The sequence below is a fragment of the Lithobates pipiens genome, unplaced genomic scaffold, assembly GCF_037356315.1.
Source record: "Lithobates pipiens isolate NorthernLeopardFrog02 unplaced genomic scaffold, aLitPip1_a1.2 Scaffold_25, whole genome shotgun sequence".
NCBI lineage: Eukaryota > Metazoa > Chordata > Amphibia > Anura > Ranidae > Lithobates > Lithobates pipiens.
Window position 1 is genome coordinate 166,793,444 of NW_027507787.1, and position 60,948 is coordinate 166,854,391.

At 41.0% G+C, this 60,948-nt stretch overlaps 4 protein-coding genes across 4 annotated transcripts; 2 read left to right on the forward strand and 2 right to left on the reverse strand.

Moving 5' to 3' along the window:
* Positions 1-4,136: 4,136 nt before the first annotated feature.
* Positions 4,137-10,377, reverse strand: LOC143930619 (trypsin-like). The gene is made up of 5 exons (XM_077455115.1): positions 10,241-10,377; positions 9,929-10,079; positions 8,780-9,033; positions 7,267-7,403; positions 4,137-4,412 (listed from the first exon to the last, which is right to left on the reverse strand). Exons 1-5 carry the CDS (start codon positions 10,356-10,358, stop codon positions 4,263-4,265), a joined length of 810 nt encoding a protein of 269 aa, XP_077311241.1. The 5' UTR covers positions 10,359-10,377; the 3' UTR covers positions 4,137-4,262.
* A 5,851-nt stretch (positions 10,378-16,228) lies between these two features.
* Positions 16,229-20,748, forward strand: LOC143930620 (trypsin-like). The gene is made up of 4 exons (XM_077455116.1): positions 16,229-16,410; positions 17,341-17,594; positions 19,041-19,177; positions 20,472-20,748. The coding sequence occupies exons 1-4, from the start codon at positions 16,244-16,246 to the stop codon at positions 20,619-20,621; spliced, it is 708 nt and encodes a 235-aa protein (XP_077311242.1). The 5' UTR covers positions 16,229-16,243; the 3' UTR covers positions 20,622-20,748.
* Positions 20,749-31,490: 10,742 nt separating this feature from the next.
* Positions 31,491-37,730, reverse strand: LOC143930621 (trypsin-like). The gene is made up of 5 exons (XM_077455117.1): positions 37,594-37,730; positions 37,282-37,432; positions 36,133-36,386; positions 34,621-34,757; positions 31,491-31,766 (listed from the first exon to the last, which is right to left on the reverse strand). The coding sequence occupies exons 1-5, from the start codon at positions 37,709-37,711 to the stop codon at positions 31,617-31,619; spliced, it is 810 nt and encodes a 269-aa protein (XP_077311243.1). The 5' UTR covers positions 37,712-37,730; the 3' UTR covers positions 31,491-31,616.
* A 5,605-nt stretch (positions 37,731-43,335) lies between these two features.
* LOC143930622 (trypsin-like) lies at positions 43,336-52,213 on the forward strand. The gene is made up of 5 exons (XM_077455118.1): positions 43,336-43,481; positions 47,721-47,871; positions 48,802-49,055; positions 50,503-50,639; positions 51,937-52,213. The coding sequence occupies exons 1-5, from the start codon at positions 43,442-43,444 to the stop codon at positions 52,084-52,086; spliced, it is 732 nt and encodes a 243-aa protein (XP_077311244.1). The 5' UTR covers positions 43,336-43,441; the 3' UTR covers positions 52,087-52,213.
* The last annotated feature ends 8,735 nt before the right edge of the window (positions 52,214-60,948 follow it).

The following is a 60,948-nucleotide window of genomic DNA, read 5'->3' on the forward strand; positions in this document are numbered from 1 at the left end:
CTGCAACAAAGGTTGTTATAATCCTTGCAATGTACATAGATTACACAGAGGGGAATGTTTTTTTCTCAACAAAAGTGGAGTTACGCTTTAATGATTCTTACTCTGAATAGTCCAAGGTTATCAGTGGTGTACCCTAAAGTTCAGTGTTGGGATCCTTACTTTTTAATATCGTTATAAATGATATGGGGTTTGGTATTAAAAGTATCATTCAGTCTTTGCAGATGACACCAAGCTATGCAGTGAAATACAATTCTTACAGGATGTCTCCAATTTACAAGCCGACCTCAATGCATTTTATGTATTTATTTATTTATTTTTGTTTAATTGGGGGACTATGTGGCAGATGAGGTTTAGTGTTGATAAATATAAAGTTATGCACCTGGGGGCTAAGAATATGCACATGTCATCATGGGCGTCCGCAGAACTTTTTTCAAGGGGGGGCATAATTTTAGGGTCACCCATGCGCCGCCCCTTTTCGACAATGTCATTATCAGATTATCATGGTCAGAGACTGCAGACTTAGTACAATCCCTAGGATAGGTAATGGATAATGGCCAACAGGCCCTCTTACCAGACCCAGCGAAACAACTCCAGTGATCCCTCCGGCTGGAAGATCGCTCATGCGCCACGGGGGCGACTCTGGTCAGTAGTGTAGCATGTATGTACTCTGGCAGTGACTCAGTCTTTCTCTCTCTGGTGGTGCTGGGCAGCATGGCTCTCTCTGGTGGTGCTGGACAGCATGGCTCTCTCTGGTGACATGGGGCAGTGTAGTTCTCTAGTGGCACTGGGCAGCGTGGCTCTCTCTCTCTGGCTTCTGCCCAGCACAATCCTTGTTCTTTTTCCTGTAGCACCCTCTCCCTCAGCTTTTTTCCCAGGCTACAGTCTCTCAATCTCTCGATCAAGCTGTATCCTCCTCCCTGTGGAAAATGGGGCCACCAATCTTTGGGACTGCATGTCCTATGATTCTCTCCTCTCCTAGTCTCTTTTGATTGGCCCTCAGTTATGGCCAATAGGGAAGGAACAGAGTGGGCAGGAACAGTTATGGCCAATAGGGAAGGAACAGAGCGGGCAGGAAACTGGGCGAGGAACCTGGTGAGAGCCGTCGTCTCTTCTCCCTGACAGGAGAAAGGAGGGGGTGACCGGGGTTAACCTGATAGCACCTCTGCCGAGATCTCTGCTGGACTGAGCACGGAAAAGAGCCCGCAGTCACGCTACACTGATAGGGGGGCTTGGCAGAACCTTGATGGTGTCACCCCACTGGCGGGTTGCACATGGGTGTGGGCTGCCTGCAACCCGATAGGGATGGAACTGTGTTGAATTTAAGATCTCATCCCTGATTCCAGGGGGGGGGGGCACTTGACCCCCCTTGCCCCTACCTGCGGACGCCCATGCGTGTCATACATACTAGGGGGAGGAAAACTGGGGGAATCAATGGTGGAGAAGGATCTGGTTGTTCTGGTACAAACTATGAGATTTTTTCTTTTTACTAGTGCTATTGTGATGGACACTTACACTTTTGACACTTTTTGGTGCCCCAGACCCGAAAGTGTCAGATCACATACCTATTACCTGGCATAGAGTGACCACCCTGCCACAGTATATCTAAGGTAGGCACGAAGTGGTTAAGAGAGGTATGGAATCCAGAGAACGAGATATAGTTTTGCCCCTGTACAAATCGCTAGTAAGACCAAATCTGGAATATGCAGTTCAGTTTTGGGCACCAGCTCTCAAAAAGGATATTGGGGAACTGGAGAAAGTGCAGAGAATGGCAACCAAACTAATCAGAGGCATGGAGGAGCTCAGCTCTGAATAAATAAGTGTTCCATATACTTGGTGTTAAGTTATTCACTTTAATGTCATCACAGAGGACAAAGGGGCACTCTTTACATCTAAAAGAAAAGAGATTTAATCTCCAAATACGGAAAGGTTTCTTCACAGTAAGAGCTGTGATAATGTGTAATAGACTCCATCAAGTGCTGGTTCTGGCTAGCTCAGTAGATTGCTTTACAAAAGCACTGGATTATTTTCTAAATGCACATAATATAACTGGATACTAACATTTATAGGTAAAGTTTATCCAGGGAATATCCAATTGCCTCTCAGGGAATCAAGAAGGAATTTTTCCCCTGCTGTAGCAAATTGGTTCATACTTTGCTGGGGGTTTTGCTGTCTTCTGGCTCAACTGTGGGTATAGGATTGTGTATATGGGATTGTATGATTTTATTTTCCCTTTTATTGGTTGAACTAGATGGACTTGTGTTTTTTTTTCAACCTGACTTGAAAATACCTTTCCTCATCAGCAGCATATAGCGGTATTGTGACTTCTTTCAGTGTCTGGTTAAAGCTTGTAGGAGAAGTTTTTATTTTCCTCTGACTCTCCTATGGGGCTGCAGGACCCCTGACCCTCTGGCTGGTCAGCGCTAATTGGTCTGTGATGACTACATGCACCCTCCAAAGAAGAAAAAACTCTCTAGCAATACACACCAAACTGAGCATGTGTAGAGTGACTCCAAAGGCTCTGTATTATCAGGAGATGCATTGGGGACAGCAGAAGAAGGGGAGAAACCTAGAAGCCAGGATTAAAAAGCCTTTTTACACAATGTGGAGGATTAACACCTTAGGTTCCACCGCAAGTATAACAAGCATGCTTTACTGCATATACAGACTTTTCTGCTGTGTTCAGTAACATTTTAACCATTAGGTATCGCACCAAATTTACAATTTGGTTGTTGAGGATGCTGAAAATCTGACTTGTATCTTACTGTAGACTTCCGTGAAAATTAGTGAGACAATCACATTATATTTGAAGGGAAGTTCTGCACACCAACTGAGTACAAGGGGCCTTCAGGTTGTCATATTGCATTGAATTTTAAAGAAAATTAGAACAGCTACAGATTGAACAGGAATTAAATTTTTAACCACTTGCCAACCGCCCTATAGTAGATTTACTGCTACAGGGTAGCCACGCTGTGCAGAATCACGTATATATACCTGATTATGCACTTCTGTGCTTTGGGCGCGAGTGCATGCCACATGCTGGCTCACTCCCACCGTGATTTTACACAGCAAGAGCTGATCAACGGGTCCCATGAACACAATGTTCGCTGGCATCCACTGATCACTTGGTACAATGACAGAAAGACAGTCTGCCTTCCTTTATAAACAAGACAGATTGCCATTCTGTCAGTACAGAAGGCATGGATCCTGTAAAGCAGAAACACCAATCCATGTCCTCCAGTAATAAAAGCATCTCCCCTACTACACTGAATCATCAGCCAGGCACACATTTAATCCTTTGATTGCCCCTAATGTTAACCCCTTCCCAGCCGGTGCCATTAGAACAGTGACAGTTCATATTTTTAGCACTGATCGCTGTGATAATGTTACTGGTTCCCAAACAAGTGTTAAAAGTGTCTTCTTGGGATTTTTTTTACCAAAAACATGTAGCAGAACACATATTGGCCTAAATATATGAAGAAATTGTTTTCGTTTACATTTTTTGTTGGATGTATTTTATAGCAGAAAGTAAAAAAATATAGTTTTTTTTTCAAAATTGTCAGTCGTTCTGTGTTTATAGCACAAAAAATAGAGAAAGCAGAGATCGTCAAATACCACCAAAAGAAAGCTCTATTAGTGGGAAAAATGGACATCAATTTTATTTGGGTACAAGGTTGCAAAACCGCGCAATTGTCAGTTAAAGTAACGCAGTGCCGTTTCGCAAAAAAATGGCCTGGTCATTAAGGGGGTGAACCTTCCAGAGGTGCAAAAAATCATTTCATTACAATTTGACTTGTGTAACAATTGTATATGATATATATATATATATATATATATATATATATATATATATATATATATATATATATATATTTTTTTTTTTTTTTTTTTTTTTTACTTGCTTTGTGGAGCTACTGCTATCTGCCCTCCACCAAATAGCTGTACTTCCACCCCCAGCATGCATGGCATTTGTTTTTATGATTATTATTGAAAATCATTCTGATGTATATAGGGGTGCTAGTGACAGACTGCCTCGCATATATTGTTCTTTTTTTTTGCAGCCCATATTCTGTAGCCAAGAGGAGGAGCAAACGGAGAACCAATAGTTATAATAATATGTAAAATGAACAAAACTATGGTATATAAAGAAATGTGTTTATTCAGTCATTACAGAATGTAGGTGTAAAGTCTGAGTTTAGCACATCATTTGATGTATTCTAGAAGCAAAGAATAGAATAATCTGAATAAGTATTTCAGTTGAAAGTTCAGTTGGCAGCCTGAGTGCTGGCGATCCAGGAGTTGTAGTTGCAGACCTTGGTGTAGACACCGGGGTAGTTCCTCAGGGCACAGCCGTATCCCCAGGAGACAATACCCTGGAGCTGTCCATTACACACCACGGGGCCACCAGAGTCACCCTGAAAAACAGAAAATGCAATTTTTAGAACATTGGGTAAATTACTGTAAATTATAAGTATTTAGATGAACTGGTTGTTTTGGTTTTAATTTTTTCAGGCTTTATCTTTTTTTCCACCTGGTAATCCAGGGGACACCCTTCTTGTCCCTGGGTGGCTAAACTCATTTCCTCCCCTGTATCTATGGAAGGAGCCATGGTAGCCATCTAGGCTGGATTTCAAGCATGTCTACCTTTGCAATTACAAGTGGGGCGATGGGACAAAATTGTGTTTGCTTCCAGTTTATTTCACAGGAAGTGACAAGGACACTGGATGTCTGGCAGGATCAACAGTTAAAACAATAAAGATACTAAAGGGCTGATACAGATAAACCAAAAAAAAAGTGAAACAATATATACTGTATATAAATGGGGAACAGATGTGACTATTCAGAATGTATTCCGACACCATGAGATAAATAATAAAAAAAAAAATTGTGCGCTAAACTTCACATATATAATTAATAATAAACTCCAGTGAATAAGTGAATACAATAGTGACCACATTTCATAAATATAAATATTCATATGCAAAAAGTCCACATGAATGAAAATGTTCTTGAATGCCGACAAAACTATTCAATTTTCCATGACACTCGCTGCAGGGTATATGTGCTGAAAATAATCACCACCACCTCAGTGTGCAATGCCAGCTCACCTCAAAGAAAGACCCCCTTGGGTCTATTGACGCTTTCAGTGATAATCCAAAAAGGTCAGCCACACCAGGAAAGAATTTCAGCTATTCATTCCAGGATTAACAAAACTTCTCATAAAATCAATTCAAAAAATCAAATAAAAAAATTTCTCAAAGCAAATGAAATCTTATTATAAAATCTTGTACAGAAGCACTCACATTTGTATAGTGATAAAAATGCCTCAGTTAAACAATGAGACAGCTCTCCTCCTCATTACACTTCCTCAACTACGAGACACCAGAAGTGTCGTCACCGTCTCCTGCTGACGTGTTGCGTCGCAGGTCACGTGACTTTCTCAGGGAACATTTTCCTTTGAGAAAATCACGGGACCTGGGCAGGGCTGGACTGGGACAGAAATTTGGCCCTGGACTTCATTCAGACCGGCCCACTTACATTTTGAGTGTTCCATCAGCACCCCCTTACATCAGAGTGTCCCATCAGCACCCTCTTACATCAGAGTGTACCATCACCAGCCCCCTTACATCAGAGTGGCCCACTGAGCCATCGGCCCACCGGGAAACTCCCGATAGTGCCGATGGCCAGTACATGCCTGGACCTGGGACACAACGCAACAAATAGCTAAAATCCTTTTCTGATCTGGCTGACCTTTTTGGATTATCACTGAAAGCCCCTGTAGTGTACACACGGTCGGAGATTCTGCCAACCAAATCCATCGGATTTTGTCCGTCAGATTTAGTCTGACGGATTGAGTCCGAAACTGTCGCATACACGCGGTCGGACTAAGTTGTCGCAAAATCAGATCTTTCAGAACGTGATGACGTAATTTCGTTACGATGGGACTACATGCAGGCTAGTAGCCAATAGCTTTGATGTAGGAATTTGATCTGAGCATGCGTGGCACTTGGTCTCTAATTCTCTACACATGATCGGATTGGTCGGGAAATATTTCCAATATGTTGGAAAATTGGGTCCGACAGAGATTCGAACGGAATCAGTCCGATGCGTACCACACACAGTCGGATTATCTGACGTCACGGTCCGATAAGACGCATTCCGACTGATTCTCCGACCGTGTGTACAAGGGCAAAGAGTCAATAGACCCAAAGGGGTCTTTCTTTGAGGTGAGCAGGCATTGCACAGTGAGGCGGTGGTGATTATTTTCAGCACATAGACCCTGCAGAGAGTGTCTCAGAAAATTGAAAAATTTGATATTCATGTTTTGTCAGCATTCCAGAACATTTTCATGCATGTGGACTTTTTGCATATTAATATTTATATTTATGAAATTTGGTCACTATTGTTTTAACTTATTCACTGGAGGTTGTTATTATTTATATATGTGAGTTTTACTGCACTAGGATCAACAGTTCTTAACCTGAACACGAGAAAAATAATGCAGCCACCGTTTATAAGGACTAGTAAACTAAAAGATATTGAGGTTGATTTACTAAAACTGGAGAGTCCAAAATCTGGAGCAGCTGTGCATGGTAGCCACTCTCCAGTTTTAGTAAATCATTACATCATTTTTGTTGGGTTGAGTTATACTTTAAGATCATATTTTTATCCATATTGCCTTAAAGTGATTGTAAGCCTTAGTTTTTTTATTTTATTTAAAATGACAAACACGTCATACTTACCTCCAATGTGCAGCTTTGCCCCGATTGTCCCCTTCTGGGGTCCCTTGGCGGCTTTCGCGGCTCCTTCTCACATCAAATAACCCCCTAGGAGAAGCGCTCTTCTGTCCATAGACAGGAATGCCAGACTTGGCCCTGCCCCGGCACCCTTGTCATTGGATTTGTTTGACAGCAACGGGGCTCAGGTAAGTAAAGCGGGGGGGGGGGGGGGGCTGGGGGTGCATTAAGGTAGGATGCATTATTTACAACCCCTTTAACTTTATTAGTTGCTTTTTCAACTAATATGAAATTATACTACAAAAGATCTGTTTTACGATGCATTTACTTGGGAAGAAATATCTTTAATCTAGTTTCAAAACTTTACCAGAATATTTGGACTACAAATTATACATTGAACTCATTTAAACTAATATATGAAAAAAAAAATTATAATTCTCAGTCTACGAAAAAAAAACTAGTAGCTTGAGATAACAATTTTTTTTGAACAGTACAACTTTATATACAAAATAAAATAAGTTGTAGCAATTACCTGGCAAGAATCCTTGCCACCCTCCAGGTAGCCAACGCAGATCATGTTGCCAGTAATCTCCCCAGGGTAGGCATTGCTGCACTGGGTGGAAGTCAGGATGGGGGCGTTCACACACTGCAGGAGGTTAGGCATGCTGGCTGCAATTTAAAAAAAAAAAAAAACAGTGAATAAAATATTGACTGAATACAAAAGGAGAAAGAATAAAACTTGTTAAAAAAAGACAAAAGCTTGCTTTATAGATTTTTAGTTAGAAAAATAATAAATAATTCCAATTATGTATTATTATATTTACCACTTGCAGCCAGAAGGTGGTGCTTTTGTGGATATTATGCATCTCTTTACCAAGGTGACTTGCAACTATGTTGTGAATAACTTATACAGGCTATGTTTTGAATAGTTCTAGATATTAGAAGAAGAAATGACAAATACACACCTGACCCATAATCCCATCTCTCTTCCAGTTATCTGTGTATATTTTCAGGTTAAAGAGAAGCAGTAAAACATTTTGGGATAGAGGGGTGTGGGTGGGGGGATAAAACCTTACTTCAGGTTTTATTGCTGCCTGTGTTCTCACTGAAGACATGCCCCCTCTTTATTTGTCCTCATGACCATTGTCACCAGGACTGAAAATTATGAGAAATCCAACATTATGAGTGGTAGTCAGAAGGGGAAAAGGGAAGTCTTCCAATGAGGACACTTCTGAGTTCTGAGTTTCAAAGACATTTCAGAATTGATTTCTTATTTTTTTCTACTTTATTTATGTTTTGATTTTCTTTAGTAAATAATAAAGCGGCAGTCCAAAGCAGCCAAATTGTCCCCAATTTGTCCCATCGATTGACTTGGGTACAACTAGCATGTCCGATTGTTAGCATGCAATTATTGCCAGTGTGTATAGCCACTAGCAATAAAAACACAATAGTTCCAAGAGAGGGAGGGATTCCCCCATCAACACTGCCAGTGTTGCTTCATATATGGCTTGCTTAACTAAAATCCTCCCAGCTCATGATAGTCCAGAGTAATATCTATATTACCCCAGGACAGCCTCCTGTTTGATTCCATTCTCTCTGGTGAAAAAATGGTATTGGGCAAAAATGGCAAAATGGGATTGGGTACTCCTTCTGGCAGCCTCCCTAATGACGTAGCCACTGGCATTAGGTTGGTCCTGCACTGTACGTGATGACCTCAGTAAGAGGGGCAGTGACAAGACTGGTCAGAGAACTGGCAAGAAGAGAGGTTTTTGACAACTGGTCACCACAGCCATAACTTTATGGAAGAATATTTCAGGACTCTGGATTAAGTTAAACATTATTTTGTTTTATCCCAACCCCTTGACAAAACAAGCCGAAGGGATGGAGAAAAGCTTAATTCATTCTTAACTGCCCAGAGTTAGGCTTTATATTTGTTCCTCAAAGGATTCATTTTGCCTACATTTTCTAATCTTGGCAAATTTACCTGAGAAGCTTAGTGTAATTTATTATCAGTAATAGATGATGTTACAGTGATGTTGACTTACTTCCACTGCTAAGGGTATTTCCCCATCCGGAGATCACACAGTTTGTGCCGGCAGCAGCGCAGCCACTGGGCAGAGGCACACTCTTGACGTAGGAGTTGAGGGTGGCGGGAGAGGCCAGCTTGACCAACATAATGTCGTTGTCCAGGGTTCTGGAGTTGTATGCGGCATTTCTGATGACCTTGGCAGAGTTGATGAACTGCTCGGTGCCCTCAGAGACAGCAATGTTGTGCTCTCCGAGTCTGACCTGCATGCTCCTGTATAGAGATAAATTCAATAAAATCAGTATACATTTGCATCTTAATTAAAGGAATTCTAGATAGAAGCCAGTTAATTTGTTTCAAACTGATCATCAGTGTAGGTGTGCTTAGTATGGAACGTGTACCAGTAGTGGTTGGTACACTCACCTTCAGTTCCAGGAGTGAAGTACAAACGTTTTGGGTAGTGAGAACATTGAAATTTGGTTGGTATAGAGCAGGAAAGGAATAGAGACTGTAAAGAGGCCTGTTTTTTTATTAGGGAGATTTATCCTCATTTCCGGTAAAGACAGAAAGTGGTATAAAATTGCTTCCTATGAACACATAAACAAAAATACATTCTAATAGATTAGGGAAGGCTTTCTGTAAATGTACCCATATCAAATGAACAAGAAGTGAGGGGAAAAACTTCCAAAGGGGGGTCATAGGAATAAATAACACTTGGTAGCATTTTTAACTCATCCCCAAGCTATTCAAAATATTACAGAATACCTGGAGAAAGGGTTTACTGATCAAGTAATCGTTACAGCTGAAAATGTGATATGGTAATGTTTACATTGTTTCATTGGTCTAGCTTAATTATTGTTAGGAACACTATATTTTTTGCAATCATGATTGTCTATGTATATCTGATTTGGATATTACACAGGAGCTATATGTTAGCAAGGGATTGGGAGCACCAATTTGTGATTAATTTGACTGCACTTTATGAATAGGTTCTTCAATAATAAGGGATCTCCTGCTGACCTACCCCGTGTCCAACCAACAATCCATTTAACCAACATGCTACTTTGCTGGTCAGACAGCTGGTAAAAGCTCTGAATAATAGATACTACTTTTTTCAATGCCTCGTAACTATTCCAATAAAAAGTTCTGTCCTTAAAAGAGCACTTACGCCTTGTAGCAGTGAGCAGCAGAGACCACCCACAGGGAGTTGAGGAGGGATCCACCACAGAAGTGATATCCGGAGTTCAGAGATACCTGCCAGGGCTGAGAGTAGGCTCCACAGGTATATCCTCCGACGATCTTGTCATCGTCCAAGGCAGCTGTAAAGCACAACATGTACTGATTACATATAGAGAGCCTACGCAAAGGGATATATTAAGTTTACATTCATATAAAAAACAAAACAATATATTTAAAAAATGAATAAACATACCATATACACACACATATATACATATATATATATATAATGTATTCTTACCAGCTGCCCCGAGGAGCACACAGATCAGAAGGAATTTCATGGTGTTAATATTACCAGTGAACAATTTGTTGCTAATAATGTAGGTATTTATATATTTTACCAGGACCCCCCACCCCATTCCCCTCACCTGTACACTAGCCAGCTGTGCCAATAAGAAATGTTCAGGTTAATGTATACACAGTTTTATCAGCATGCTTTTTTTTCACATTATCAGCAACCTTCACCATTGGTAAGGTTAGTCATTTTTTTTTTGTAATCTCGATGATTCAGTATTTTTTACACACTATTTCATTTCATTTTTTTAACCACTTGCCCACAGGGCACTTACACCCCCGCCCAGGCCATTTTTAAGCTTTCAGCGCTGTCGCGCTTTGAATGACAATTGGGCGGTCCCGCTACATTGTACCCAAACACATTTTTTATAATTTTCTTCACACAAATAGAGCTTTCTTTTGGTGGTATTTAATCATTGCTGGGTTTTTTATTATTTACAAAAAAAAGACCAAAAATTTTGTAACTAAGTAATTTTTCTCCTTTACTGATGTGTGCTGATGAGGTGGCACTGATAGGCTGAACTGGTGGGCATTGAGGAGGTGGTACTTATGGGCACAGATGAGGCGGCACTTGGGGGCACTGATTAGGTGGCACTGATGAGGAGGCACTAATATGCCACACCTATGGGCACTGATAGGTGCCACTGATGACCACTGATAGGCGGCACTGATGGGCACTGTTAGGTGGCACAGATAGGCACTGATAGACAGCATTGGTAGGCACTGATAGGCAGCATGGATAGGTGGCACTGATGAGCACTGTTAGGTGGCACCGATGGGCACTGATAGACAGCATTGGTGGGCACTGATAGGCAGCATGGATAGGTGGCACAGATGAGCACTGATGGGCATTGATGGGTGGCACTGATGGGCTGACATTGATGGGCATTGTTCGACAGCAGTGATGGGCATTGATGGGCAGCACTGATAGCTGGCACTGATAGCTAGCACTGATTAGCATCGCTAATGTGCACTGATTGGTGCCACTTGTGGGCAGTGGAGGGCACTTATTTCTGTCACAGTTGGCGCTATATTAGTGCCCTGATTATATGTGTAGATGTCCCCCTGCATGGAGATGCCGCTGATCGGCTCTCCTCACCACTGTCAGTGTGAGGTGAAGAGAACCATTACTGGCATCTCTGTGTTTACATTTGACTGTGATTGGACACAGCCGATCACATGGTTAAAAAGTCAGGGACGCAGCTCTTTACAGAGATCAGTTTATGCTGTTTCCTAGCAACAGGGTGCAGCTGCGATCGCCACGCTGCACGTCCCCAGGGACACGTGGGAGCGGCCGTTCTAGGACATCATCATATGACGTTGTCCCAGAACGAGAGCCGCACCTCCCTGCCGTCATTTGATGGTGAGCAGGTGGCAACTGGTTAAAGGCCAACAGATCAAATTTTTAAAAATGACAACATATCTATAAAGATGGTTATTGTCAGGTCACCTGAGTCCTGGTGACAAATGCACCCCCTGTAGTACCAACAGGGATGACACTGGAAACTAAAGGCCCCTAGTGGTGGGGATGGATTTAGTTGCAGTCAGGCTCCAGGTCGTGACCCCAGGGCCTCCCAGCTCACAGTAGACTACAAAGGGATAGAGAGGAAGCAGCAGACTGCAACAAAAAAGGATAGTCAGGATATAGCCAAAGGTTGGGGCAACAAGCAGGTAAAGATATTCAAGAAATAGCCAAAGGTCCGAGTAACAAGCAGGTATGGATAGCCTCTTTCTGAAATTTGTTGTTTACAAGTTAAAAACAGTTTTTTTTGCTAGAAAATTACTTGGAACCCCCAAACATTATACTTTTTTTTTTCTAACACCCTAGAGAATAAAATGGCGGCTGTTGTAATACTTTCTGTCACACCGTATTTGTGCACTTTTTTTGGAAAAAATACACTTTTTTGAATAAAAAAATAAGACAGTAAAGTTAGCCCAATTTTTTTATATTGTGAAAGACAATGTTATGTCGAGTAAATTGATACCCAAAATGTCACGCTTAAAATTGCGCTCACTTGTGGAATGGCAACAAACTTTTCCGCTTAAAAATCTCCATAGGCAATGTTTAAAAAGTTCTACAGGTTGCATGTTTTTAGTTACAGAGGAGGTATTTGGCTAGAATTATTACTCTCGCTCTACCAATTGCGACGATACCTCACATGTGTGGTTTGAATACCATTTTCATATGCGGGTGCTACTCACATGGCCTGGCAAGTGACAATCCACATCAGTTGGCAAGTGACACATCTGGTGGCCGGTGACATGGCAAGTGACAATCTGCAAATGGTGGCAGGAGATGTGGAAATCTGCAAATGGTGCCAGGAGACGTGGCAAGTGACAATCTGCAAATGGTGGCAGGGGACATGGCAAGTGCTAATCTGTATATGGTGGCAGGTGAAATGGCAAGTGCTAATCTGTAAATGGTGGCATGTGATGTGTCAAGTGACAATCCACATCTGCTGGCAGGTGAAAGTGGAAAGTGACAAGCCACGTCTGGTGGCAGGTGACATGGCAAGTGAAAATCCACATCTAGTGGGTGGCAGGTGACGGTGGCAAGTAAAATACTGCATCTGTTGACAGGCAACAGTGGCTTGTGACATGCTGCATCTGGTGGCAGGAGATGTGGCAAGTGACACGCCCAGGGCGCCTACTGATTCTGCAGTATGGTGAGTTGAACCACTTCATTATATATTAGAATGTAACAATAGAAATAATGCACTTCAATCACCCTGACACTATATCAACCATGGTGCCATGGTGATTGAAGCACCAACACCAGCCATTGCCCGTGAAAAATTGCTTACCACTGCCCCCCCACGGGCATGCAAAAAGGTTGGTGAACACTGCTATGGGCTCTAGCCCCAGATCTTTTGCTGACCTAGCAACGCCCCTGCCTTCCATACATGTGGCTGTATGGTCAAAGCAGTTTGACTGCTTCTACTACCAATCTGGTGAGGCCAAGTGAGAGTTGTCCTCATCCCTTGTAAATAGTTCTTGTTGGTGTATCCCACTCATCCCTTCTCCCATCCAAATTTCAAATAAATATAAAAATCCAAATACCTTGGACTGATCTGGTGGTCTTGCCCAATTATTCGTCCCTTCTGGTCCTCAGTGCCCCAGCTCCTACAGCGAATCACAGGCGTTAGCCTACCTAATGACCCTTGGACTGTCCTTTTCCACGCTACCAAAGAACCCATTGGCACTTATAAACGTTCACTCGTACCACACCTGCTCAACACTGCTAAGGCTCTAATACCCTCACTCTGAGGACAATCCAAATTCCCTCATTAAAAACCTGGATGGAAAAAATAGCAGAAGTACACCTCATGGAAGACATCACCCATCGTAACAGGAACACCTCCCAGCGACACACTCTAACCTGGACCCCATGGTTAGAATTCATATCCACCCCCTACTACAAAGAACTCATAACTCAAACACACGAAAATGGTGCCCACCACCTCTGAGAGACTCGCCTGACAACCCCTTACTGTACGATTAGTTTTCATAGGACTCAAAACTGCCTCTGTTTTTGTGAGACCTATATGATATAGTCAAAAGTTTTCACAGTGTTACAGCCACACATGCAAACGCCCCCCTCCTCCCTTCTGGACCCTTTACTCTTTCAGAACCCATCAGACATCAGTTAGAGTTCTTTTAATGCTATGGAGAATGTAGAAGGAAATTATCTGAATTGGTTCACCTGGCCCTCAAAGTGGAGTTTCAACTCCAAGCGATGGCAAACATTAGACAAGACAACAGTATCTGAGCAGGTTACCCTTATGATGTAGCCACAAGCTCAGGTACTACAGTACGTTTTACTCTGTAATTGCAATGATCTCACCTGGGACAATCAAGTGGCAATAGATCCTAGCTATTATCATCAAGGTTTCCACATTGAGGGTCAAGCGAACCAATCAAGATATATGCTTTCTGTGGCTCGGGCTATAATTCTCTTTAAAAGGGTTGCTAATGCTATAATCAAATGAGTTCTAAAAAAGTGAAACAAAGATTTATTGCTCTGGATAACATAGATAGTCCTTCTTCTTGATGTTCTTCAAATGGAGCTCACTTGGTTGCACTTTGGTATAACATGAGACTTTTGAGGCTCAGCATTTATTTTTCTGTTAAAAACATTTTATTAATTCATATCCATCTAAAAGGGTTTGTATATCAGTATAAACATGTATTGCACAGCATTTCCAAATACATCATCATAAAAATACAACATATATTTATATCTAAAAAAATAATAATACAATATTGATAATTTGTTCTTTACGGCTCAACGCATTTTCTGGACATCATCCTCTTTTTCAGGAGCCATCAATACAGACTTTAAATATAATATAATCTAGATGAAATAACAATTGTTATAATTCACATGAGCAATACACTCATACAATTACAAAGAGGGCCTTATGCCCACCTGCTAAATGAGACTAAAGAACAAGGATGGATAAAGGAAGGTAGCAAAGCTTATACCACCTAGCAGGGCAATGGGGGAACCCCCACACACACGGACGCTATTGCATCCGGATCTCCCCTCCCCTCTCACTAAAAGTTTGGGTATAATATTATATGCAAGTTGAATGTCTTAAGAGGAATGATAACCTTCTAAGCATAATTACTACATTTACCTTATTTTTATGGTGAAAAATGGCTGCTGATCTGTCAGATAATATAATTATAAAATAATATAATTTATTATCTATAAAAAGTAGGCATGTGTTAATATACCAGAGATAACTATTCTAGTAGATAAGTACATGAAAAAAATAATAATGAAAGTGTCTCATATTATCATTACCTGATGTAAGCTATATCATTTATGCCATACATGATGCAAAATGGGCGTGTTTTGAAAATATGACCAAAGGCTTCTTCTACATGTGTGTGAAAGATGACTTTGAGCCTAGGTTCACACTACTGCGGCGCAATGTACTGCAAAATTGATCCATTTTTTGTTCTGTGTGAGGTGCGAATTCGCATGGCGTTTTGAGGTGGACAGGTGTGCATTTTCAGCAAATTTACCGCAAATTTACAGTGATTTTACCACAAATTTCACTTGCCAGACAGTGAGTAATTCGCAGAGATGTGAACTGTGTGCTGCACATTTACTGCAAGTTCAATTGAAGCCTATGAAGATAAAGTTCGCACTGCACCATAGAAATTTCACACCCAAAGTCAACACACACAGGACCCATTTTTTTTTCTCGCATCAAATTCACAACACATAGATATGAACCAAAGCCATGGAATACTATGCTTTTTACATGACCTGCGAATCTGTGTGTTCTTAAATGCATCAACCCCGCTGTAAATTCGCATCAGTGTGAACCCAGGCTGAGTGTTTTTTTTTAGGTGGCTTTGTGCTCCCCAGTTAATGGGATAGCTTTAGAGCAGTAGACCTAGAATGGGTCAAACATCACTTAATACTTTATTCTGTAAAAGTGATAACCATCTTTATAGATAAGAAAATGTTTTCATATTAAAACAATGTGTATATATATATATATATATATATATATAAAAGTATTTGATCAAACCCCTGCTGATTTTGTATGTTTGCCCACCGACAAAGAAATGATCAGTCTATAATTTTAATGATATGTTTATTTTAATAGTGAGAGACAGAATAACAACAAATATATCCATAAAAATGCATTACAAAACAGTTACAAATTGATTGGCATTTTAATGAGGGAAATAAGTATCTGCCCCCTTTGCAAAACACAACTTCGTACTTGGTGGAAAAACCCTTCACACCTCTGGCAAAATGCGGTACTGAACACCCCAGAGGCTTGAATCCTGCTTGTCTTGTGAGACAACGCTTGCAAAGCGAGTCAGAACTTTTTAGTAAAAAACAGCTCGCATTGCGAAAATCTCATAAACCTCTGAGGTTCCGCTGTATATCCCTTTGCGTAGGCTCTCTATATGTAATCAGCACATGTTGTGTTTTACAGCTGCCTTGGACGATGACAAGATCGTTGGAGGATATACCTGTGGAGCCTACTCTCAGCCCTGGCAGGTATCTCTGAACTCCGGATATCACTTCTGTGGTGGATCCCTCCTCAACTCCCTGTGGGTGGTCTCTGCTGCTCACTGCTACAAGGCGTAAGTGTATTTTTTTATGACAGCACTTTTTATTGGAATAGTTACGAGGCATTGAAAAAAGTAGTATCTATTATTCAGAGCTTTTACTAGCTGGTTGACCAGAAAATTGGCATGTTGGTTAAATCTATTGTGTAGAGCTTTTACCAGGCAAAGTGCTATAAAATAAATATATAAATAAACGGATGGTTGGTTGGTCAGTGGGTGGGTCGAAAGAAGATCCCTAATGCCATTATTAGAGAAGAACCTATTCATAAAGTGCAGTCAAATTAAACAAAGTTGTTTGGTGCTCTCAATCCCATGCTAACCTATAGCTCCTGTGTAATATCCAAATCAGATATACTGTACATAGATAACCATTATTGCAAAACTTATAGCATTCCTAACAATAATTAGCATTAGTTTCAGGTATAATGATTACTTTTATTATTAAACCCTTTTTTCCAGGTGTTTTTTTTTATATATTTTGAATAGATAGGGGTGAGTTAAAAATGCTACCAAGTGTTATTTATTCCTGTGACCATCTTTGAAAGTCTTTCACCTCACTTCTTGTTCATTTGATAGGGGGTACATTAACAGAAAGGCTTCCCCGAAATACTAGAATGGATTTTTGTTTGTGTGTCCATTGTATGCAATTTTATACCACTTCCTGTTTTTACCGGAAATGAGAATAAATCTCCCCAATAGAAAGACAGGATTCTGGCAGAGGCTCTATTTCTTTCCTGCTCTATGCCAAACACTGTTCAATGTTCTCAGTACCCAAAATGACTGTATTTCACTCCTGGAATTGAAGGTGAGTGTACCAACCACGAGTTGTACACGTTTCATACTAAGCAAACCTACACTGCTGCTCAGTTTGAAACAAATGAACTGGCTTCTATCCTGATTTTTTTCGATTAAGATGCACATTTTTTACTGATTGTCTCTATACAGGAGCATGCAAGTCAGACTCGGAGAGCACAACATCGCTGTCTCTGAGGGCACTGAGCAGTTCATCAACTCTGCCAAGGTCATCAGAAATGCCGCATACAACTCCAGAACCCTGGACAACGACATTATGTTGGTCAAGCTGGCCTCTCCCGCCACCCTCAACTCCTACATCAAGAGCGTGCCTCTGCCCAGTGGCTGCGCTGCTGCCGGCACAAACTGTGTGATCTCCGGATGGGGAAATACCCTAAGCAGTGGAAGTAAGTCAGCATCATTTTAACATCATCTATTACTGAGAAATGAGGCTACGCTTCTCAGGTAAATTTGCAAAGATTAGAAAATGTAGGCAAAATTATTCATTTGAGGAACAAATGCCATAAATCCTAACTCTGGGCAGTTAAGAATTAGGCATCTCTTCAGCAAATGCTTGTTTTGTCAAGGGGTTGGGATAGCACAAAATAATGTTTAACTTAATCCAGTGTCCTGAAATCTTCTTCCATGAGATTATGGCTGTGGTGACCAGTTGTCCAAAACCTCTCTTCTTGTCACTTCTCTGACCAGCCTTGTCACTGCGCCTCTTACTGAGGTCATCACGTACAGTGCAGGACCAACCTAATGACCAATGGCTATGTCATTAGGAAGGCTGCTGGAAGGCGTGCCCAATCCAATTTTGGCACCAGAGGGAATAGGACAGGAGGCTGTCCTGGGGCAATATAGATATTACTCTGGATTAATCCATTCACTAGAAAGGAAAACTAGCACTGAATTCTTCATGAGCTGGGAGGGAGCAATTTTAGTTAGGCAGTCCATAGATAAAGCAATACTGTCAGTGTTGATGGGGGAATCTCACACTATTCTGTTTTTATGGTAGGGGGAGGGGGAGCTGTCCATGCCAAGAGAACACAGTGATTATTGCTAGTGGCTATATACACTGGCAATAATTGCATGCTAACAATCGAACATGCTAGTTTTACCCAAGTCATTTGATAGATCGACTTCGGTACAATCTGAATACTCATAGATGGTTTAAATTATTTGAACCATCTATGGCTGGCTTTAGACTGTATTAAAGAAAAACAAAACATAAATAAAGTAGAAAAAAATAAGATAATACATTCTGAAATGTCTTTGAAACGCAGAACAAGTGTCCCCATTGGAACACTTCCCTTTTTCCCCTTCTGTCAATCACTCAAAATGTTGGATTTCTCATCATTTTCAATCCTGGTGACAATGGTCATAAGGACAAATAAAGAGGGGGTATGTCTTCAGTAAGAACACAGGCAGCAATAAAACCTGAAGAAGGTTTTATCCCCCCACCCACACCCCTCCTTCCCCAAATGTTTGACTGCTTCTTTCTAACTGAATATAAACACAGATCTCAATAACTGGAAGAGGGATGGGATGATGTGTCAGCTGTGTATGCATAATTTCATCTTCTAATATTTAGAACCGTTTAAAACATAGGCTGTGTAAGTTATTTACAACATAGCTGCAAGTCACCTTGGTAAAGAGCGGCCGAATATCCACAAAAGCACCACTTGCTGGCTGCAAGTGGTAAATATAATAAAAATAATTAGAATTATTTAATAATTTTTTCTGACTAACAATGCATAAAGCAAGCATTTATCTTTTTTAACATGTTTTGATCTTCCTCCTTTTGTCTTCAGTCAATATTTTATTCATTGCCTTTTATTTTTTAATTGCAGCCAGCATGCCTAACCTCCTGCAGTGTGTGAACGCCCCCATCCTGACTTCCACCCAGTGCAGCAATGCCTACCCTGGGGAGATTACTGGCAACATGATCTGCGTTGGCTACCTGGAGGGTGGCAAGGATTCCTGCCAGGTAATTGCCACAATTTATTAAAATTTTGTATATAAAGTTGTACTGTTCAAATACATGTGCTATCTCAAGTTACTAGTAGTTTTTTTTTGTAGACTGAGAATTTTTTATTTATTTTTTCATATGTAAAAAAAAATTAAATTCAATATATAAATTATAGTCCAAATGTTCAGGAGAAATTTTGAAAGTAGATTAAAGATATTTCTTTCCAAGTAAATGTATCGTAAAACAGATCTTCTGTAGCAATATTTCATATTAGTTGGACTAATAAAGTTAAGGCAATATGGAAAAAAATATAATCTTAAAGTATATCTGAACCCAAAAAATAATATGTAATGGGGTTGATTTACTAAAACTGGAAAGTACAAAATCTGGTGCAGTTTCCAGCTGAAGTTAGAGGCTGATTGGCTACCATGCACAGTTGCACCAGATTTTGCACTCTCCAGTTGTAGTATATAAACCCTAATATCTTTTAGCTTACCAGTTCTTAGATATGGTGGCTGAATTATTTTTCTCATTTTCAGGGTAAGGGCTCCTTCAAACGGTGTGTCCGTGTACAGAGCCCGCTCTGCTCAGCGGGGGATTGCTCCATCGATCCCCACTATGCAGGTAGAGGACAGATCCCTCTCTGTACATTGTGCAGGGATGGACCTCTCAGAGCGCCACTCTCCCCTATAGGGGATCGGATGAGGACCGACCGTAGAGTCCATGGTCACCTGATCTGATCCTGAGACGGATGGAAAAGTAGATTTTTCCTCCGTTACACTTTTTCGGATCGGAGCGGGTCGGATGTCAGCGGACATGTCTCTGCTGACATCCGACGCTCCATAGAGGTCTATGGAGTGTCCGTTCAGGTCTGCCTAAAAAACTGACAGGTGGACCTGAACAGATCGTCCATGTGAAAGGGGCCTAAGAATGTTTTTTTTAGCAAATATAGGAATTAACTATTGATCCTGCCAGACATCCAGTGTTCTTGTCCCTTCCTGTGAAATAAACTGGAAGCAAACTCAGTCTTATCTTGCTTGCATAAGCTACTAATCCCATTGTCCCACTTGTAATAGCAAAGGTAGACATGCTTGAAATTCTGCCTTTATGGCAACCATGGCTCCTTCCATAGATACAGTGGAGGTAATGAGTTTAGCCACCCAGGGACAGGAAGGGTGTCCCCTGGATTACCAGGTGGAAAAAGAAAGCCTGAAAATTTGAAAACCAACACAACCACATCATCTAAATACTTATAATTTACGGTCAATGTATTTATTATAAAATTCTACAAAATGCCTTTTCTGTTTTTCAGGGTGACTCTGGTGGTCCCGTGGTGTGTAACGGACAGCTCCAGGGTATTGTCTCCTGGGGATATGGTTGTGCCCTGAGGAACTACCCTGGTGTCTACACCAAGGTCTGCAACTACAACTCCTGGATCGCCAGCACTCAGGCTGCCAACTGAAATTTCAACTGAAATACTTATTCAGATTATTCTATTCTTTGCTTCTAGAATACATCAAATGATGTGCTAGACTCAGACTTTACACCTACATTCTGTAATGACTGAATAAACATATTTCTTTATATAACATTGTTTTATTCGTTTTATATATTACTACAACTATTGGTTCTCGATTTGCTGCTCATCTTGGCTACAGAATTTGGAATATTGGAGCGTGGCTGTGGGGCCCTAGGGCAGATTGGAGCTGGATTTTGTGGAGGATATGATAATATGACAGGGAGGCTGCAGGGGCTCCCTGGAGCTGGGGGGGGGGGGGGGTTGCGATTGTGACCCCTGCAACCCCTTATGCTATGCCCATGCATCAGAATGATGTTGATTTTCAGTAATAATCATGATAACAAAATGTAATGCATGTTGGGGGTGAAATTACAGTTATTTGGTGGAGGGCAGATAGCAGGTAGCTCCACTTTATTGGGGAAAAAAGTAATAATATAGCATATACAATTGTTACACAAGCCAAATTGTAATTTATTATTGTTATTACGCACTTCACCTCTGGAAGGTTCACTGCCCCTTCATGACCAGGCCATTTTTTTGTGATACGACACTGCGTTACTTTAACTGACAATTGCACTATCGTGCAATGCTGTTTACAAATAAAATGTTTGTCCTTTTTTCCCACCACAAATCAAGCTTTCTTTTGGTGGTATTTATTTATTGCACTAGAAACAAGGAACAAATAACAATTTTGAAAAAAAAAACAATATTTTTTAATTTGTGCTATAAAATATATCACATAAAATTTTGAAAAAAATCGAATTTATTCATTAATTTAGGCCAATATGTATTCTTCTACATATTTTGGTAAAAAAATCTCAATACGTTTTTATTGATTGGTTTGCTCAAAGTTATAGCGTCTACAAACTATGGGATATTTTTATTTATTTTTATTTTTTACTAGTAATGGCGGCAATCAGCGACTTGTAGCAGGACTGCAATATTGCAACGGACAAATTAGACACCTAGCTGACACTTTTGACACTTTTTTGGGGACCAGTGACATTATTACAGCGATCAGTGTGAAAAATATGCACTGCCACTGTACTAATGACACTTGCTGGGCAGGGGTTAACATCAGGAGCGATCAAAAAGATAACTGTGTGCCTAGCTGGTGATTCAGTGTAGTGAGGGAGGTGCTTTTACTAGTGGAAGACATGGATATGTGCTTCTGCTTTACAGGAACACAGGATCCATTCCTTCTGTACTGTACTGAATGATAATCTGCTTTGTTTATATAGGCAGACTGTCATTCTGTCATTTGTATTGAGTGATCAGCAGGTGCCAGAGGACATTGTGTGCACGGGACCCGCTGATCATCTCCCGCTGTGTAAAATCAGAGGGTCTGGGTCCTGCAGCCTCATATGATAGTGAGAGGAGAATGAAGACTCTTTCTGCAAGCTTTAGTCAGACACCGATAGAAGTCACAAGACTGCTGTTTACTGCTGATGAGTAAAGGTATTTACATACATAGTTAGTCAGGTTTAAAAAAGACACAAGTCATCTAGTTCAACCAATAAAAGTGGGAAAAAATCATACAATCCCATATTCACAAACTTATACCCACAGCTGAGCCAGAGGAAGGCGAAAAACCCCAGCAAAGTATGAACCAATTTGTGACAGCAGGGGGAAAACATTCCTTCCTGTTCCTCTGTGAGGCAATTGGATATTTCCCGTATCAAATGTACCTATAAATGTTAGTATCCAGTTATATTATTAACATTTAGAAAATAATCCAGTACTTTTTTAAAGCAATCTACTGAGCTGGCCAGAACCAGCACTTAAGGAATTCTATTCCACATTTTTACAGCTCTTACTTTGAAGGAACCTTTCCATATTTAGAGATTAAATCTTTTTCCCTCTAGAAGTAAAAGTGCCCCCTTGTCCTCTGTGATGACTTCAACATGAATAACTTAACACCAATTATAAGGAACACTTATGTATTTGCACATGTTGATCATATCCTCCTTTTCAAGAGAGAATAAATTCAGTTTCTCAAATCTTTCCTCATAGCTGAGCTCCTCCATGCCTCTTATCAGTTTGGTTGCCCTTCTCTGCACTTTCTCCAGTTCCCTGATATCCATTTGTGAACTGGTGTCCTAAACTGAACTGCATATTCTAGATGAGGTCTTACTAATGATTTGTACAGGGGTGAAATGATATCTCTCTCTCTGGAGTCCATACCTCTCTTAACCACTTCACGACCACCTATCTTAAATATACTGCGGCAGCTCTACGCCAGATCAAGTCGTGATCTCACACTTTTGGGTCTGGGGTGCATGTGCGTCGCCGGAGACCCGCTCCCACTGTGATCACACACAGTGGGAGCCCAGTGGCAGGTACTGTGGACTCGATGTGGACTGTGGACACAGGACACAGGCAGAAGAACAATCTGCCTATGTACACAAGGCAGATTGTCGTTCAATCAGAAGGGAAGGTATTGATTCTGTGTTTTTGCAAAGTAGGAACACGGATCTTTGCCTTACCCTAGTAAAAGCACCTCCCCCACACACAGTGAGTACGCACAGGCTAGGCACATAGTTAACTCTTTGATTGCCCCTGATGTTAACCTCTTCCCAGTCAGTGTCATTAGTACAGTGACAGGGCATATTTTTTAGCACTAATCACTATATTAGGCTGGATTCACACCTATGCAGTTTTAGTGCTTTTTGCATTTTGCAGATTTGCACTACAGTCCATTTAACTTGGTTTCCTTTGGAACACATTCTGTAGAGCAAATCTGCAAAATGCAAGAAGCACTAAAAATGCATAGGTGTGAATCCAGCCATAGTGTCACTGGTCCCCAATAAGTGTCAAAAGTGTCAGAGAGGTGTCAGATTTGTCCGAAACAATAACACTGATAAAAAATATATATACATACCATAGTTTGTAGACGCTATAACTTTTGCGCATACTAATCAATATATTGGGCTATTATTATTGGGCTATTATTATTTTTTTTACCAAAAATATGTAGTAGAATACATATTAGCCTAAATTGATGAAGAGATTAGATGTTTTAATTTTTTTTATTGGGTGTATTGTTTTTTTTAACGTATTGCTCATGGAAAATGACTTTACAATGTATTCGCATACAGTCTTTTTGCAGAATTCCCATTTCTGTTCTGTGTCCATCTATGCCAACATTCTGGAGAGAAGCCCTGGGAAAATTTGCAATCTTAAAGTTAAGAGTTTTTTTAATCTTTCCCGTATGTGTTTGTAGCTTACAAATAACACTAAATAAAATCATGTTTAGGTAAGTGCTACCCAGATGTTCTTTTATATGAATATTGACTTTGCATGGTTTGAGATTACCGGGTCCAGCAGAGCGTCATTCCTAGTCAGGGCCTCAATGAACTGGACCATAAAATTGTCTTGTAATAGTATTTAGCAATTTATATTTACTAAAATAATTGAATTTCCATACTCTGTGTACTGTGGGAGACCAGATATAGTGCATGCAGGGTCCTGGCTTTTGTAACACTTTAATTACTTTGATAGGAATGCTAACACTGACATTTTCCTTAGAACACTGAAAGTCCATCAGCTGATTAATAAGGGAAAAGTCACACCCGTTCAGATTCCCTTTGCATATCGACATAAACAAACAGCTTTTTCTTCATAGCAGAAACAGGTAGGAATCTTCAACACAGTTTGTTAAACCCTTGCAATGCACATAGATCACCCAGAGGGGATTGCTTTTTTCTTAACAAAAGTGGAAGTACTTTTTACAGTTACGACTTAGCATATCAATCAATCTGTTCAACGTGTGGATGATTAGAGACACTGGGCTCAATTCACAAAGAGTTATTTTCCTCTTACTTTCCACCCACCATATAGTAAAATGACGGTGGGATGGTTCACCTCTCGTTCTGGGACAACGTCATATGAGGGCTCCTTAAAATGGCCTCTGCTACGGTGGGGTTCCTAGGACATGGCCCGACCCTGATCTCAGTAAAGAGCCGATGACGGGACTCTTTACCCATGTGATCAGATGTGTCCAATCACAGCCAGTCTCATGTAAATGAGGCTGTGTTTATTGGCTCTCCTCACCTCATCTCACACTGATCATCAGTGGCCAGATTACAGTACAGCCCCAGCGGTGCCCATCAGTACCCATCAGTGACACCAATCAGTGCCCATTAGTGCTGCCCATCAATGCCTATCAGTGCAACCTACCAGTGCCCACCAGTGCTGCCTATCAGTGCAACCTACCAGTGCCCACCAGTGCCGCCTATCGGTGCCACCTATCAGTACTAATCAGTGCCGTATATCAGGTGAATAAAGCACCTGGACCCAGTGGCGGCCATTCCATGCAATCAATGAGTCTGGCCCCTAATCTACTTGCAGGGCCGTCAGATGCTTGTATTTCAATGTTTTTTTTTTGTTTTTTGAAGCACATGATTAGAGCCTGATGCTCTAATTGCCTTCAAAAAGGGTGGACTCACCCAGTTGTGTAACAATAGCAAATTCATATTTGCTATTGTCTTCCTGTGAAAGCGGGTCTTAAAACCTGATTGGCCAAGAGGAGAAGCAGGGGGAAGTCGCCAAGGAGGAGGTCCAGGGGGAAACTGCCCACGACCTGGATGGGGTAAGTCCGGGGCTGGTGAGTGGACAGGTGAGTGACAGGGGGATTTGTTCGCCGATTGACTGACCGACTGAAAGGGGTGGGGAAAGGGGGTTTGTCATATATGTCATCTGACAACCCCACCCATCCCCCCTTTCAATCGGTCAATAGATGCTTAAATAATTGAGCTCTGTCATTTCAAAGCCATTGTATCCAATTTTTAAGGACTCGTTAATGACTGAAATTCTACCAATAGATTGACATAAGGCCAATATATTTGAATATATTTAAACAGGGATCAAAGTCTTTACCAAGTAACTATAGACCTGTTAGTTTAACTTCTATAGTTGGGAAGATATTGGAGAGTTTAATAAAAGACCACATAGTTGAGTTTTTGCTGTAAAAAAAAATATTTTAACCACTTCAGCCCCGGAAGATTTGGCTGCTGAATGACCGGGCCATTTTTTGCGATTCGGGACTGCGACGCTTTAACTGATTGCATGATTGTATGACGCTGTACCCAAACAAAATCGATATCCTTTTTTTTCCCACAAATAGAGAGTTCTTTTGGTGGTATCTCTGCAGTTTTTGTTTTTTGCGCTATAAACAAAAAGAGAGCGACAATTTTGAAAAAAAACACAATATTTTGTACTTTTTTCTATAATAAATATCCCCTTTTTTAAAAACAAAGCAATTTTTTTCTCAGTATAAGCCAATATGTATTCATACATATTTTTGGTAGAAAAAAATCGCAAATGCGTACATTGATTGGGTTGCGCAAATCTATAGTGTCTACAAAATAGGGGGTAGATTTATAGCATGTTTATTATACTTTTTTTTACTAGTAATAGCAGCGATATGCGATTTTTATCGTGACTGCGACATTATGGCGGACACATCGGACAATTTTGACCAATTTTTGGGACCATTGGCATTTATACAACCTCAAATGCTATAAAAAATGCATTAATTACTATAAAAATGTCACTGGCAGTTAAGGGGTTAACACTAGAGGGCGATCAAGGGGTTAACTGTGTTCCCTGGGAGGTGATTCTAACTGAAGAGGGAGGAGACTGACTAGAGGAAGTGACGGATCGTGGTTCCTAGCTTATAGCAACACATGATCTGTCACTGCTCTCAGAACAAAACACGGATTTGTGTGTTTACTGTCCCTTGTGCTCGCGATCACTCGTGGCCGGTGGTCACCATGACCGCCGGCCACGAGTTTCGACACCCCTGCTGCGCAGCGGGTGCACACATGCCTGCTATCCCATTCCCACAAGGCGAAGTATAGCTACGAAGGTTTGTGGGATCGTGCCGCCTTGCCGCAGTATAATGACGGAGGCTGGTCAGCAAGCAGTTAAGCAACAGACAGCATGGATTCTTGACAGAAGTTGTCAGACAAACCTGATTTCTTTTTACATTTTATGAGGAGGTAAGTAAAACCATAGACAGAGGGGTGGCTGTGGACATGGTATACTTTTGCAAAAGCAGCGGACACAGTTCCCCACACACGGCTCATGCATAAGGAAAGTCTACAGGCTTGGAAATATCAGTTTGTAAATGGATAGAAAACTGGCTAAAAAAACGAATTCAGGGACTAGTTGTTAAAGAATAACTCCACTTTCTTGGGGGGAAAAAAATAGCAAATAAAGAAAAAATAATATAGCACATATAATTGTGACACTAATCATATTGTAATTGAATGTTATTAAAAATTACCTTTCCTTTTCAATCTGCAGCCACTTAAATTTTTTGAGACTACATTGCAATATGGCTATCTGGAGTTGTTCTGTACACAGAGTGTGTACTGACCACTCCCCAGAAACATAATTTCCTGCTTGTGTGATTGGCTCACCAATTTTCCAGAAAATCTGCCTAAGATACAAGTCAGATTTCAGGCATCCCCTGCAACAAAAAAGTAATCTTTGGGGAGATACTTTCAATAGGAGCACATCTAAAGGGATGCAGGCCCAGCAGCTTTCCTCATTAGTGCTCTGCAGCTGCACACCTGACAGTTAATTATGAAACCACTCCCATTAGACCCACTCAGTACAGAGGCATAGACAAACACCCATGGATTTCTTCAGAATAAAAAAGGTAGGGATCTGCAACAAAGGTTGTTATAATCCTTGCAATGTACATAGATTACACAGAGGGGAATGTTTTTTTCTCAACAAAAGTGGAGTTACGCTTTAATGATTCTTACTCTGAATAGTCCAAGGTTATCAGTGGTGTACCCTAAAGTTCAGTGTTGGGATCCTTACTTTTTAATATCGTTATAAATGATATGGGGTTTGGTATTAAAAGTATCATTCAGTCTTTGCAGATGACACCAAGCTATGCAGTGAAATACAATTCTTACAGGATGTCTCCAATTTACAAGCCGACCTCAATGCATTTTATGTATTTATTTATTTATTTTTGTTTAATTGGGGGACTATGTGGCAGATGAGGTTTAGTGTTGATAAATATAAAGTTATGCACCTGGGGGCTAAGAATATGCACATGTCATCATGGGCGTCCGCAGAACTTTTTTCAAGGGGGGGCATAATTTTAGGGTCACCCATGCGCCGCCCCTTTTCGACAATGTCATTATCAGATTATCATGGTCAGAGACTGCAGACTTAGTACAATCCCTAGGATAGGTAATGGATAATGGCCAACAGGCCCTCTTACCAGACCCAGCGAAACAACTCCAGTGATCCCTCCGGCTGGAAGATCGCTCATGCGCCACGGGGGCGACTCTGGTCAGTAGTGTAGCATGTATGTACTCTGGCAGTGACTCAGTCTTTCTCTCTCTGGTGGTGCTGGGCAGCATGGCTCTCTCTGGTGGTGCTGGACAGCATGGCTCTCTCTGGTGACATGGGGCAGTGTAGTTCTCTAGTGGCACTGGGCAGCGTGGCTCTCTCTCTCTGGCTTCTGCCCAGCACAATCCTTGTTCTTTTTCCTGTAGCACCCTCTCCCTCAGCTTTTTTCCCAGGCTACAGTCTCTCAATCTCTCGATCAAGCTGTATCCTCCTCCCTGTGGAAAATGGGGCCACCAATCTTTGGGACTGCATGTCCTATGATTCTCTCCTCTCCTAGTCTCTTTTGATTGGCCCTCAGTTATGGCCAATAGGGAAGGAACAGAGTGGGCAGGAACAGTTATGGCCAATAGGGAAGGAACAGAGCGGGCAGGAAACTGGGCGAGGAACCTGGTGAGAGCCGTCGTCTCTTCTCCCTGACAGGAGAAAGGAGGGGGTGACCGGGGTTAACCTGATAGCACCTCTGCCGAGATCTCTGCTGGACTGAGCACGGAAAAGAGCCCGCAGTCACGCTACACTGATAGGGGGGCTTGGCAGAACCTTGATGGTGTCACCCCACTGGCGGGTTGCACATGGGTGTGGGCTGCCTGCAACCCGATAGGGATGGAACTGTGTTGAATTTAAGATCTCATCCCTGATTCCAGGGGGGGGGGGGCACTTGACCCCCCTTGCCCCTACCTGCGGACGCCCATGCGTGTCATACATACTAGGGGGAGGAAAACTGGGGGAATCAATGGTGGAGAAGGATCTGGTTGTTCTGGTACAAACTATGAGATTTTTTCTTTTTACTAGTGCTATTGTGATGGACACTTACACTTTTGACACTTTTTGGTGCCCCAGACCCGAAAGTGTCAGATCACATACCTATTACCTGGCATAGAGTGACCACCCTGCCACAGTATATCTAAGGTAGGCACGAAGTGGTTAAGAGAGGTATGGAATCCAGAGAACGAGATATAGTTTTGCCCCTGTACAAATCGCTAGTAAGACCAAATCTGGAATATGCAGTTCAGTTTTGGGCACCAGCTCTCAAAAAGGATATTGGGGAACTGGAGAAAGTGCAGAGAATGGCAACCAAACTAATCAGAGGCATGGAGGAGCTCAGCTCTGAATAAATAAGTGTTCCATATACTTGGTGTTAAGTTATTCACTTTAATGTCATCACAGAGGACAAAGGGGCACTCTTTACATCTAAAAGAAAAGAGATTTAATCTCCAAATACGGAAAGGTTTCTTCACAGTAAGAGCTGTGATAATGTGTAATAGACTCCATCAAGTGCTGGTTCTGGCTAGCTCAGTAGATTGCTTTACAAAAGCACTGGATTATTTTCTAAATGCACATAATATAACTGGATACTAACATTTATAGGTAAAGTTTATCCAGGGAATATCCAATTGCCTCTCAGGGAATCAAGAAGGAATTTTTCCCCTGCTGTAGCAAATTGGTTCATACTTTGCTGGGGGTTTTGCTGTCTTCTGGCTCAACTGTGGGTATAGGATTGTGTATATGGGATTGTATGATTTTATTTTCCCTTTTATTGGTTGAACTAGATGGACTTGTGTTTTTTTTTCAACCTGACTTGAAAATACCTTTCCTCATCAGCAGCATATAGCGGTATTGTGACTTCTTTCAGTGTCTGGTTAAAGCTTGTAGGAGAAGTTTTTATTTTCCTCTGACTCTCCTATGGGGCTGCAGGACCCCTGACCCTCTGGCTGGTCAGCGCTAATTGGTCTGTGATGACTACATGCACCCTCCAAAGAAGAAAAAACTCTCTAGCAATACACACCAAACTGAGCATGTGTAGAGTGACTCCAAAGGCTCTGTATTATCAGGAGATGCATTGGGGACAGCAGAAGAAGGGGAGAAACCTAGAAGCCAGGATTAAAAAGCCTTTTTACACAATGTGGAGGATTAACACCTTAGGTTCCACCGCAAGTATAACAAGCATGCTTTACTGCATATACAGACTTTTCTGCTGTGTTCAGTAACATTTTAACCATTAGGTATCGCACCAAATTTACAATTTGGTTGTTGAGGATGCTGAAAATCTGACTTGTATCTTACTGTAGACTTCCGTGAAAATTAGTGAGACAATCACATTATATTTGAAGGGAAGTTCTGCACACCAACTGAGTACAAGGGGCCTTCAGGTTGTCATATTGCATTGAATTTTAAAGAAAATTAGAACAGCTACAGATTGAACAGGAATTAAATTTTTAACCACTTGCCAACCGCCCTATAGTAGATTTACTGCTACAGGGTAGCCACGCTGTGCAGAATCACGTATATATACCTGATTATGCACTTCTGTGCTTTGGGCGCGAGTGCATGCCACATGCTGGCTCACTCCCACCGTGATTTTACACAGCAAGAGCTGATCAACGGGTCCCATGAACACAATGTTCGCTGGCATCCACTGATCACTTGGTACAATGACAGAAAGACAGTCTGCCTTCCTTTATAAACAAGACAGATTGCCATTCTGTCAGTACAGAAGGCATGGATCCTGTAAAGCAGAAACACCAATCCATGTCCTCCAGTAATAAAAGCATCTCCCCTACTACACTGAATCATCAGCCAGGCACACATTTAATCCTTTGATTGCCCCTAATGTTAACCCCTTCCCAGCCGGTGCCATTAGAACAGTGACAGTTCATATTTTTAGCACTGATCGCTGTGATAATGTTACTGGTTCCCAAACAAGTGTTAAAAGTGTCTTCTTGGGATTTTTTTTACCAAAAACATGTAGCAGAACACATATTGGCCTAAATATATGAAGAAATTGTTTTCGTTTACATTTTTTGTTGGATGTATTTTATAGCAGAAAGTAAAAAAATATAGTTTTTTTTTCAAAATTGTCAGTCGTTCTGTGTTTATAGCACAAAAAATAGAGAAAGCAGAGATCGTCAAATACCACCAAAAGAAAGCTCTATTAGTGGGAAAAATGGACATCAATTTTATTTGGGTACAAGGTTGCAAAACCGCGCAATTGTCAGTTAAAGTAACGCAGTGCCGTTTCGCAAAAAAATGGCCTGGTCATTAAGGGGGTGAACCTTCCAGAGGTGCAAAAAATCATTTCATTACAATTTGACTTGTGTAACAATTGTATATGATATATATATATATATATATATATATATATATATATATATATATATATATATATATTTTTTTTTTTTTTTTTTTTTTTTTTTTACTTGCTTTGTGGAGCTACTGCTATCTGCCCTCCACCAAATAGCTGTACTTCCACCCCCAGCATGCATGGCATTTGTTTTTATGATTATTATTGAAAATCATTCTGATGTATATAGGGGTGCTAGTGACAGACTGCCTCGCATATATTGTTCTTTTTTTTTGCAGCCCATATTCTGTAGCCAAGAGGAGGAGCAAACGGAGAACCAATAGTTATAATAATATGTAAAATGAACAAAACTATGGTATATAAAGAAATATGTTTATTCAGTCATTACAGAATGTAGGTGTAAAGTCTGAGTTTAGCACATCATTTGATGTATTCTAGAAGCAAAGAATAGAATAATCTGAATAAGTATTTCAGTTGAAAGTTCAGTTGGCAGCCTGAGTGCTGGCGATCCAGGAGTTGTAGTTGCAGACCTTGGTGTAGACACCGGGGTAGTTCCTCAGGGCACAGCCGTATCCCCAGGAGACAATACCCTGGAGCTGTCCATTACACACCACGGGGCCACCAGAGTCACCCTGAAAAACAGAAAATGCAATTTTTAGAACATTGGGTAAATTACTGTAAATTATAAGTATTTAGATGAACTGGTTGTTTTGGTTTTAATTTTTTCAGGCTTTATCTTTTTTTCCACCTGGTAATCCAGGGGACACCCTTCTTGTCCCTGGGTGGCTAAACTCATTTCCTCCCCTGTATCTATGGAAGGAGCCATGGTAGCCATCTAGGCTGGATTTCAAGCATGTCTACCTTTGCAATTACAAGTGGGGCGATGGGACAAAATTGTGTTTGCTTCCAGTTTATTTCACAGGAAGTGACAAGGACACTGGATGTCTGGCAGGATCAACAGTTAAAACAATAAAGATACTAAAGGGCTGATACAGATAAACCAAAAAAAAAGTGAAACAATATATACTGTATATAAATGGGGAACAGATGTGACTATTCAGAATGTATTCCGACACCATGAGATAAATAATAAAAAAAAAAATTGTGCGCTAAACTTCACATATATAATTAATAATAAACTCCAGTGAATAAGTGAATACAATAGTGACCACATTTCATAAATATAAATATTCATATGCAAAAAGTCCACATGAATGAAAATGTTCTTGAATGCCGACAAAACTATTCAATTTTCCATGACACTCGCTGCAGGGTATATGTGCTGAAAATAATCACCACCACCTCAGTGTGCAATGCCAGCTCACCTCAAAGAAAGACCCCCTTGGGTCTATTGACGCTTTCAGTGATAATCCAAAAAGGTCAGCCACACCAGGAAAGAATTTCAGCTATTCATTCCAGGATTAACAAAACTTCTCATAAAATCAATTCAAAAAATCAAATAAAAAAATTTCTCAAAGCAAATGAAATCTTATTATAAAATCTTGTACAGAAGCACTCACATTTGTATAGTGATAAAAAATGCCTCAGTTAAACAATGAGACAGCTCTCCTCCTCATTACACTTCCTCAACTACGAGACACCAGAAGTGTCGTCACCGTCTCCTGCTGACGTGTTGCGTCGCAGGTCACGTGACTTTCTCAGGGAACATTTTCCTTTGAGAAAATCACGGGACCTGGGCAGGGCTGGACTGGGACAGAAATTTGGCCCTGGACTTCATTCAGACCGGCCCACTTACATTTTGAGTGTTCCATCAGCACCCCCTTACATCAGAGTGTCCCATCAGCACCCTCTTACATCAGAGTGTACCATCACCAGCCCCCTTACATCAGAGTGGCCCACTGAGCCATCGGCCCACCGGGAAACTCCCGATAGTGCCGATGGCCAGTACATGCCTGGACCTGGGACACAACGCAACAAATAGCTAAAATCCTTTTCTGATCTGGCTGACCTTTTTGGATTATCACTGAAAGCCCCTGTAGTGTACACACGGTCGGAGATTCTGCCAACCAAATCCATCGGATTTTGTCCGTCAGATTTAGTCTGACGGATTGAGTCCGAAACTGTCGCATACACGCGGTCGGACTAAGTTGTCGCAAAATCAGATCTTTCAGAACGTGATGACGTAATTTCGTTACGATGGGACTACATGCAGGCTAGTAGCCAATAGCTTTGATGTAGGAATTTGATCTGAGCATGCGTGGCACTTGGTCTCTAATTCTCTACACATGATCGGATTGGTCGGGAAATATTTCCAATATGTTGGAAAATTGGGTCCGACAGAGATTCGAACGGAATCAGTCCGATGCGTACCACACACAGTCGGATTATCTGACGTCACGGTCCGATAAGACGCATTCCGACTGATTCTCCGACCGTGTGTACAAGGGCAAAGAGTCAATAGACCCAAAGGGGTCTTTCTTTGAGGTGAGCAGGCATTGCACAGTGAGGCGGTGGTGATTATTTTCAGCACATAGACCCTGCAGAGAGTGTCTCAGAAAATTGAAAAATTTGATATTCATGTTTTGTCAGCATTCCAGAACATTTTCATGCATGTGGACTTTTTGCATATTAATATTTATATTTATGAAATTTGGTCACTATTGTTTTAACTTATTCACTGGAGGTTGTTATTATTTATATATGTGAGTTTTACTGCACTAGGATCAACAGTTCTTAACCTGAACACGAGAAAAATAATGCAGCCACCGTTTATAAGGACTAGTAAACTAAAAGATATTGAGGTTGATTTACTAAAACTGGAGAGTCCAAAATCTGGAGCAGCTGTGCATGGTAGCCACTCTCCAGTTTTAGTAAATCATTACATCATTTTTGTTGGGTTGAGTTATACTTTAAGATCATATTTTTATCCATATTGCCTTAAAGTGATTGTAAGCCTTAGTTTTTTTATTTTATTTAAAATGACAAACACGTCATACTTACCTCCAATGTGCAGCTTTGCCCCGATTGTCCCCTTCTGGGGTCCCTTGGCGGCTTTCGCGGCTCCTTCTCACATCAAATAACCCCCTAGGAGAAGCGCTCTTCTGTCCATAGACAGGAATGCCAGACTTGGCCCTGCCCCGGCACCCTTGTCATTGGATTTGTTTGACAGCAACGGGGCTCAGGTAAGTAAAGCGGGGGGGGGGGGGGGCTGGGGGTGCATTAAGGTAGGATGCATTATTTACAACCCCTTTAACTTTATTAGTTGCTTTTTCAACTAATATGAAATTATACTACAAAAGATCTGTTTTACGATGCATTTACTTGGGAAGAAATATCTTTAATCTAGTTTTAAAACTTTACCAGAATATTTGGACTACAAATTATACATTGAACTCATTTAAACTAATATATGAAAAAAAAAATTATAATTCTCAGTCTACGAAAAAAAAACTAGTAGCTTGAGATAACAATTTTTTTTGAACAGTACAACTTTATATACAAAATAAAATAAGTTGTAGCAATTACCTGGCAAGAATCCTTGCCACCCTCCAGGTAGCCAACGCAGATCATGTTGCCAGTAATCTCCCCAGGGTAGGCATTGCTGCACTGGGTGGAAGTCAGGATGGGGGCGTTCACACACTGCAGGAGGTTAGGCATGCTGGCTGCAATTTAAAAAAAAAAAAAAACAGTGAATAAAATATTGACTGAATACAAAAGGAGAAAGAATAAAACTTGTTAAAAAAAGACAAAAGCTTGCTTTATAGATTTTTAGTTAGAAAAATAATAAATAATTCCAATTATGTATTATTATATTTACCACTTGCAGCCAGAAGGTGGTGCTTTTGTGGATATTATGCATCTCTTTACCAAGGTGACTTGCAACTATGTTGTGAATAACTTATACAGGCTATGTTTTGAATAGTTCTAGATATTAGAAGAAGAAATGACAAATACACACCTGACCCATAATCCCATCTCTCTTCCAGTTATCTGTGTATATTTTCAGGTTAAAGAGAAGCAGTAAAACATTTTGGGATAGAGGGGTGTGGGTGGGGGGATAAAACCTTACTTCAGGTTTTATTGCTGCCTGTGTTCTCACTGAAGACATGCCCCCTCTTTATTTGTCCTCATGACCATTGTCACCAGGACTGAAAATTATGAGAAATCCAACATTATGAGTGGTAGTCAGAAGGGGAAAAGGGAAGTCTTCCAATGAGGACACTTCTGAGTTCTGAGTTTCAAAGACATTTCAGAATTGATTTCTTATTTTTTCTACTTTATTTATGTTTTGATTTTCTTTAGTAAATAATAAAGCGGCAGTCCAAAGCAGCCAAATTGTCCCCAATTTGTCCCATCGATTGACTTGGGTACAACTAGCATGTCCGATTGTTAGCATGCAATTATTGCCAGTGTGTATAGCCACTAGCAATAAAAACACAATAGTTCCAAGAGAGGGAGGGATTCCCCCATCAACACTGCCAGTGTTGCTTCATATATGGCTTGCTTAACTAAAATCCTCCCAGCTCATGATAGTCCAGAGTAATATCTATATTACCCCAGGACAGCCTCCTGTTTGATTCCATTCTCTCTGGTGAAAAAATGGTATTGGGCAAAAATGGCAAAATAGGATTGGGTACTCCTTCTGGCAGCCTCCCTAATGACGTAGCCACTGGCATTAGGTTGGTCCTGCACTGTACGTGATGACCTCAGTAAGAGGGGCAGTGACAAGACTGGTCAGAGAACTGGCAAGAAGAGAGGTTTTTGACAACTGGTCACCACAGCCATAACTTTATGGAAGAATATTTCAGGACTCTGGATTAAGTTAAACATTATTTTGTTTTATCCCAACCCCTTGACAAAACAAGCCGAAGGGATGGAGAAAAGCTTAATTCATTCTTAACTGCCCAGAGTTAGGCTTTATATTTGTTCCTCAAAGGATTCATTTTGCCTACATTTTCTAATCTTGGCAAATTTACCTGAGAAGCTTAGTGTAATTTATTATCAGTAATAGATGATGTTACAGTGATGTTGACTTACTTCCACTGCTAAGGGTATTTCCCCATCCGGAGATCACACAGTTTGTGCCGGCAGCAGCGCAGCCACTGGGCAGAGGCACACTCTTGACGTAGGAGTTGAGGGTGGCGGGAGAGGCCAGCTTGACCAACATAATGTCGTTGTCCAGGGTTCTGGAGTTGTATGCGGCATTTCTGATGACCTTGGCAGAGTTGATGAACTGCTCGGTGCCCTCAGAGACAGCAATGTTGTGCTCTCCGAGTCTGACCTGCATGCTCCTGTATAGAGATAAATTCAATAAAATCAGTATACATTTGCATCTTAATTAAAGGAATTCTAGATAGAAGCCAGTTAATTTGTTTCAAACTGATCATCAGTGTAGGTGTGCTTAGTATGGAACGTGTACCAGTAGTGGTTGGTACACTCACCTTCAGTTCCAGGAGTGAAGTACAAACGTTTTGGGTAGTGAGAACATTGAAATTTGGTTGGTATAGAGCAGGAAAGGAATAGAGACTGTAAAGAGGCCTGTTTTTTTATTAGGGAGATTTATCCTCATTTCCGGTAAAGACAGAAAGTGGTATAAAATTGCTTCCTATGAACACATAAACAAAAATACATTCTAATAGATTAGGGAAGGCTTTCTGTAAATGTACCCATATCAAATGAACAAGAAGTGAGGGGAAAAACTTCCAAAGGGGGGTCATAGGAATAAATAACACTTGGTAGCATTTTTAACTCATCCCCAAGCTATTCAAAATATTACAGAATACCTGGAGAAAGGGTTTACTGATCAAGTAATCGTTACAGCTGAAAATGTGATATGGTAATGTTTACATTGTTTCATTGGTCTAGCTTAATTATTGTTAGGAACACTATATTTTTTGCAATCATGATTGTCTATGTATATCTGATTTGGATATTACACAGGAGCTATATGTTAGCAAGGGATTGGGAGCACCAATTTGTGATTAATTTGACTGCACTTTATGAATAGGTTCTTCAATAATAAGGGATCTCCTGCTGACCTACCCCGTGTCCAACCAACAATCCATTTAACCAACATGCTACTTTGCTGGTCAGACAGCTGGTAAAAGCTCTGAATAATAGATACTACTTTTTTCAATGCCTCGTAACTATTCCAATAAAAAGTTCTGTCCTTAAAAGAGCACTTACGCCTTGTAGCAGTGAGCAGCAGAGACCACCCACAGGGAGTTGAGGAGGGATCCACCACAGAAGTGATATCCGGAGTTCAGAGATACCTGCCAGGGCTGAGAGTAGGCTCCACAGGTATATCCTCCGACGATCTTGTCATCGTCCAAGGCAGCTGTAAAGCACAACATGTACTGATTACATATAGAGAGCCTACGCAAAGGGATATATTAAGTTTACATTCATATAAAAAACAAAACAATATATTTAAAAAATGAATAAACATACCATATACACACACATATATACATATATATATATATAATGTATTCTTACCAGCTGCCCCGAGGAGCACACAGATCAGAAGGAATTTCATGGTGTTAATATTACCAGTGAACAATTTGTTGCTAATAATGTAGGTATTTATATATTTTACCAGGACCCCCCACCCCATTCCCCTCACCTGTACACTAGCCAGCTGTGCCAATAAGAAATGTTCAGGTTAATGTATACACAGTTTTATCAGCATGCTTTTTTTTCACATTATCAGCAACCTTCACCATTGGTAAGGTTAGTCATTTTTTTTTTGTAATCTCGATGATTCAGTATTTTTTACACACTATTTCATTTCATTTTTTTAACCACTTGCCCACAGGGCACTTACACCCCCGCCCAGGCCATTTTTAAGCTTTCAGCGCTGTCGCGCTTTGAATGACAATTGGGCGGTCCCGCTACATTGTACCCAAACACATTTTTTATAATTTTCTTCACACAAATAGAGCTTTCTTTTGGTGGTATTTAATCATTGCTGGGTTTTTTATTATTTACAAAAAAAAGACCAAAAATTTTGTAACTAAGTAATTTTTCTCCTTTACTGATGTGTGCTGATGAGGTGGCACTGATAGGCTGAACTGGTGGGCATTGAGGAGGTGGTACTTATGGGCACAGATGAGGCGGCACTTGGGGGCACTGATTAGGTGGCACTGATGAGGAGGCACTAATATGCCACACCTATGGGCACTGATAGGTGCCACTGATGACCACTGATAGGCGGCACTGATGGGCACTGTTAGGTGGCACAGATAGGCACTGATAGACAGCATTGGTAGGCACTGATAGGCAGCATGGATAGGTGGCACTGATGAGCACTGTTAGGTGGCACCGATGGGCACTGATAGACAGCATTGGTGGGCACTGATAGGCAGCATGGATAGGTGGCACAGATGAGCACTGATGGGCATTGATGGGTGGCACTGATGGGCTGACATTGATGGGCATTGTTCGACAGCAGTGATGGGCATTGATGGGCAGCACTGATAGCTGGCACTGATAGCTAGCACTGATTAGCATCGCTAATGTGCACTGATTGGTGCCACTTGTGGGCAGTGGAGGGCACTTATTTCTGTCACAGTTGGCGCTATATTAGTGCCCTGATTATATGTGTAGATGTCCCCCTGCATGGAGATGCCGCTGATCGGCTCTCCTCACCACTGTCAGTGTGAGGTGAAGAGAACCATTACTGGCATCTCTGTGTTTACATTTGACTGTGATTGGACACAGCCGATCACATGGTTAAAAAGTCAGGGACGCAGCTCTTTACAGAGATCAGTTTATGCTGTTTCCTAGCAACAGGGTGCAGCTGCGATCGCCACGCTGCACGTCCCCAGGGACACGTGGGAGCGGCCGTTCTAGGACATCATCATATGACGTTGTCCCAGAACGAGAGCCGCACCTCCCTGCCGTCATTTGATGGTGAGCAGGTGGCAACTGGTTAAAGGCCAACAGATCAAATTTTTAAAAATGACAACATATCTATAAAGATGGTTATTGTCAGGTCACCTGAGTCCTGGTGACAAATGCACCCCCTGTAGTACCAACAGGGATGACACTGGAAACTAAAGGCCCCTAGTGGTGGGGATGGATTTAGTTGCAGTCAGGCTCCAGGTCGTGACCCCAGGGCCTCCCAGCTCACAGTAGACTACAAAGGGATAGAGAGGAAGCAGCAGACTGCAACAAAAAAGGATAGTCAGGATATAGCCAAAGGTTGGGGCAACAAGCAGGTAAAGATATTCAAGAAATAGCCAAAGGTCCGAGTAACAAGCAGGTATGGATAGCCTCTTTCTGAAATTTGTTGTTTACAAGTTAAAAACAGTTTTTTTTGCTAGAAAATTACTTGGAACCCCCAAACATTATACTTTTTTTTTTCTAACACCCTAGAGAATAAAATGGCGGCTGTTGTAATACTTTCTGTCACACCGTATTTGTGCACTTTTTTTGGAAAAAATACACTTTTTTGAATAAAAAAATAAGACAGTAAAGTTAGCCCAATTTTTTTATATTGTGAAAGACAATGTTATGTCGAGTAAATTGATACCCAAAATGTCACGCTTAAAATTGCGCTCACTTGTGGAATGGCAACAAACTTTTCCGCTTAAAAATCTCCATAGGCAATGTTTAAAAAGTTCTACAGGTTGCATGTTTTTAGTTACAGAGGAGGTATTTGGCTAGAATTATTACTCTCGCTCTACCAATTGCGACGATACCTCACATGTGTGGTTTGAATACCATTTTCATATGCGGGTGCTACTCACATGGCCTGGCAAGTGACAATCCACATCAGTTGGCAAGTGACACATCTGGTGGCCGGTGACATGGCAAGTGACAATCTGCAAATGGTGGCAGGAGATGTGGAAATCTGCAAATGGTGCCAGGAGACGTGGCAAGTGACAATCTGCAAATGGTGGCAGGGGACATGGCAAGTGCTAATCTGTATATGGTGGCAGGTGAAATGGCAAGTGCTAATCTGTAAATGGTGGCATGTGATGTGTCAAGTGACAATCCACATCTGCTGGCAGGTGAAAGTGGAAAGTGACAAGCCACGTCTGGTGGCAGGTGACATGGCAAGTGAAAATCCACATCTAGTGGGTGGCAGGTGACGGTGGCAAGTAAAATACTGCATCTGTTGACAGGCAACAGTGGCTTGTGACATGCTGCATCTGGTGGCAGGAGATGTGGCAAGTGACACGCCCAGGGCGCCTACTGATTCTGCAGTATGGTGAGTTGAACCACTTCATTATATATTAGAATGTAACAATAGAAATAATGCACTTCAATCACCCTGACACTATATCAACCATGGTGCCATGGTGATTGAAGCACCAACACCAGCCATTGCCCGTGAAAAATTGCTTACCACTGCCCCCCCACGGGCATGCAAAAAGGTTGGTGAACACTGCTATGGGCTCTAGCCCCAGATCTTTTGCTGACCTAGCAACGCCCCTGCCTTCCATACATGTGGCTGTATGGTCAAAGCAGTTTGACTGCTTCTACTACCAATCTGGTGAGGCCAAGTGAGAGTTGTCCTCATCCCTTGTAAATAGTTCTTGTTGGTGTATCCCACTCATCCCTTCTCCCATCCAAATTTCAAATAAATATAAAAATCCAAATACCTTGGACTGATCTGGTGGTCTTGCCCAATTATTCGTCCCTTCTGGTCCTCAGTGCCCCAGCTCCTACAGCGAATCACAGGCGTTAGCCTACCTAATGACCCTTGGACTGTCCTTTTCCACGCTACCAAAGAACCCATTGGCACTTATAAACGTTCACTCGTACCACACCTGCTCAACACTGCTAAGGCTCTAATACCCTCACTCTGAGGACAATCCAAATTCCCTCATTAAAAACCTGGATGGAAAAAATAGCAGAAGTACACCTCATGGAAGACATCACCCATCGTAACAGGAACACCTCCCAGCGACACACTCTAACCTGGACCCCATGGTTAGAATTCATATCCACCCCCTACTACAAAGAACTCATAACTCAAACACACGAAAATGGTGCCCACCACCTCTGAGAGACTCGCCTGACAACCCCTTACTGTACGATTAGTTTTCATAGGACTCAAAACTGCCTCTGTTTTTGTGAGACCTATATGATATAGTCAAAAGTTTTCACAGTGTTACAGCCACACATGCAAACGCCCCCCTCCTCCCTTCTGGACCCTTTACTCTTTCAGAACACATCAGACATCAGTTAGAGTTCTTTTAATGCTATGGAGAATGTAGAAGGAAATTATCTGAATTGGTTCACCTGGCCCTCAAAGTGGAGTTTCAACTCCAAGCGATGGCAAACATTAGACAAGACAACAGTATCTGAGCAGGTTACCCTTATGATGTAGCCACAAGCTCAGGTACTACAGTACGTTTTACTCTGTAATTGCAATGATCTCACCTGGGACAATCAAGTGGCAATAGATCCTAGCTATTATCATCAAGGTTTCCACATTGAGGGTCAAGCGAACCAATCAAGATATATGCTTTCTGTGGCTCGGGCTATAATTCTCTTTAAAAGGGTTGCTAATGCTATAATCAAATGAGTTCTAAAAAAGTGAAACAAAGATTTATTGCTCTGGATAACATAGATAGTCCTTCTTCTTGATGTTCTTCAAATGGAGCTCACTTGGTTGCACTTTGGTATAACATGAGACTTTTGAGGCTCAGCATTTATTTTTCTGTTAAAAACATTTTATTAATTCATATCCATCTAAAAGGGTTTGTATATCAGTATAAACATGTATTGCACAGCATTTCCAAATACATCATCATAAAAATACAACATATATTTATATCTAAAAAAATAATAATACAATATTGATAATTTGTTCTTTACGGCTCAACGCATTTTCTGGACATCATCCTCTTTTTCAGGAGCCATCAATACAGACTTTAAATATAATATAATCTAGATGAAATAACAATTGTTATAATTCACACGAGCAATACACTCATACAATTACAAAGAGGGCCTTATGCCCACCTGCTAAATGAGACTAAAGAACAAGGATGGATAAAGGAAGGTAGCAAAGCTTATACCACCTAGCAGGGCAATGGGGGAACCCCCACACACACGGACGCTATTGCATCCAGATCTCCCCTCCCCTCTCACTAAAAGTTTGGGTATAATATTATATGCAAGTTGAATGTCTTAAGAGGAATGATAACCTTCTAAGCATAATTACTACATTTACCTTATTTTTATGGTGAAAAATGGCTGCTGATCTGTCAGATAATATAATTATAATATAATTTATTATCTATAAAAAGTAGGCATGTGTTAATATACCAGAGATAACTATTCTAGTAGATAAGTACATGAAAAAAATAATAATGAAAGTGTCTCATATTATCATTACCTGATGTAAGCTATATCATTTATGCCATACATGATGCAAAATGGGCGTGTTTTGAAAATATGACCAAAGGCTTCTTCTACATGTGTGTGAAAGATGACTTTGAGCCTAGGTTCACACTACTGCGGCGCAATGTACTGCAAAATTGATCCATTTTTTGTTCTGTGTGAGGTGCGAATTCGCATGGCGTTTTGAGGTGGACAGGTGTGCATTTTCAGCAAATTTACCGCAAATTTACAGTGATTTTACCACAAATTTCACTTGCCAGACAGTGAGCAATTCGCAGAGATGTGAACTGTGTGCTGCACATTTACTGCAAGTTCAATTGAAGCCTATGAAGATAAAGTTCGCACTGCACCATAGAAATTTCACACCCAAAGTCAACACACACAGGACCCATTTTTTTTTCTCGCATCAAATTCACAACACATAGATATGAACCAAAGCCATGGAATACTATGCTTTTTACATGACCTGCGAATCTGTGTGTTCTTAAATGCATCAACCCCGCTGTAAATTCGCATCAGTGTGAACCCAGGCTGAGTGTTTTTTTTTAGGTGGCTTTGTGCTCCCCAGTTAATGGGATAGCTTTAGAGCAGTAGACCTAGAATGGGTCAAACATCACTTAATACATCACTTAATACTTTATTCTGTAAAAGTGATAACCATCTTTATAGATAAGAAAATGTTTTCATATTAAAACAATTTGATTTGCTGGCCTTTAAAAAAGTGAAATGGAATAGTGTGGAAAAAATACTGAATTATCAAGATAAAAAAAAAAATTACTAACCTTATGGTGGAGGTTGCTGATAATGTGAAAAACAAAACAAAAAACATGCTGATAAAACTGTATGCACTAACCTGAACATTTCCTATTGGCACAGCTGGCTAGTGTACAGGTGGGGGAATGGAGGGGGGGTCCTAGCAAAACATATAAATACCTATCATAGTAGCAACAAATTGTTCAAATTGTTCACTGGTAAAATTGACACCATGAAACTCCTTCTTATCTGTGTGCTCCTCGGGGCAGCTGGTGAGTATAAATTATATATATATATATATATAAATACAAACAATAATGTATGTAATCCCAGCATGGACAGATATCCAGCAGGCCCTAATGTGAATACTACATTCTACAATTATATTCAGGAGGTTGGACTGTATGACATATGGCGGCTTAGGAATCCATCTTCTAAAGAATATTCTTGTCGCTCTGGTACTTTTCAGACCCTATCAAGGTTAGATATGTTCTTGGGAACAGACTCAGCTATTGTTTGGGTTTCTGATGTTTATTATTTAACGAGAGATTTATCAGATCATTTACCGTTAGTAGTAACAGTAGATAAAATAAAGCCTAAAATTAGGTCTAACTGGAGAGTTCCTGCTTTCTGGTTTAAAGTTCCCCATCAGGGGGATGAAATGAGGTTGGCCTTAGTTGAATTTTTTCAAATTAATAATAACTCAACATCACCTCAGGTAGTATGGGACACCATGAAGGCATTTTTGAGAGGATTATTGGTTAAGGCCATAAGCGTCTACAAAAAAGCATGTAGAGAACGGGAATCGCTGTTAGCAGCAGAGGCGCAGCAGAAAGAAGTTCAGTATATTCAGAGTCCTACTACCTATAATCGTAGGGTGTGGAAGGATGCACAATTATTATATAAACAAACTTCTATGAAAAAGGCTGCGCGGTCTGACTTTTTGTCTAGATGTCGCAGATTTGAAGAAGGGGAAAAATCAGGCAGAATGCTATCAGTAATAGCTAAATCCCAAGAAGATAGTAAAATTATTTCTGCTATTCGTACAGTGGAGGGAGATATTACTTATGACCAGAAGGAAATAATGCGATCCTTTGTTCATTTTTATAGTAATTTATATCAAAATAAAGTTAATTGTTCCGAGACAAGACTTAGAGAATTTTTAGAACCTTTAAAACTCCCCTCTCTTTCTGAAAATGATAAACAAGAACTGGGTGCTCCTCTGACATTGGAGGAATTGATTAAGGCAGTGGAAGAATGTCCAAATGATAAAGCCCCGGGTATTGATGGGTTACCCTCAGAAGTATATAAACAATATGGTGAGGTTTTGCTTCCAGAATTATTGAAGGTCCTTAACCAGGCTTTGGAATCATTCAGGCTTCCTGAATCTATGAGGGATGCTTGTATTATTGTATTAGCAAAGCCGGGAAAGGACCCTTTGGCTCCGGAATCCTACCGCCCGATATCATTGTTGAACTCGGACGCTAAGATTTTAGCCAGGGTCCTGGCTAAAAGACTAAGTAGACATATGCAGGGATTGATTCATCGTGACCAATGTGGCTTTATCCCAACAAGGTCTACAGCTATTAATATAAGGAGGCTTTATTTGAATATGCAAATACCAACTGATAATATTGGGACAAGGGCGATTTTGTCACTCGACGCTGCGAAAGCTTTCGACAGTGTCGAGTGGACATATCTGTGGGAGGTGTTGGGTTTGTTTGGCCTGGGGGACAAGTTTATAAGGTGGATCAGGATGCTGTATGCCACTCCGAGGGCATGTATGCAAATAAATGGCACGGTTTCAGAATTTTTCCCATTATATAGAGGAACAAGACAGGGGTGTCCCCTGTCTCCTTTACTATTCGCACTGGCCCTTGAACCACTGGCCGAGGCCGTCCGACAGGCAGAATCTATTTGCGGATTTATTAGAGGAACGAGGATTGAAAAAATCTCCTTGTATGCTGATGATGCATTACTGTTTCTTGGGGATACAGAAGGTTCTTTAAGCTCCTTAATGTCACTAATAAAACAATTTGGATCGTTTTCTGGTTACATTATTAATTGGGATAAATCCGTACTACTTCCCTTAGACAATCCTAGTCTGTCCAGGTTAAAAGAGGCTCCTCAAGTTAAAATAGTGTCCTCATTTAAATACTTGGGAATAATTATAAACTCTAGAATAGAAAACTATTTAATGGATAACTTGTCACCTATTCTTAACAAATTTCAACTTAAGAGCATGGCGTGGACCAAATTGCCATTATCGGTGGTAGGCCGTGCAAATCTCATAAAAATGATCTGGACCCCTCAATTGTTATATATACTCCATAATTCACCGATATGGATAACTTTAGAATGGTTCAAAAAAACAGAATCAATATTTCGTAGGCTATTGTGGAAAGGAAAAACCCCGAGAATTAAGTTATCAATTCTCCAGAGGGCAAGGGATTGGGGTGGATTAGCGGTACCACAGCCAAGACTCTACTTCATAGCCTCCCAGCTTCAGCATTTTGCAGTTTTCGATATAATCTTGTGGCTCAGTTGGAATCCGGAGCCCTGGGTAACACCGGTAGGGGTCTAACAACGACACTTATGAATAGAGTCTGGAAGGAAATGAAGAGTATAATGAAATTTGAAGGAGTCTCAAAATACTCCCCGCTTTGGGGGAATAGGCAATACAAAGAATTATATAAATTGGAGGGATTCGAAAGCTGGCACTCTAAGGGGCTTCAATATATAGAACAGATGTTTACACATAACGTTCTGCGCTCCTTTCAGGACCTGCAAGAATCCTTTCAACTGCCTTCTAGTCACTTCTATAAATATTTACAATTACGGCATGCGATTCAAACTCAGTTTAGAAGGGAAAAGATAGTGATAAAACCTACCCCACTTATAACATCATTAGCAACGGGGGAGGAAAAAAAGGGCTTGATTTCGTCTTTATATGGTCAATTGATGAGACTATATCAGGATAAAGTTGTCAGCCCGGGTAGAACAGGCTGGGAGAGAGACATAGGGGACATCTCAGATGAAAACTGGCAAATTATTTTGAGAAGGGTACCCCTAGTATCATTATCACCGGCTCATTGCCTGACGCAACTATTTATAATATATAGGGTATATAGAACACCAGTTAAATTATTTAAGTGGGGCAGACGCGATTCTCCAGAGTGTCCTAGATGTCAAAAGTCTCCAGCGGATTTAATACACATGATGTGGAATTGTCCAAAAGTGGCTAGATATTGGCGAGAGGTGGTTAATACAATCAATTCTACATGTAATACGCATATCGACAGGACCCCTATGACATGTCTACTGGGATATTTGGACGAGGAAGGTTTCTTTCCCAGGGAGGTGATGATATTAGTTACCAGACTATTGTTTATTGCACGTAAGTTAATTGCTCTAAGGTGGATATCTTCGAATGCACCTTTACTTGAGGACTGGCGTCTTCAGGTAAATGAAAACATCTTGAAAGAACAACAAATTGGTTGCAATAGGGGAGAATCCAATAACTGGATTAAAATATGGAAACGATGGATATCGGATCCACGGGTAGCTCCACCCTCATTGGTAATGGGGGAGTCTGTATTGAGTGGTTAGTATCGTTTTTCTTTTTCTGTTTGAGTGGGACAGTAAAAGCAGTATTCAAAGGAAGATGTGGGTATAAACATTCTCCTCCTTTGTTGGCTTGTGATATATAACTCACTATGGAAACTACGCTATGGATTTTTCGCCCGGAGAGTGCGTGTGTTTTTTATATTTATTTATTTATTTATTTTTTTTGTTTTTTTTGTGTTTATGTCTGTGTGTATGTTTGTAAATACTTGTGTCTAAAGGATGGTTAGGTAGTATATATGATAGTGGCAAGTAAGAATAAGAGAAAAATATAAAAAGTTGTTTTGCACGGACCAATTGAAATAAATAGGAAAACGAGAATATGATGTATTAGCGGTATAAGGAAACAAAACTGTAAAATATATACTGATATTGTAACTTGGTCTGTTATAACTTGTAATATGTCAAATAAAGAAATAAACAATAAAAAAAAAAAATATATATATATATATAAAAGTATTTGATCAAACCCCTGCTGATTTTGTATGTTTGCCCACCGACAAAGAAATGATCAGTCTATAATTTTAATGATATGTTTATTTTAATAGTGAGAGACAGAATAACAACAACTATATCCATAAAAATGCATTACAAAACAGTTACAAATTGATTGGCATTTTAATGAGGGAAATAAGTATCTGCCCCCTTTGCAAAACACAACTTCGTACTTGGTGGAAAAACCCTTCACACCTCTGGCAAAATGCGGTACTGAACACCCCAGAGGCTTGAATCCTGCTTGTCTTGTGAGACAACGCTTGCAAAGCGAGTCAGAACTTTTTAGTAAAAAACAGCTCGCATTGCGAAAATCTCATAAACCTCTGAGGTTCCACTGTATATCCCTTTGCGTAGGCTCTCTATATGTAATCAGCACATGTTGTGTTTTACAGCTGCCTTGGATGATGACAAGATCGTCGGAGGATATACCTGTGGAGCCTACTCTCAGCCCTGGCAGGTATCTCTGAACTCCGGATATCACTTCTGTGGTGGATCCCTCCTCAACTCCCTGTGGGTGGTCTCTGCTGCTCACTGCTACAAGGCGTAAGTGTATTTTTTTATGACAGAACTTTTTATTGGAATAGTTACGAGGCATTGAAAAAAGTAGTATCTATTATTCAGAGCTTTTACCAGCTGGTTGACCAGAAAATTGGCATGTTGGTTAAATCTATTGTGTAGAGCTTTTAACAGGCAAAGTGCTATAAAATAAATATATAAATAAACAGATGGTTGGTTGGTCAGTGGGTGGGTCGAAAGAAGATCCCTAATGCCATTATTAGAGAAGAACCTATTCATAAAGTGCAGTCAAATTAAACAAAGTTGTTTGGTGCTCTCAATCCCATGCTAACCTATAGCTCCTGTGTAATATCCAAATCAGATATACTGTACATAGATAACCATTATTGCAAAACTTATAGCATTCCTAACAATAATTAGCATTAGTTTCAGGTATAATGATTACTTTTATTATTAAACCCTTTTTTCCAGGTGTTTTTTTTTATATATTTTGAATAGATAGGGGTGAGTTAAAAATGCTACCAAGTGTTATTTATTCCTGTGACCATCTTTGAAAGTCTTTCACCTCACTTCTTGTTCATTTGATAGGGGGTACATTAACAGAAAGGCTTCCCCGAAATACTAGAATGGATTTTTGTTTGTGTGTCCATTGTAAGCAATTTTATACCACTTCCTGTCTTTACCGGAAATGAGAATAAATCTCCCCAATAGAAAGACAGGATTCTGGCAGAGGCTCTATTTCTTTCCTGCTCTATGCCAAACACTGTTCAATGTTCTCAGTACCCAAAATGACTGTATTTCACTCCTGGAATTGAAGGTGAGTGTACCAACCACGAGTGGTACACGTTTCATACTAAGCAAACCTACACTGCTGCTCAGTTTGAAACAAATTAACTGGCTTCTATCCTGATTTTTTTCGATTAAGATGCACATTTTTTACTGATTGTCTCTATACAGGAGCATGCAAGTCAGACTCGGAGAGCACAACATCGCTGTCTCTGAGGGCACTGAGCAGTTCATCAACTCTGCCAAGGTCATCAGAAATGCCGCATACAACTCCAGAACCCTGGACAACGACATTATGTTGGTCAAGCTGGCCTCTCCCGCCACCCTCAACTCCTACGTCAAGAGCGTGCCTCTGCCCAGTGGCTGCGCTGCTGCCGGCACAAACTGTGTGATCTCCGGATGGGGAAATACCCTAAGCAGTGGAAGTAAGTCAGCATCATTTTAACATCATCTATTACTGAGAAATGAGGCTACGCTTCTCAGGTAAATTTGCAAAGATTAGAAAATGTAGGCAAAATTATTCCTTTGAGGAACAAATGCCATAAATCCTAACTCTGGGCAGTTAAGAATTAGGCATCTCTTCAGCAAATGCTTGTTTTGTCAAGGGGTTGGGATAGCACAAAATAATGTTTAACTTAATCCAGTGTCCTGAAATCTTCTTCCATGAGATTATGGCTGTGGTGACCAGTTGTCCAAAACCTCTCTTCTTGTCACTTCTCTGACCAGCCTTGTCACTGCGCCTCTTACTGAGGTCATCACGTACAGTGCAGGACCAACCTAATGACCAATGGCTATGTCATTAGGAAGGCTGCTGGAAGGCGTGCCCAATCCAATTTTGGCACGAGAGGGAATAGGACAAGAGGCTGTCCTGGGGCAATATAGATATTACTCTGGATTAATCCATTCACTAGAAAGGAAAACTAGCACTGGTTCCTTCATGAGCTGGGAGGGAGCAATTTTAGTTAGGCAGTCCATAGATAAAGCAATACTGTCAGTGTTGATGGGGGAATCTCACACTATTCTGTTTTTATGGTAGGGGGAGGGGGAGCTGTCCATGCCAAGAGAACACAGTGATTATTGCTAGTGGCTATATACACTGGCAATAATTGCATGCTAACAATCGGACATGCTAGTTTTACCCAAGTCATTTGATAGATCGACTTCGGTACAATCTGAATACTCATAGATGGTTTAAATTATTTGAACCATCTATGGCTGGCTTTAGACTGTATTAAAGAAAAACAAAACATAAATAAAGTAGAAAAAAAATAAGATAATACATTCTGAAATGTCTTTGAAACGCAGAACAAGTGTCCCCATTGGAACACTTCCCTTTTTCCCCTTCTGTCAATCACTCAAAATGTTGGATTTCTCATCATGTTCAATCCTGGTGACAATGGTCATAAGGACAAATAAAGAGGGGGTATGTCTTCAGTAAGAACACAGGCAGCAATAAAACCTGAAGAAGGTTTTATCCCCCCACCCACACCCCTCCTTCCCCAAATGTTTGACTGCTTCTTTCTAACTGAATATAAACACAGATCTCAATAACTGGAAGAGGGATGGGATGATGTGTCAGCTGTGTATGCATAATTTCATCTTCTAATATTTAGAACCGTTTAAGACATAGGCTGTGTAAGTTATTTACAACATAGCTGCAAGTCACCTTGGTAAAGAGCGGCCGAATATCCACAAAAGCACCACTTGCTGGCTGCAAGTGGTAAATATAATAAAAATAATTAGAATTATTTAATAATTTTTTCTGACTAACAATGCATAAAGCAAGCCTTTATCTTTTTTAACATGTTTTGATCTTCCTCCTTTTGTCTTCAGTCAATATTTTATTCATTGCCTTTTATTTTTTAATTGCAGCCAGCATGCCTAACCTCCTGCAGTGTGTGAACGCCCCCATCCTGACTTCCACCCAGTGCAGCAATGCCTACCCTGGGGAGATTACTGGCAACATGATCTGCGTTGGCTACCTGGAGGGTGGCAAGGATTCCTGCCAGGTAATTGCCACAATTTATTAAAATTTTGTATATAAAGTTGTACTGTTCAAATACATGTGCTATCTCAAGTTACTAGTAGTTTTTTTTTGTAGACTGAGAATTTTTTATTTATTTTTTCATATGTAAAAAAAAATTAAATTCAATATATAAATTATAGTCCAAATGTTCAGGAGAAATTTTGAAAGTAGATTAAAGATATTTCTTTCCAAGTAAATGTATCGTAAAACAGATCTTCTGTAGCAATATTTCATATTAGTTGGACTAATATAGTTAAGGCAATATGGAAAAAAATATAATCTTAAAGTATATCTGAACCCAAAAAATAATATGTAATGGGGTTGATTTACTAAAACTGGAAAGTACAAAATCTGGTGCAGTTTCCAGCTGAAGTTAGAGGCTGATTGGCTACCATGCACAGTTGCACCAGATTTTGCACTCTCCAGTTGTAGTATATAAACCCTAATATCTTTTAGCTTACCAGTTCTTAGATATGGTGGCTGAATTATTTTTCTCATTTTCAGGGTAAGGGCTCCTTCAAACGGTGTGTCCGTGTACAGAGCCCGCTCTGCTCAGCGGGGGATTGCTCCATCGATCCCCACTATGCAGGTAGAGGACAGATCCCTCTCTGTACATTGTGCAGGGATGGACCTCTCAGAGCGCCACTCTCCCCTATAGGGGATCGGATGAGGACCGACCGTAGAGTCCATGGTCACCTGATCTGATCCTGAGACGGATGGAAAAGTAGATTTTTCCTCCGTTACACTTTTTCGGATCGGAGCGGGTCGGATGTCAGCGGACATGTCTCTGCTGACATCCGACGCTCCATAGAGGTCTATGGAGTGTCCGTTCAGGTCTGCCTAAAAAACTGACAGGTGGACCTGAACAGATCATCCATGTGAAAGGGGCCTAAGAATGTTTTTTTTAGCAAATATAGGAATTAACTATTGATCCTGCCAGACATCCAGTGTTCTTGTCCCTTCCTGTGAAATAAACTGGAAGCAAACTCAGTCTTATCTTGCTTGCATAAGCTACTAATCCCATTGTCCCACTTGTAATAGCAAAGGTAGACATGCTTGAAATTCTGCCTTTATGGCGACCATGGCTCCTTCCATAGATACAGTGGAGGTAATGAGTTTAGCCACCCAGGGACAGGAAGGGTGTCATCCCCTGGATTACCAGGTGGAAAAAGAAAGCCTGAAAATTTGAAAACCAACACAACCACATCATCTAAATACTTATAATTTACGGTCAATGTATTTATTATAAAATTCTACAAAATGCCTTTTCTGTTTTTCAGGGTGACTCTGGTGGTCCCGTGGTGTGTAACGGACAGCTCCAGGGTATTGTCTCCTGGGGATATGGTTGTGCCCTGAGGAACTACCCTGGTGTCTACACCAAGGTCTGCAACTACAACTCCTGGATCGCCAGCACTCAGGCTGCCAACTGAAATTTCAACTGAAATACTTATTCAGATTATTCTATTCTTTGCTTCTAGAATACATCAAATGATGTGCTAGACTCAGACTTTACACCTACATTCTGTAATGACTGAATAAACATATTTCTTTATATAACATTGTTTTATTCGTTTTATATATTACTACAACTATTGGTTCTCGATTTGCTGCTCATCTTGGCTACAGAATTTGGAATATTGGAGCGTGGCTGTGGGGCCCTAGGGCAGATTGGAGCTGGATTTTGTGGAGGATATGATAATATGACAGGGAGGCTGCAGGGGCTCCCTGGAGCTGGGGGGGGGGGGGTTGCGATTGTGACCCCTGCAACCCCTTATGCTATGCCCATGCATCAGAATGATGTTGATTTTCAGTAATAATCATGATAACAAAATGTAATGCATGTTGGGGGTGAAATTACAGTTATTTGGTGGAGGGCAGATAGCAGGTAGCTCCACTTTATTGGGAAAAAAGTAATAATATAGCATATACAATTGTTACACAAGCCAAATTGTAATTTATTATTGTTATTACGCACTTCACCTCTGGAAGGTTCACTGCCCCTTCATGACCAGGCCATTTTTTTGTGATACGACACTGCGTTACTTTAACTGACAATTGCACTATCGTGCAATGCTGTTTACAAATAAAATGTTTGTCCTTTTTTCCCACCACAAATCAAGCTTTCTTTTGGTGGTATTTATTTATTGCACTAGAAACAAGGAACAAATAACAATTTTGAAAAAAAAAACAATATTTTTTAATTTGTGCTATAAAATATATCACATAAAATTTTGAAAAAAATCGAATTTATTCATTAATTTAGGCCAATATGTATTCTTCTACATATTTTGGTAAAAAAATCTCAATACGTTTTTACTGATTGGTTTGCTCAAAGTTATAGCGTCTACAAACTATGGGATATTTTTATTTATTTTTATTTTTTACTAGTAATGGCGGCAATCAGCGACTTGTAGCAGGACTGCAATATTGCAACGGACAAATTAGACACCTAGCTGACACTTTTGACACTTTTTTGGGGACCAGTGACATTATTACAGCGATCAGTGTGAAAAATATGCACTGCCACTGTACTAATGACACTTGCTGGGCAGGGGTTAACATCAGGAGCGATCAAAAAGATAACTGTGTGCCTAGCTGGTGATTCAGTGTAGTGAGGGAGGTGCTTTTACTAGTGGAAGACATGGATATGTGCTTCTGCTTTACAGGAACACAGGATCCATTCCTTCTGTACTGTACTGAATGATAATCTGCTTTGTTTATATAGGCAGACTGTCATTCTGTCATTTGTATTGAGTGATCAGCGGGTGCCAGAGGACATTGTGTGCACGGGACCCGCTGATCATCTCCCGCTGTGTAAAATCAGAGGGTCTGGGTCCTGCAGCCTCATAGGATAGTGAGAGGAGAATGAAGACTCTTTCTGCAAGCTTTAGTCAGACACCGATAGAAGTCACAAGACTGCTGTTTACTGCTGATGAGTAAAGGTATTTACATACATAGTTAGTCAGGTTTAAAAAAGACACAAGTCATCTAGTTCAACCAATAAAAGTGGGAAAAAATCATACAATCCCATATTCACAAACTTATACCCACAGCTGAGCCAGAGGAAGGCGAAAAACCCCAGCAAAGTATGAACCAATTTGTGACAGCAGGGGGAAAACATTCCTTCCTGTTCCTCTGTGAGGCAATCGGATATTTCCCGTATCAAATGTACCTATAAATGTTAGTATCCAGTTATATTATTAACATTTAGAAAATAATCCAGTACTTTTTTAAAGCAATCTACTGAGCTGGCCAGAACCAGCACTTAAGGAATTCTATTCCACATTTTTACAGCTCTTACTTTGAAGGAACCTTTCCATATTTAGAGATTAAATCTTTTTCCCTCTAGAAGTAAAAGTGCCCCCTTGTCCTCTGTGATGACTTCAACATGAATAACTTAACACCAATTATAAGGAACACTTATGTATTTGCACATGTTGATCATATCCTCCTTTTCAAGAGAGAATAAATTCAGTTTCTCAAATCTTTCCTCATAGCTGAGCTCCTCCATGCCTCTTATCAGTTTGGTTGCCCTTCTCTGCACTTTCTCCAGTTCCCTGATATCCATTTGTGAACTGGTGTCCTAAACTGAACTGCATATTCTAGATGAGGTCTTACTAATGATTTGTACAGGGGTGAAATGATATCTCTCTCTCTGGAGTCCATACCTCTCTTAACCACTTCACGACCACCTATCTTAAATATACTGCGGCAGCTCTACGCCAGATCAAGTCATGATCTCACACTTTTGGGTCTGGGGTGCATGTGCGTCGCCGGAGACCCGCTCCCACTGTGATCACACACAGTGGGAGCCCAGTGGCAGGTACTGTGGACTCGATGTGGACTGTGGACACAGGACACAGGCAGAAGAACAATCTGCCTATGTACACAAGGCAGATTGTCGTTCAATCAGAAGGGAAGGTATTGATTCTGTGTTTTTGCAAAGTAGGAACACGGATCTTTGCCTTACCCTAGTAAAAGCACCTCCCCCACACACAGTGAGTACGCACAGGCTAGGCACATAGTTAACTCTTTGATTGCCCCTGATGTTAACCTCTTCCCAGTCAGTGTCATTAGTACAGTGACAGGGCATATTTTTTAGCACTAATCACTATATTAGGCTGGATTCACACCTATGCAGTTTTAGTGCTTTTTGCATTTTGCAGATTTGCACTACAGTCCATTTAACTTGGTTTCCTTTGGAACACATTCTGTAGAGCAAATCTGCAAAATGCAAGAAGCACTAAAAATGCATAGGTGTGAATCCAGCCATAGTGTCACTGGTCCCCAATAAGTGTCAAAAGTGTCAGAGAGGTGTCAGATTTGTCCGAAACAATAACACTGATAAAAAATATATATACATACCATAGTTTGTAGACGCTATAACTTTTGTGCATACTAATCAATATACGCTTATTGGGCTATTATTTTTTTTTTACCAAAAATATGTAGTAGAATACATATTAGCCTAAATTGATGAAGAGATTAGATGTTTTAATTTTTTTTATTGGGTGTATTGTTTTTTTTAACGTATTGCTCATGGAAAATGACTTTACAATGTATTCGCATACAGTCTTTTTGCAGAATTCCCATTTCTGTTCTGTGTCCATCTATGCCAACATTCTGGAGAGAAGCCCTGGGAAAATTTGCAATCTTAAAGTTAAGAGTTTTTTTAATCTTTCCCGTATGTGTTTGTAGCTTACAAATAACACTAAATAAAATCATGTTTAGGTAAGTGCTACCCAGATGTTCTTTTATATGAATATTGACTTTGCATGGTTTGAGATTACCGGGTCCAGCAGAGCGTCATTCCTAGTCAGGGCCTCAATGAACTGGACCATAAAATTGTCTTGTAATAGTATTTAGCAATTTATATTTACTAAAATAATTGAATTTCCATACTCTGTGTACTGTGGGAGACCAGATATAGTGCATGCAGGGTCCTGGCTTTTGTAACACTTTAATTACTTTGATAGGAATGCTAACACTGACATTTTCCTTAGAACACTGAAAGTCCATCAGCTGATTAATAATGGAAAAGTCACACCCGTTCAGATTCCCTTTGCGTATCAACATAAACAAACAGCTTTTTCTTCATAGCAGAAACAGGTAGGAATCTTCAACACAGTTTGTTAAACCCTTGCAATGTACATAGATCACCCAGAGGGGATTGCTTTTTTCTTAACAAAGTGGAAGTACTTTTTACAGTTACAACTTAGCATATCAATCAATCTGTTCAACGTGTGGATGATTAGAGACACTGGGCTCAATTCACAAAGAGTTATTTTCCTCTTACTTTCCACCAACCATATAGTAAAATGACGGTGGGATGGTTCACCTCTCGTTCTGGGACAACGTCATATGAGGGCTCCTTAAATGGCCTCTGCTACGGTGGGGTTCCTAGGACATGACCCGAAGCTGATCTCAGTAAAGAGCCGATGACGGGACTCTTTACCCATGTGATCAGATGTGTCCAATCACAGCCGGTCGCATGTAAACGAGGCTGTGTTTATTGGCTCTCCTCACCTCACCTCACACTGATCATCAGTGCCCAGATTACAGTACAGCCCCAGCGGTGCCCATCAGTACCCATCAGTGACACCAATCAGTGCCCATTAGTGCTGCCCATCAATGCCTATCAGTGCAACCTACCAGTGCCCACCAGTGCTGCCTATCGGTGCCATCTGTCAGTGCCCATCAGTGCCACCTATCAGTGCCACCTATCAGTGCCACCTATCAGTACTCATCAGTGTCGTATATCAGGTGAATAAAGCACCTGGACCCAGTGGCGGCCATTCCATGCAATCAATGAGTCTGGCCCCTAATCTACTTGCAGGGCCGTCAGATGCTTGTATTTCAATGTTTTTTTTTTGTTTGTTTTTTTTTGAAGCACATGATTAGAGCCTGATGCTCTAATTGCCTTCAAAAAGGGTGGACTCACCCAGTTGTGTAACATATTTGCTATTGTCTTCCTGTGAAAGCGGGTCTTAAAACCTGATTGGCCAAGAGGAGAAGCAGGGGGAAGTCGCCAAGGAGGAGGTGCAGGGGGAAACTGCCCACGACCTGGATGGGGTAAGTTCGGGGCTGGTGAGTGGACAGGTGAGTGACAGGGGGGTTTGTTCGCCGATTGACTGACCGACTGAAAGGGGTGGGGAAAGGGGGTTTGTCATATATGCCATCTGACAACCCCACCCATCCCCCCTTTCAGTCAGTCAATAGATCCTTAAATAATTGAGCTCTGTCATTTCAAAGCCATTGTATCCAATTTTTAAGGACTCGTTAATGACTGAAATTCTACCAATAGATTGACATAAGGCCAATATATTTGAATATATTTAAACAGGGATCAAAGTCTTTACCAAGTAACTATAGACCTGTTAGTTTAACTTCTATAGTTGGGAAGATATTGGAGAGTTTAATAAAAGACCACATAGTTGAGTTTTTGCTGTAAAAAAATATTTTAACCACTTCAGCCCCGGAAGATTTGGCTGCTGAATGACCAGGCCATTTTTTGCGATTCGGGACTGCGACGCTTTAACTGATTGCATGATTGTACGACGCTGTACCCAAACAAAATCGATATCCTTTTTTTTCCCCACAAATAGAGAGTTCTTTTGGTGGTATCTCTGCAGTTTTTGTTTTTTGCGCTATAAACAAAAAGAGAGCGACAATTTTGAAAAAAAACACAATATTTTGTACTTTTTTCTATAATAAATATCCCCTTTTTTTAAAAACAAAGCAATTTTTTTCTCAGTATAAGCCAATATGTATTCATACATATTTTTGGTTAAAAAAAATCGCAAATGCGTACATTGATTGGGTTGCGCAAATCTATAGTGTCTACAAAATAGGGGATAGATTTATAGCATGTTTATTATACTTTTTTTTACTAGTAATAGCAGCGATATGCGATTTTTATCGTGACTGCGACATTATGGCGGACACATCGGACAATTTTGACCAATTTTTGGGACCATTGGCATTTATACAACCTCAAATGCTTTAAAAAATGCATTAATTACTGTAAAAATGTCACTGGCAGTTAAGGGGTTAACACTAGAGGGCGATCAAGGGGTTAACTGTGTTCCCTGGGAGGTGATTCTAACTGAAGGGGGAGGGGACTGACTAGAGGAAGTGACGGATCGTGTTTCCTAGTTAATAGCAACACATGATCTGTCACTGCTCTCAGAACAAAACAAGGATTTGTGTGTTTACACACACACTTCGGTGTTCTGTCCCTTGTGCTCGCGATCACTCGTGGCCGGCGGTCATGGTGACCGCCGGCCACGAGCTTCGATACCCCTGCTGCGCAGCGGGTGCGCACATGCCTGCTGTCCCATTCCCACATGCCGAAGTATAGCTACGAAGGTTTGTGGGATCGTGCCGACCTGCCGCAGTATAATGACGGAGGCTGGTCAGCAAGCAGTTAAGCAACAGACAGCATGGATTCTTGACAGAAGTTGTCAGACAAACCTGATTTCTTTTTACATTTTATGAGGAGGTAAGTAAAACCATAGACAGAGGGGTGGCTGTGGACGTGGTATACTTTTGCAAAAGCAGTTGACACAGTTCCCCACACACGGCTCATGCATAAGGAAAGTCTACAGGCTTGGAAATATCAGTTTGTAAATGGATAGAAAACTGGCTAAAAAAATGAATTCAGAGACTAGTTGTTAAAGAATAACTCCACTTTCTTGGGGGGAAAAAATAGCAAATAAAGAAAAAAAAAATAGCACATATAATTGTGACACTAATCATATTGTAATTGAATGTTATTAAAAATTACCTTTCCTTTTCAATCTGCAGCCACTGTAATTTTTTGAGACTACATTGCAATATGGCTATCTGGAGTTGTTCTGTACACAGACTGTGTACTGACCACTCCCCAGAAACATAATTTCCTGCTTGTGTGATTGGCTCACCAATTTTCCAGAAAATCTGCCTAAGATACAAGTCAGATTTCAGGCATCCCCTGCAACAAAAAAGTAATCTTTGGGGAGATACTTTCAATAGGAGCACATCTAAAGGGATGCAGGCCCAGCAGCTTTCCTCATTAGTGCTCTGCAGCTGCACACCTGACAGTTAATTATGAAACCACTCCCATTAGACCCACTCAGTACAGAGGCATAGACAAACACCCATGGATTTCTTCAGAATAAAAAAGGTAGGGATCTGCAACAAAGGTTTTTTATAATCCGATTTTTTACGGTTAGCCAATGTAAGCTCCTCAGTGAAGGAGAAATGGATTCCCAGGGTTTTTTTCCTGTTATCAGCCTTGCCGCCGTGTTTTGGATCAGTTGTAATCGCGCAAGTTGATATTGTGGTAATCCTATGTAAAGCGAGTTTGCGTAGTCCAGTCGTGAATTAATGATTGTTCCAACTACCACTGCTTTGTCATTCTTTGGGATAAAAGGGATGAGTCTGCGAAGCATGCGCAGCAGATGGTGAGATCGACTGACTACTGCTCCTATTTGCGCATCCATTGACATTTGTGCGTCTAAAATAACCCCGAGACTCTTCGCTTTGGTCTTTGGGGAGATAGTCTGCCCAAAGACGGTTGGTGGAGACCAGGAGGTTTTGGTTGCGGGCTTATGATTTGGGTGTAAGATAAGAAGCTCTGTCTTTGATTGGTTCAGCTGGAGGGAGTTGGTGGTCATCCAGTCCTCTATTGATTTGAGGCAGTTTTCAAGTTGTTGTTGGTGATCTTTTTTTCCATTGATCCGGAAATAAAGTTGCGTGTCGTCAGCGTAAGAGTGGAAGCAGAGATCTGAGCATCTGATGATTTGAAGGAGTGGGCGAATGTAAATGTTGAAGAGAACGGGTGACAACGGAGAGCCTTGAGGGACTCCGCAGGTGACTGCCCGAGTTTCGGAGAGGAATTTTCCTAGTTTCACTGTCTGTGACCGATTTCCTAGGAAGGACGCGAACCAATGGAGATCTATGTCTTGGACTCCGGCTACTTCTGTGAGGCGGACGAGTAGAGTATTAAAAGTACTATTCAGTCGGGGGCGGAGCCGGCAGCCGGAGCGCATGGTGGTGTGAGAGGAGAGCTCCGTCACAGCGGACTTTACACAGCGGCTCACAGCGAACCTGCATGCCCACATTTGGTATCCCTTGGTAGGGGAATACCTCAGGCACACATCGGAAGCCATGAATAAGAGAAAGGAGCGAGAGGGGCCACGTAGACTGACCGACTTCTTCCCGCCGGCGACGAGCAGAGAGGCCCAAGATGGCGCCCGCGAGGCACACGGCGCGACGAACTCCCCGGGACATGCTGCCCACGCTGACCGACAGGACCTGGGTGAGTCGCATTCCTCGCTCTCCCCGATGCCCCCCTCCCCGTCCATAAGCCCAGTTAAGCAGAAAAGAAGGCTGGGGGAGAAGGGGCACACCCAGGCAGCTGCAGACTATGAAGGGGAAGACATGGAGGAATCATCCCTAGCTACACAGCAGTTAGATGCCTTCCCCACATCAGGGCAGCCCATCTTGGACACCACCATGAAAGAGATGTTACAGATTCTAAGAGGGGCTCTGCAACATGACATGGCTGCGTTTGTACGCTCCACTAAGACAGAGCTATCAGCAGTCAAGGAAAGAGTAGAATATGTGGAATGTAAAATGGAGGAGTTCACACTAGCACACAACGAACTGGTTGATGCTCACTTTGATGTTGAGAATGAAATTAAAGCTATGCGCCTCAAAATGGCGGATATTGAAGACAGGGCACGCAGAAACAACGTGAAATTCAGAGGAGTCCCAGAGACTGTTAAACCATCTGACCTTACTGCCTATCTTCAAAAGCTTCTGGTTGCCGCCCTGCCTGAGTTAGGGCCGGCAGATCTTATTATTGACCGAGCGCACAGACTGCCCAAACCCTCATTTATATCCGAGCAGGTCCCCAGAGATGTAATCGCACGAATCCACTTCTTCCATGTAAAGGATCAACTAATGCGATTCGCCAGACAACACCCGTCTCTCCCAGATCCCTTCACAGGGATTGCTCTTTATGCAGATCTCTCACAAGCTACACTTGCGGCTAGACACAACCTAGTCCCCATCACCAAGATTCTGCTTAATCATAAAATTTTGTACAAGTGGGGCTTCCCAGCTAAACTTATCTTGGAAATGCATAATGAAACACATGTGATTGCTTCCATAGAGAAAGGCATGGATCTTCTCAAAAAGTGGCACCTCCTTCCAACCAATGGCGAAACGGCGGACCCGGATCCCCTTCAAGACAGAAGGAACTATCATCGCCTCAATAGAAGAAACAGATAAGTACAAGTTTGGCT

Bases quoted from the DNA above. Each gene is read 5' to 3' on its own strand.
- LOC143930619 (XM_077455115.1), bottom strand. From the start codon at position 10,358: ATGGGGTGGGGGGTCCTGGTAAAATATATAAATACCTACATTATTAGC. The intron at 9,034-9,928 runs GTAAGTGCTCTT...ATCTCTATACAG, and splicing joins GCTGCTCACTGCTACAAGGC to GAGCATGCAGGTCAGACTCG. The intron at 7,404-8,779 runs GTAAGTCAACAT...TTTAAATTGCAG, and splicing joins AAATACCCTTAGCAGTGGAA to CCAGCATGCCTAACCTCCTG.
- LOC143930620 (XM_077455116.1), top strand. From the start codon at position 16,244: ATGTTGTGTTTTACAGCTGCCTTGGACGATGACAAGATCGTTGGAGGA. The intron at 16,411-17,340 runs GTAAGTGTATTT...GTCTCTATACAG, and splicing joins GCTGCTCACTGCTACAAGGC to GAGCATGCAAGTCAGACTCG. The intron at 19,178-20,471 runs GTAATTGCCACA...TCTGTTTTTCAG, and splicing joins GTGGCAAGGATTCCTGCCAG to GGTGACTCTGGTGGTCCCGT.
- LOC143930621 (XM_077455117.1), bottom strand. From the start codon at position 37,711: ATGGGGTGGGGGGTCCTGGTAAAATATATAAATACCTACATTATTAGC. The intron at 36,387-37,281 runs GTAAGTGCTCTT...ATCTCTATACAG, and splicing joins GCTGCTCACTGCTACAAGGC to GAGCATGCAGGTCAGACTCG. The intron at 34,758-36,132 runs GTAAGTCAACAT...TTTAAATTGCAG, and splicing joins AAATACCCTTAGCAGTGGAA to CCAGCATGCCTAACCTCCTG.
- LOC143930622 (XM_077455118.1), top strand. From the start codon at position 43,442: ATGAAACTCCTTCTTATCTGTGTGCTCCTCGGGGCAGCTG. The intron at 43,482-47,720 runs GTGAGTATAAAT...TGTGTTTTACAG, and splicing joins TGTGCTCCTCGGGGCAGCTG to CTGCCTTGGATGATGACAAG. The intron at 50,640-51,936 runs GTAATTGCCACA...TCTGTTTTTCAG, and splicing joins GTGGCAAGGATTCCTGCCAG to GGTGACTCTGGTGGTCCCGT.